This window comes from Gracilinanus agilis, chromosome 3 (assembly GCF_016433145.1).
Source record: "Gracilinanus agilis isolate LMUSP501 chromosome 3, AgileGrace, whole genome shotgun sequence".
Classification (NCBI taxonomy): Eukaryota; Metazoa; Chordata; class Mammalia; order Didelphimorphia; family Didelphidae; genus Gracilinanus; species Gracilinanus agilis.
This window is the reverse complement of record NC_058132.1, coordinates 416,397,787-416,469,875: the sequence shown is the minus strand read 5'-3', so window position 1 is coordinate 416,469,875 and position 72,089 is coordinate 416,397,787. Positions and strand designations below refer to the sequence as shown.

At 40.1% G+C, this 72,089-nt stretch overlaps 2 protein-coding genes and 1 pseudogene across 2 annotated transcripts; all 3 read right to left on the bottom strand.

Annotated features, from left to right (window-relative positions):
• Nucleotides 1–34,804: 34,804 nt before the first annotated feature.
• On the bottom strand, nt 34,805–43,157 carry LOC123239618 (keratin-associated protein 20-2-like). The gene is made up of 2 exons (XM_044666893.1): nt 43,106–43,157; nt 34,805–34,989 (listed from the first exon to the last, which is right to left on the bottom strand). Exons 1-2 carry the CDS (start codon nt 43,155–43,157, stop codon nt 34,805–34,807), a joined length of 237 nt encoding a protein of 78 aa, XP_044522828.1.
• Nucleotides 43,158–50,504: 7,347 nt separating this feature from the next.
• Nucleotides 50,505–50,798, bottom strand: LOC123241651 (keratin-associated protein 21-1-like). The gene has a single exon (XM_044669238.1). It carries the CDS (start codon nt 50,796–50,798, stop codon nt 50,505–50,507), a length of 294 nt encoding a protein of 97 aa, XP_044525173.1.
• A 16,864-nt stretch (nt 50,799–67,662) lies between these two features.
• LOC123239617 lies at nt 67,663–68,326 on the bottom strand (annotated as a pseudogene).
• Nucleotides 68,327–72,089: the final 3,763 nt, after the last annotated feature.

Below are 72,089 nucleotides of genomic sequence, written 5' to 3'. Positions count from 1 at the left end.
TAACCAGAGCCATAGCCATAGCCCAGGCCCCCATAGTAGCTGCCGTAGTAGCTCATTGTGTCAGGATTCACGGAGTTGGAGGCTTGTCAAGGATAGATTGTGTGAGTATGTATGGCACCATCGGTATGGGGACTTTTATATCCTTCCAGCAGAAGGCGTGGCACAACCATTTCAGAATTGCAAAATTCCATTAATGAAATTGCCAGGGTAAAATCACATTCTTGTCATTGCTTGTTTCCTAAGAAGTATTGCTCCAGCTCATTAATCTCTTGAATTCTTTTAGAAGACTCTGCCAGGATCTCATTTTTGTAATGAGAAATTATTATCATGCTGCCAAAGCCCATGAGATTAATGAGGTTGTTGTCCTACCCAGGCTTTCATGGTAGTTCCCTCACAGGTATTATTGCTTTCTTTCTGTTATGTTTGCCTCCATGACCTTCTGATTCTTTAGGCAGGCTGTGGAATTCATGCTCATTAAGAGCTTTTTGAGGCTCATGTGACAGGCTCACCTAAGTTTCATATTGGACTTGAGATGTTAGTTGGGATACAACTGTGTGGAATAGATCAACTAATCAATTATTCCAAAAGAACTATAGAATAAACCAAATTCCTCATGTTTACATGGTGCCAGCCACTTTATTTAGGCCTGGAGATACCAAGAAATGTCAACCCAGTCTTTGTCCTTGCTCAGCTCTAAAGTTTCAAGGCCAGTGAGAATATTAAAACAGTAGATAACTGCAACAACCAGGAAGAGTTGATAAGAGCTCTCAGAAGCAAAGAAACAACTCACTTCATCAAAGAAATAAGGAATGTGTCCCAAATGGGATTTCAGGGCCCCAGTGACTGTAATATAGCCAAGGACTACTTAAATGAAGAAGTACTAAGAAGTGATGATACTGTAAGATTGGATAGGATCCAAATTAAGGGCATACATAGAAAGCCAGGAGGACAGGTGAATTCAGGCAAAATTTTGGGCTGGAACTAAAGATTAGTTATGTGGGTTTTTAATTTTTTGATTCATGTAACTTGGATTTAAGTGAGGCAGAGTTCTATGGAGTCAGCCTCACTCTCTTTTCCAAAATCATCAAAGAGCACTAACAAAAACAAACTCAACATGACTCATGGTGGTTTTAGATACTTGGGCATCTAAGGATGTCTGACCATTCTAAGTGCTGCACTTCTGTCTTCTATATGGACAATTAGAACAAATTGTTTGCATCTGTCTATTCCACCAGGGAAGTTAATGGGTTTGAAGACTGTTGGTTTCCCTCAAAATGATGTGGGAGAAATGCACCCAAGTTTGTAGCAGGGTCTTGTCCCAAGAATGGGAGACTCAAACTCTGTTCAATCCAGAATTACGATAAGAATTTTATTTGAAGAAGTGGTTTTTGGTGGTATAAAATAGCCCAATAGTTGGTAGATTAGTCTGGGGCCTAATCAGGTAGCCTTAGGGCTGCTGGACAAGCCTAGGGGCTAATACAGTAGCCTCTTTGAAGTTGATAGTAGCAGCAACTCTGTTGAGTGGCAGCTTCCATTATAGAGTGACAACTTTCACCATGGAGTGGCAGCTTCCATACCCTGTAGATCAGGGTTGGCACATTTATTGGGGTCTGGGAACTTAGCATCTCTCTTTCCAAACTTCAATGGAGGCATGTTTTGGGGTTTGTTGCCATAGGGAATAAGGAGCATGTGTAAGATGGGGGGGTGTCTCAGTGAGCAGTTTCATCTTCCTCCATTGCCCCCCTTGTCATCATTTGTCAGGGAGAGGTCTTGATGCCCTTCTAGAGTGGGAACGTGGGAACATGGTATATTGGAGGACCACTATAGGCAATTAATTATTTCTAAGAACAATATCAGCAATGGAGAAGGTACAAAGCTGATGCCTACCATAGAATGTTATAGATCCTAGTACACAGAGTGGATAATTGAACAGTTTGCAATTCATGCTTGACTAATGCTGAAAATATCTGTGTTGCAATTGATATTTAACTAATGGAAAATGCAAGATTTCAGAGTATGAGGGTCCTGTTCCTATTACTACCCTTTACTGCCCACTGCCAGCCCACATCAAAAAGATTTAGTCCGCCTGCTGAGATAGTTTTACTGGAGTGTGGCTTCCATATATCCTACATCTTCCTGCAGCCAAATGTGAAAATTGCGTGGCTCAGTATGCAAAGAAAGCGAAAGGAGGTAGCAGTCTGGGCAGTCTAGTGATTGAAGTAGCTGCTGCAGGCTGTTGCTCAGTGAAGTATTTATTAGGAAAATCAGGGCACATAGCTACATGACTCAGAATGGAAAGGTGGGGAGAGGGTTGAACAATGGGAACAAACAGGAGGACCAAATAGGTAACATAGTGAGGTGCCTTTGGGTCTGGGGACATAAGCATAAGTATACATCATTTATGACATCCTTATCAGAAAGGTGGGTAAGTTACCTATCTTGAGAAACCTAATGATGTTTGAGATTATAAGTGATGTTTGAGATGTAAACTGAAGGTATCCTTCTGTGCTAAGACCCTTATCATAAAACGAGTATAAATACATTTAAAGCTAGAGGCAGAAGGTCCTTTGTTTATCCAACTGCCGACACTGCAAGGGTGGAATTCTTCATGCAGTCTTTGACCTGTGGTTGTTCTAGGATGTGGGGTATGCACACAGTGCCCATCACATCTTTCTTACAGGTAAAAGGCTGGGAATTTATTCATGGAATATTTAACTCATGAAGTCTCCTGGAGTTGTCATGAATAAGAGAGTATTTTTGCAAAAGTATCTTGTTTGATCCTGGACCAATATTTTTGCAATGAACCTAGGGCGACATCTTCAGGTTATTCATGTGTACATCTTTCCATGGTGTCACCGGCAGTGTTAGATAAGCAGCACTGAAAAGGTCTCAAGAGCTCTCACACCAGAGGTTCTAGTCATTCAGCAATACCCCACACACCCAGAGATGAGATAGTGAGCATCAGAGAGAAAGGCCAGGGCAGATGAAGAGGTCACCAACTGAGACAGTGTAGTGGAGAAAAGAGAAGGCAGCCTGTTAACTGATTGGAGAGCATCTCACAAGAACTTCAGATGCCCAGAGAAGAATGAGCTCAAAGTGGTCAGGATAGCAACAGGTGTCTCATCTCTTCTCCCAGATCCCCAGACTCTCAAAACTGCACAACAGGATATCACATGAGAGCCAGAAATTCTACTGTGATCTTGATTGCATGAAGAGGGGCAGAAAAAAAGGCTCAAGAAATGGAGGTAATAGTCTGTCTATTAGCAATTCATGTCTAGTCTTTGGCTGAGCTGGAGAGCATCCAGAGTATTCTAGACTAGGTAATAAAAGGGTCTCCAGTTTAGATCCTAGGACATTCACTTGAAGAAACTGAGATGCCCGAGTGAAGAGGACATGCAGTTGAGTTAAATTAAATTGTAGTACACAATACGGATATTAGATCAATTCTGCTTGTTCCAGGGTTGGGAAATGTGGATCCAGAGATGCCATTTCCCTCCCATTAACTAATTTTTGATTTTGCTTTTATTGTTGTTGTATAGTTGTTCTATTGTGTCTGTCTATTTGTTATCCCTCATACCCTAGAAAGCCAGGATATTCTATTTTCTACTACCTCTCCAAGTCTGTCCAACTTCATATTTGTGGTTTCCATGATACTATCGATACATCTCATTCTCCACTATCTCCTTTTCCTTCTACCTTCAATCTTTCCATCATTAGGGCTTTTCATAATGAGTTCCATTCAACAGTGCTTCCCTTATAGTACAATTCTCACAGTCATACATTGCTCCTGGAAAAACCATAGCTTTGGTTATATAGACCTCGTCTATCTGGTGATGCCTCTGCTTTTTAAGTATACTTTCTGGATTTCCCATAGCTGTGCTTACCCAAAGCTAGCATCTTTTAATTTCTTGACTACAGTCACCATATGCAGTGATCTTTGAGCCTAAGACTATTGAATCTGACACTGTTTCTATTTCTTCTCCCTATGCCAGGAAGTGACAAGATCAGTTGCCAAGATCTTAGGTTTTTTTTATGTTAAGCTTTAAGGGATCTTTTATATTCTCTTCTTTCACCATTATCAAGAGGTTTTAAAATTATTTTTTACTTTCTGCAATCAGGGTGGTACTCTCTTTATATTTGAGATTGTTGATATTTCTTGGCAATCTTAATTCTAGCTATTAGTTTATGCAACCTGATCTATATATTTATAGCTGAATGTAAATGAAGTAAATAAGGTGACAACATACTGCCTTGCTATTCTCCTTTTCCAATCATAAATCAATCAGTTATCTCATGTTAGGTTCCAACTGTTACTTCTTGTCCTTAGTAAGCTCTATGGGGGAGCTGTTCAGGGCAAAAACTTTTTTTCCCTGAAGGATTAATTTCCATTGAAGTTACCTCCCTAAATGTCTCCCAGGAAAGGATTGGTACTCATTTGGCACTGTGTTTTGGGAAGATTCTAATGAAATGATACCACTGACGGCATTTGTGTCAATTAGCTAATATGTCCATAAAATTGGACAGGCTTTTTGTGAATGTAGAGTATATATATATATGTAGGAATAGAAAAAAAATTTCACATTTAATTTAAAAATCATTATAAACTGTTTTTCACAGTATGACAAATAAGACCAGTTGGTAGTTAACACTTGTACTATTTTTTCTACTGTCTGAAACACAAATTCAATCAATAAATATTTATTTCTCACCTACTATATGCCAGATTGAGTGCTTAGCTCTGGCTTTCTTCCCAAGAACTTACTTGAGGTACATGATTATAAGGGTCATCTTGACTTTCAGTGTTGAAAAATACAAAGGCTGATTGTAAAGCAAGGGAGCAGATGCTCTCTTTCACTTGGAGTTTGAGCTGATTAGAGTTCATGTTAAAGGATTTGCAGGTTATCCATATAATAATGAGTTTCCAGTGTGGAAGGCTGGGCTGAGGACTGTGTGTTGTAACAGAATATACAGGTGGCTAAAGGAGAAGACACCACCTGAAAGAAAAGATTCCATGACAATTTTCAGACATTGAATATGACTTTTTGTAGTTGTTGTGGTGTGCCATTCATTTGTGCTGTGCTCCAAAACTTCAAACTGCTTGGTGACAACAAAGTGGTGAAGGATGTTTGTTGAGAGAGATAGGCTAACTAAAATCTTACAGTCATTAGGGACAAACTGGATCTGGAGGTGATGAACCATGAACATGAGACCATGAACATGTCAGTCTTTTTGAAACCTTTCCATGTGCCCAGAGAACACGGGGGGAGGAAAACAGCTTATAAGGACAAATGCATTACCTTTGGTAAAGTGGGGACTTTCAGATTGAAATCCAAGTACTGGGAAGTTAAGGAGGAGAGATGAAAACAGTTTTACTATGCCAGAGAAATGAGTTTATTAGAACTGATATTTCATCCATGGTGTATGTGATTTGAACAAACATTCTGGAAGTTAACTAATGTTGAAAGAGTCTTTCTCATGAAAAGCGAGACTCAGTATCATGTCCTAGAATGATAGATCCTTTTCCTTCTCAGTGCTTGGCATTTCACAGCTCTGAGGGCTCCACAGGATTCCAAGGCTGGCTTATGGTAGTTCTCTCATACCTCCAAGTCACAGAGGCAGACAGAATGTGATGTCCTTAAAATGCTACAGAATTAGCCTACATAACCACCATAGCCCAGGTCTCCATAGCTACCAAAGCCATAGCCTAGGCCACGGAAGCTGCCACATCCACAGCCAGAGCCAGAGCCAGAGCACAGGTCCCCACAGAAGCTGCCAAAGTAGCTCATTGTGTCAGGATGCACAGAGTTGGAGGCTTGTCAAGGGTAGGTTGTGTGAGTATGTATGTCACAATCTGTATGGGGACTTTCCAGCAGGAGGCATGGTTTCAGAATTGTATAATTCCATTAGTGAAATTGCCAGGAAAAAAATATCACATTCTTGTCATTGTCTCCTAGGAATAATTCCTCCAGCTCATTAAATTCTTGATTTCTCTTAGAAGACTCTGCCAGGATCTCATTCTTATAATGAGAAATTATTATCATGCTGCCAAAGCCCATGAGATTAATGAGTTTGGCTTTTATGATAGTCCTCTCACAGGTATTATTGCTTTCCTTCTGTTATGTTTGCCTCCATGACCTTCTGATTCTTTAGGCAGGCTGTGGAATTCTTGCTCATTAAGAACTTTTTGAGGCTCATGTGACAGGCTCACATAAGTTTCATATTGGACTTGAGATGTTAGTTGGAGTACAACTGTATGGAATAGATCAACTAATCAATTATTCCAAAAGAACTATAGAACAAACCAAATTCCTGATGTGCCAAACACTGTACTCAGGCCTGGAGATACCAAGAAATGTTAACCAAGTCTTTGTCCTTGCTCAGCTCTAAAGTTCCAAGGCTAGTGAGAATATTAAAACAGTAGATAACTGTTAACAACTATGAAGAGGTGATAAGAGATCTCAGAGGCAAGGAAAAAATCACTTGAGGAAAGGAAAGGGCCACACATGAGAGATAAATCAATATTCTTTTGGACCAGGGATATTTAGAGGGGAAGGACAGAAAGAGGAGAGGATTCTGGGCAGGCTGGACAGCTGGCCAGTAGAAAGGAACGCAGAAGGAGAATGTGGTATGTCATTTAAGTGAGAGTAGGTAGGCCATCTTGGTCAGGACCATGAAGTTTGGAGAGGATGGTAAAATGTACCAAACCTAGAAATGTAGGAGATGGCCCACTCATGAAGGGTGTGATGTGATATAAAGAAATTAGTTTACCAGATAACATGTGCAGGTCTGTGGGTTTTTATTTTAGGAAAATCTCTTGGGCAACTAAGTGGAAGATTGAGGGAGAGAGTCAGTCAAAGTCTCTTGTGGAGAGCTATTATGAGGACCTAATCTGAGAAAGGGGCTGTGTAATTGGAGAGAAATGCTTGGATGCCAGAGATGTTATGAAGGTAAAAAGTAATAATTTTGCCAATTTATCAGATTTATATGCTGATATTCAAGGTTCAGAGAGGTCCCTGAGATTGGGAATCTAAGTTCTTTGATTGATATTGGTGCACTTGAATGGGACAGAAAAGTTGGGGAGAGATTGGTACTTTTCATGAGGCCAGATGAGAAGATATGTTCTAGACTTGAGGATTTGGAGATAGCTAGCAATTTTGAGTTGAAATTTTCCAATTAGACAGTTCATGATGTGTGTCTGGATCTCAGAAGAAATGTGGATATGTGGCAGTGAGGGGCAGAGAGAAAGATGCTGAAACCTGAGGATGGCCTACTTTTTTTACCTGTAAAGAGCATATAGTGAGAGAAGAGAAAGGAAATAGAATCTTGGGGTCCAACTAAAGAAAGTAGACCTGAGAAAATATGAGAGAGGACTATCTACAATAACCAGGAAGAAACAATTAGATATGAAGTGCAGTGCTAAGCAGAATGAGGAGCACTAGTTGGCCATTAGAGAGAATAAGAAGGAAGTCTCTTAAGAGAGGTCATTAGTTTTGGCCACGAAGACATCCCTGAGCACTTTAGAGAGAGTCTTTTCTCTTGAAATTAGTTGAGGATTCAGAAGCTTTCAAAGGCAGTAGTGAAAAGAAAGAGTAGCCAGGGTAATACTGGCCTCAATGATTGCTGTATAATCTGAACTTTTAAAATGTAGAAGTTCTGAGAAGTGATGATAAAATAAGATTGGGCTGGATCACAAATTGAGGGCATATATAGAAAACCAATTGCACAAGTGAATTTGGGGGAAATTCTGGGCTGGAACTAGAGATGAGGTATTACGCTTTTTTCCCTTTTTGATTCATGTTTAAATTGGAATTAAGTGAGGCAGAGTTGCAATATGTTAGCCTTACTCTCTTCCAGTCATCAAAGAGCATTAAGAAGACAAAAGTCAAGATAGCTTGAGATTCAGTGAATGGCTGGCATCTTTGTATGTTTGACCATTCTAAGTGCTGCACAGTGCCTGCTTCTGCCTTCAACATGTACAATTGGAACAACTTGTTTGCATTTGTCTATTCTACCAGGGAAGTTGATGGGATCAAGGGCTGTTGGTTTCCCTCAATGGGTTTAATCTACCTACCAATATAATTTTACTGGGACATGGCTGCAGTGCATGCTATGCCTTCTTGTAGCCACAGATGATAGTTGGGTGGCAGACAGACCTCAAAGGTGGATAAGCACGCTTGAAAAAGGCTCAACAACCCTCTCACTAGAAGTACATCACCCCTGAATAACCCATAAACCCTGGAGATGGGGTAGTGAATATCAGAGAGAAAAGCCATGGAAGATGAAGAGGTCACCAACTGAGACAGTGTAGTGGAGAGAAAAGTAGGCCGCCTATAGCTCTCTGATTGGAGAGCATCTCACAAGAACTTCAACTGGCCAGGAGAAGAATGAGTTCAAAGTGGTTAGGACACCAATAGGTACCTCATCTCTTCTCACATATTTGAAAATTCTCAAAACTTTGCACTAAAGGTTAAAGAAGCACTATAGGATGACTGACACATGACAGGCAGAAATTCTACTGTCATCTTGAGATTGTATGAAGAGGGGCAGGCATAAGGGACTAGAACTCAAGAAATGGAGGCAACAGTCCATCTGTTATCAGCACTGCTCAGTACATGGCTGGTCTTTGGCTGAGATGGAGAGCATCCAGAGTATTCCAGACCAGGTGATAAAAGGGTCTCCAGTTCATATCCTAGGACATTCATTTGAAGAAACTGGGATGCCTATGTGTAGAGGACATGCAGTTGAGAGTGGTTCTAATCTCTTAAGGCGTTTTCAATTTTACTACACAGTAGAGGTTACTAGATCTATTTCTGTTTAACCTCAGGTTAAAGGAACATAGATCCAGAGGTGCCATTTTCTTCCCATAAAATGATTCTTTACTTTGTTTTTATTCTTATTGTTCAGTCATTCAGTCATGTCTGACTCTTTGTGACCCCATGGATCCTAGCCTGCCTGACTCTTCTATCTTCCACTACTTTTCAAAATCTGTTAAAGTTCATATTTGTTGTTTCCATGACACTATCTATCCATCTCCTTCTCTTCCATCCCCCTTTCCTTTTGCCTTCAATCTTTCCCAACATCAGGGTCTTTCCCAATGAATCTTATCTTTCATTTGACAGTGCTTAGCTTCTCCTATAATACAACTCTAACAGTCACAAATTGCCACTGGAAAAAGCATAGCTTTAACTATACGGACCTTTGTCCATAAGGTTAGATGCCTACTTTTTAAGTATACTGTCCAGATCTGCCATAGATTTTCTTCTATGGAGCAAGTATCTTTTAATTTCACGAATGCAGTCACTATCTGCACTTATCTTTGAGCCCAAGGCTATAAAATCTGACACTGTTTCCATGTCTTCTCCCTTTATTTGTCAGGAAGTGATGGGGTCAGATCTTTTTTTTTTTATGTTAAGCTTTGAGGCATCTTTTATACTTGTTTCAACCTCATTAAGGAATTTTAAAATTCTGATTCACTTTCCAACACAGGATGGCAATCTCTGCATGTGTGAGATTGTTGATATTTCTCCTGGTAAGTTTAATTCTGGTTATTGATTTGTTTAACCTAAGGTACTTTACATATAAGTTAAATAAATTAGGTGACACTATATAGCCTTGCTGTTCTCCTTTACAATCTTAAATCAATCAGCTATTCCATATTCCATTCCAACTGTTACTTCTTGGCCTGTGTACAGGTTCCTAAGGACCCAAGTGAGATGATCTGTTTTCAACTTTGCTAAAGCCCAATGGGGGAGCTGTCCAAGACAGAAATTATCTTCTTCAGAAGGATTAATTTCCATTGAAGTTACCTCCCTAGAATGTCTGTCAGCAAATGATCAGTAACTCACTGTGTTTTGAAATGAAACTACTGAAGGCATTTCTGTTAATTAGCTACTTTATGTGTAGAAAACGACTGGCTTTTGTGAATGGAGAATAATGACTTGTTACAATATGTAGTAATAGAAAATTATTTTTTGTATTTAAATTATAAATACATTATAAACTATTTTTCATAGTATAAAGGATATGACTAGTTCATAGTGATACTTGTATTGTTTTCTCTACTGTCTAAAACACAAATTCACAAAGGAAAGTAATAAATGTTGGAGGGATGTGGCAAAATTGGGACATTAATGCATTGCTGGTGGAGTGTGAATTGATCCAACCATTCTGGATGGCAATTTGGAACTATGCCCAAAGGGCTTTAAAAGACTATCTGCCCTTTGATCCAGCCATACCACTGCTGAGTTTATACCCTAAAGAGATCATAAGGAAAAAGACATGTACAAAAATATTTATAGCTGCACTCTTTGTAGTGGCAAAAAACTGGAAAACAAGTGTGTGCCCTTCAATTGGGGAATGGCCGAACAAATTGTGGTATCTGCTCGAATACTATTGTGCTCAAAGGAATAATGAACTGGAGGAATTCCATGTGAACTGGAATGACATCCAGGAACTGATGCACAGTGAAAGGAGCAGAACCAGGAGAACATTGTACACAGAGACGGATACACTGTGGTAAAATCGAATGTAATGGATTCCTGTACTAGCAGCAATGCAATAATCCGGGACAGTTCTGAGGGACTTATGAAAAAGAATGCTATCCACATACAGAGGAAGAAGTATGGCATTAGAAACACAGAAGAAAAACAATTGCTTGAGCAAATGGATTGTTGCGGATATGATTTGGGATGTAGCTCATCAATCAAGACCTATTTCCATATTGTTGATAGTTGCACTGGGGTGGTCATTTAGAGTCTACATCCCAAATAAACTAACCAAATACTGGCAGTCATTAGGGACAAGTTGGATCTGAAGGTGATGAACCATGAACATGAGGCCATGAACATGTCAATCTTTTTGAAATCTTGAAGATGAAAACTTTCCAGGTGTACCAAGAACATGGGGGAAGGGAAACAGCTTATAAGGACAAATGCCTTACTTTTGGTGAATTGGGAGCTGAATTAAGTATTAAAATCTAAGTACTTCAGAAATCAAATTACAGAAAAACATTTAACAAGGAAAAATATCTGTTTCTGATGGAAATCTGGAGAGCTATGACTTCATTAAAAAAGAGAAATTGAAGGATAAATCTTTTGCAATGATGCAAGAGTAGGTTAAAATTGAAAATTTCTTTACAATGTCAGATTGAAACCCAAGTACTAAGAGGTCAAAGAGGAAAAGCAAAAACAATTTTGTTATGCCAGAAAAATAAGTTTATTAAAACTTCAGAATAGATATCTCAGCCATGGTGTACAAAATTTGAGCAAATATACTAGAAGTGGACTATGTTGAAAAAGTCTCATGAAAAATGAGTCTCTGCATAATTTCCTTGAATAACATGCCCTATTGCTTCTCAGTGCCTGCCACTTCACAGCCCTGAGGGCTCCACAGGATTCCAAGGCTGTCTTAGTTCTACCATGCCTCCAAGCCACAGAGGCAGATAGAACATGATGTCCTTAAAATACTGTGGAATTAGCCCATAGCAGAGAGGAACAAGGATTCCATGAAAGGCCAGGAACAAGTAATTTTTCAGTAGATGCCATAGGAAGAATATCTTCCACAGCAAGATGGGCGGCAGCAGCCATAGCCATAGCCACCATAGCCATAGCCACCATAGCCCAGGCCTCCATAGCTACCAAAGCCATAGCCTAGGCCGCGGAAGCTGCCACATCCACATCCACAGCCATAACCAGAGCCATAGCCATAGCCCAGGCCCCCATAGTAGCTGCCGTAGTAGCTCATTGTGTCAGGATTCACGGAGTTGGAGGCTTGTCAAGGGTAAGTTGTGTGAATATGTATGGCACCATCTGTATGAGGACTTTTATACACTTCTAGCAGGAGGTGTGGCACATTCATTTCAGAATTGCATAATTCTCATTAATGAAATTGCTAGGGTAAAATCACATTCTTGTCATTTTTCATTTCTTGAGAACAATATCTCCAGGTCATTAAAAGTGTTTTCTCTTAATTTGCTGTTTCATGAGAAGACTCTACCATGATCTTGTATTTATAGTGATAAATGATCATAATGCTGCTAAAGTGTATATAATTCATGTGACTAGTTCTCTGTTCAGACTTTAGGGTAGCCCTCTCTCACATCACATTGTCCTTCTCCTATTACTCTTTCTGCCCAGGCTTCCTGATTCTTTAGGCAAGCACTTGAATACTGCTTCTTATCCAGTGCTGTTTGAGACAAAAGTGACAGAATAACTCATGCAAATTTCAGATTGGAGTGAGATGGTGGTGGGACAGAAATGTATGGAATAGGTGGGTCACGAGCCATACCAAAAGCACCCAAAGAACAAAGCAGCTCCACACTGTTTGCACCGCATCATCCATTGTGCTCAGGTTTGGGTATTCAAGGAAATGTCAACATAGTTCTTGTCTTGAAACAGCTCTAAAGTTCGAGGGTCAGTGAGACTATGAAAACAGCAAGGCATTTACAACGAACATGGAGAGTTGATGGGAGAAGATCTCAGAAGAAGATATAAGGCACTTGGGGAATAAGATAAAGTCACATGCCACAGGAGGGATCATAGCTTCTAATGGGTCAGGGAAATTCAGAGGTGAGAGGAGGAGAGAGTTTTGTAGGCAAGATGGACAAAGGTAAACAGAAGAAGCATGCTATGTATTGTTTGATCAAAAGTAGGCAGACCAGCTTAGGCTGGGCCATAAAATGTGGAGTACAATAAAGTCTACTGAGACTGGAAAGGTAACTTGGGGTTTACACCAATAATTGGTTTGGGTACCAGAGTTTTGGGGTGTTAGAAAGGAAGAGGAGTCAGAAGGAGGCTTTAGAAATATCCTTTGGGCAGCTAGTTGAAGGATGGATCTTGTTGGGAAGAAGATTGAGACAAGAAAGAGAATTAAAGATACTTGAAAAGAGGCACTGTGAGGGCATCATATAAGGTAAGGACTGTGTGAGTGGAAAGAAATATAGGAAAGTCAGAGATGTTCTGAAGGTTAAAAGGACAAGTTTTGCCAACTGATCAGTTAGGTGTAATGATAACATGTTAAAACCAGTGGAAATGTGCATTGACTGTTGGGGGGCAGTTTGAGGGGGTGAAGGGGAAAGTAAAAATATGAATCATGTAACCATGGAAAATTTTTCTAAAAATAAAAAATTCTGTTAAAAAAAGGTGTAATGATAGTGAGGGGTCAGGGATATTCCTGATACTGTGAACCTAAATTCTTTGGTTCCTGGGGGGTGCTCTTGAAAGGAGAAGTTAAGAAGAGATAGGGTTCTTTTATGAAAGTCAGGATGAGGAGATCCGTTTTAGACTTGGGGTCTTGATATCTAAGGGACATGAAGCTTGAAATTGTCCATTCAGCTAGATCATCACATGAGACTGGAACTCAGGAGAGAAAAAGGTCTGAATTTGGAGATGTAGCAGTGAGTGACAGAAAGTCCCTTAAGTCATAGGATGTAAGGAGGGTCTACTATTTCACCCTTTTTTTTTTTTTTAACATTTATTAATAATCATTTTTAACATGGTTATATGTTTCATGCTCCTATTTTCCCCTTCACCCCCCGCACTCCCCCCACCCATGGCCGATGCACTTTTCCACTGGTTTTGTCATGTGTCCTTGATCAAGACCAATTTCCCAATTGTTGGTGGTTGCATTGGTGTGGTAGTTTCGAGTCCACACCCTCAATCATGTCTGCCCCGACCCATGCGTTCAAGCAGTTGCTTTTCTTATATGTTTCCTCTCCTGCAGTCCTTCCTCTGAATGTGGGTAGCATTCTTTACCATAAATCCCTCAGAATTGTCCTGGGTCATTGCATTGCTGCTGGTACAGAAGCCCATTACATTCAATTTTACCACAGTATATCAGTCTCTGTGTACAATGTTCTTCTGGCTCTGCTCCTTTCGCTCTGCATCAGATCCCGGAGGTCTCTCCAGTTCGCCTGGAACTCCTCCAGTTTATTATTCCTTTTAGCACAATAGTATTCCATCACCCGCATATACCACAGTTTGTTCAGCCATTCCCCAATTGAAGGACATACCCTCCTTTTCCAGTTTTTTGCCACCACAAAAATACTATTTCACCCTTGAAGAGTGTAGTGGAGAGAAAAGAAAAGAAACAGAATTTTAGGATTCAACCAAAGAAAATGCGCCTGAGATGATATGAGGGTGGGTCAGCTAAGGTCACCAAGAAGAAACAATCAGGCTTTAAGGGCAGTGTCAAGCACTCTCTGGGTCACTAGTTAGCCGTAAAGGTCAAAAACCTGAGGGAAGCCAAAAAGAAAGAAATCTTAGAAGAGGCCATTAGTTTAGGCCATGACAACATCATTGGGCACTTTGGAGAGAAAGGTTTCTCCTAAAGACAGGGTCTGGAACTCAAAGTACAAGGTTTTTAAAGACAATAAAAGGAAAGCACCCTGAGTAGGTTTCAGCGATTGCAAAACAGCCATGAAATTTTTTAATGTTGAATTACTGGGAAGTGCTGACAGTCTGAGTTTGAGGAGGATCATGCATTCGGGGCATACTTAGACAACCAGCTGAACAAGTGAGTTCAGGGGAAATACTGGGCTAGACCTAGAGATGAGTGAGTTTCAGAGAGAAGGTAACTGAGCCCATGAAAGATGAAGCGATCATCAACTAAGACATATAGCGGATAGAAGAGGTGGTAGGCTCTCTGCTTGTGGAGCCTCTATGAAAGACTTCAGCTGACTAGGAGAAAAATGAGCTTAAAGCAGTTGGGGCAGCCAAAGGTATCTCATCTCTTCTCCTAGTTTTCAAATCACTCAAAACTTTACTCTAAACCAAGAGGATGTCACATGATGACCAGTAATCATCCTTTGACCTTGAGATTGCATGAAGAAGGACATGAGGGGCTGGAGCTCATGAAAATGGAAGTGGCGGTACATCCATACCCTACACTGTTCAGTGCGTGACTGGCCTGTGCCTGAACTTGAGAAAATCCAGAGGATTCTAGACCAGGTGTGAGAAGGGTGCTCAATTCAGGCCTTAGATATTCACTTGAAAGAACTGGGACTCTTGAACTTAGAGGATATTTAGGGGGTGTGCTAACTATTTTACTGCCACCATGTAGTAAAGGTACAATATCTATTCAGTTTTTCCACAGAAAGGACCCAGTCAGGTCCCCCCATAAATTAATTTTTGACTTTGCTAAAGAGAATGAAATATTCTTTACCCAATGAGAGCTAAGGGAGAAATGATATTTTTCTTGAAGCAGTAGCACTGAAGTGAACTTAATTAGAACTGGTGAGTCATTTAGAAATATGTTTTGGGAAGAATCAAATGAGATGAGGCTGCTGGGAACATATCTTTTGAAAACTTAGTGGGTATGTAGAAAAGAATAAGCTTTGGTGAATGGAGAACAATATTTAGGAATGAAATGCAGCAACAGAAATTCGTTTTAAGCTAAAAATAGTAGGAAGGATGAGATCTGTTTGTCTTGGCATTTGTACTGTTTTCTCCACTGTCTGAAACATAAGTTCTATCAACAAATATTTATTGAGCACTCACTATGTATCAGAGTCCTAAGCTCTGACTTTCTTTCCAAAAATCCATCTGAGGAATGCATATGAAACCACATTGGTTTATGGAGCTGAGGAAGCCAAAGCCCCAGAAGTTGGCAGTGGAATAGGAAAGCAGATTCTCTCTTTCTCTAGAATTTTCAGTTAACTAGAGAGTTCAAGTGTTAGAGTGATCTGCAGGACACTATTTTAGCAATAAGTCCACTTCCCCAGTGAATGGGAGGACCTCAGCTCAAGGTTAGGGTTGTGAGTTGGACAAGCAATATAGGAGGCTAGAGGAGAGGGCACCTACCAAAAGAAAACGTTTCTTTTACAGCTTTTGGACTTGGTATATGACTCGTATTGTTTTCCTGGTGTGCATTTACTTGTGCTATGCTCTATAACTTGAAATTGCTTGGTGATAAAGTGGTGGAAGGCAACTTGACAAGAATTTAGGCTAAGTCAAATTCTTATACTTATCAGGGACACCTTGGATCTGGAGTTCAAGAACCATGAACAGGAAGCCATGAACATGTAAATCTTTTTGAAACGTCGAAAATGAAAACCCTGTCCATGTGTACAGAGAACTACCATGTGGGAGAAGGGATATGGCTTACAGGAACAAAAGTAAGCATTTGACATTATGAATTACTGAAATTTAAGTACTACAGAAATTTAATTTTAGAAAAGACTATTTAACAAAGGAAATAATATGGATTTTTTCCAACAGAAATCTGAAGAATTATCTATTGCAAAAGTTGAATTAGAGAATAAATCTTCTGCAATGGCATATAAACATAGATCAAGACTGAAAATCTCTTCATGATATGAACTGAAATGAAAGCATAGTTACATCAATGAGAAGTAAAAACAGTTTTGCTAGACCAGTGAAACAAATTTATTATAACATCATAACAGACTTTGGCTGTGGAATTTCAGAGCTGAGAAAACTTGCTGAAATGAATTATTGTCGGAGGAGTCTCACTCATGAAAGGTAAAATTCAGCATAATTTCCCAGGACACATACTGTTAATTCTCAATATCTGCTTCTTCACTGCCCTAAGTGCGCCATATTCATTCCAAGGCCTTCTCCCATGGTAGGTCTCTCCATGCCACCCAGTCAGCAGATGGAATGTGATGTCCTTACAATGCTATGAAATTAGCTCAAAGGAGCTGTGGTGAGAAGGATTCCAGTACAGGTCAGGAACAAGTGGTTGTTCAATAGAAGCCATAGGAAGAATAACTTCCACAGCAAGATGGGCGGCAGCAGCCATAGCCATAGCCACCATAGCCATAGCCGCCATAGCCCAGGCCTCCATAGCTACCAAAACCATAGCCTAAGCCACGGAAGCCGCCACAGCCACATCCATAACCAGAGCCATAGCCATAGCCCAGGCCCCCATAATAGCCGCCGTAGTAGCTCATCGTGTCAGGATTCACAGAGTTGGATGGATGTCCAAGTGTAGTTTGTGTGAGTGTGTCCAGCACCATCCACACAAGGACTTTTATACATTTCCAACATGAGGTGTGGCAGACCCATGCCAGTATTATGTAATTCTAGTTAATGAAATTGCTAAGAGCAAAATCAAATTCTTGTCATTGCTTATTCCTTGAAAACATTTTTTCCAGCTCATTAAGCATTTTTTCCCAATTTCTTTTTTCTCTTAGAAGATTCTTCTACAGTGGCATTCCTGTAATGAGAAATGATTATAGTGTTGCCAAAGCATAGGTGGTTAATTTGACTGATGCCCTACCTGAGCTCCATGGCACTCCTTTTCCAGGTGGTATTGTCCTCCTCTTACACTTGGTGTTCTAGCTTCTGATTTTTTACCTGGGAATCTTGTCTCTCTTAACTAATGCTTTTTGAAATGCAAGTGACAGAAAAACACAAATTTCAGGTTGTAGTTGAGGTTGTGGTGGGGCACAACTGTATGGAATACATGAATCAAACAACCATTTCAAGATCAACCCTTGTGAAAACCACCTAACCAGTGTGCTCATGGTTGGAGAGACAAAGAAACATCAGCAAAGTCCCTGTCCTCATGAAGCTCTTGAGTCCTAAGTCCAGTGAGAACATGAAAGCAAGGTGCCTGCTCCAAATGTGGAGATATGATAGTAGAAGATCTCAAAGGCAGAGGCATAAGCCACGAACGGAAAGGGGAAAGACCATGTGATCCAGGTGTGTTTAGAACTGAGAATATAATGGACTAGAAAAAGTCAGAGGGAAAAGAGAGGAGAAAAGAGAGGATTTGGGACAGGATGGACCACCAGCTAATGCAAAGGTAAGCAGAAGTGATATGCAGTACATTGTTTGAACAAAAGAAAGTAGACTAGCATGGGCAGGACCACAAAATGTTAGGGAAATAAAGTGTATGGAGCCTGGAAGGGTGGAAAGCAGCCAGCTAAAGAAGAGGGTAAAATGCCAGATAGAGGTCACCTATTTAAATCAGCACAAAACATGAAGCAACTGGAATGAAGTAACAAGATAATTGGTTTGGGCAAGGGGGCGGGTTGGGGGATTATATGGGGACCAAGAGTCAGAAGAATTCTAGAAGAGTTGAGAAGGGATCTGAATGGGAAGAAGATTAAAGCAGGGAAGCCTATCAAAGATAACTCAAGAGAGGTGCTGAGGGGGACGGATCTAAGATGGGGACTGTGTGAGTAGAGAGAAGTGTTTTGAATGCCAGAGATATTGTAAAGGTAGAAAGGACAAGTTTTGTCAACTGATCAGATAGGTGTGAGGAAGAGTTAAGGATATCCCAGAAGGTGTGAACCTTGATGGTAGTTCTTGAAAGGAGTTCAGAAGTTGTTTATAGGTAGGGTGCTTTTAAAGAAGGATGAAAAGATTTGTTCTAGACTCAGTGTCTCTGAGATGTTTAGATGATATCAAGCTGAAATGATCCAATCATACAGTTCATGATGTATAATGAACTCAGACAAGATACAAGTCTGGATCTCCAGATTTGACAGTGAGTAACAGAGTCCTGGGACCTATAGAATTTTTCCCAACAAAGAATCACTGAATCATTTGGATATATATTTTGGAAGAAATCATATGTACTGAATCTGCTGCCAGGGTATGGGGTGGTGGTGGCATTTCTGTTTTAAAAAAGTTAATGGATCCATCGAAAAAGATAGGCTTTTCATGAAGGGAGAATAATCCCTAGAAGTGATACATAGAAATTGAAATCCATTTTAAGTAAATATTTTACTCTTTCCTCCACTGTCTGAAACACAAGTTGAATCAATAAACATTTATCACACCAGGCAGAGGGCTAAGTTCTGCTTTTCTTCCCAAAAACTTATGTGAGAGAGATGATTTTGAGAATAAAAAGTCCCAAGACAGGCTCTGGAGCAGGAAAGCAGATGATCTATTTCCCTATGAGTTTGAGTTAATTAAAAAGTTCAAATGTTTGAGTGGTTTAGGGGAGACTCTTGCAACGATGAGTCTACTTTGAATGCCCCATGACACTCATAGTCTTTGAGATTTGCCCAAGGACACTGAGGTTAATCTACCTACTTAGAGTTAACAAGCTAGTATATGTCAGTGGCCAGCCTTGCCTTGATCCTGAGGCTAGCTTGGTTTCTCCAATACCATGACAATTTTCAAAATGCCATAAGTGCAGTGGAGCTAAGGTGGTAGAGAAGGTACACAGGCTTTCCTGATATCTACCAATATGACTCCCCCCCCAAATATATGATAAAATACCTCAAGATGAATTTTGGAACAATGTAATCCATGAAAAGATGGGGTGAAATAATTTTCCAGCCCAAAATAACTTCAAAAGCTAGCATGAAAGATCTATTGCATTGGATTGAAAGTGAAATACAAAGCGGCACACCAAGGCAAGTCCTACCTAGCCAAAAGATCTTGGGGCAGCTGTATCAGCTACAGACAGTAAGGGGGGAGGTTAGACAATTGCTTAGAAGGAGATTACAGGGCCCTTTTACTGACTCTGGGTAAAAGAGTCTTGTTGCATTGCCCAGACACAGATCCATGTTACAGTGGCATTTCAGGGTGAGGAGTACTAGCATACAGCAGGTCTTGAAGCCATAGGGGAGCAGGAGATCTTAGTTACAGTTCTAAGACATAAATGAGTGCTTGTGGCTACTCACATACCAGATCACAGGCCAGGAGATTATTAAACATACTTTTTCTTACATATTACTACCTTGAAAAATCTGAAAATATATAGATCCCCAGAGCCAGCTCTGAAAGCAGCTACACAAAGAACATGATGCTTGGAACAGTACTCCTTTCACCATGGGAACAGAAAACCCAACAGTAACAGTTTTTTAAGTTCATAGAAAAGAAAAAGGCTATAAAATGATCAAACAAAAAAGGAATTCAATCTAAAAAGTTATTTTGATGATAGGGAAGACAAAACACAAACTCAGAAGAAGACAATGAAGTCAATACTAATTCATCCAAAGCTTCTAAGAAAAATAGTTGTTCTCAAGCCCCAAAAGAATTAATGAAGAAGGTCAAAATGGATTTAAAAATCAAATAAAAGAGGTAGAAGAAAATTTGGGAAAATAACTGGGAGTGATACAAGAAAATCATCAAAACGGCTTGGTAAAGGAGGCACAAAAATACTGAAGAAGTTAATACCTTAAAAACAGAATAGGACAATTGGTAAAAGAGATTCTTTAAATCCACTGAAGAATAAAAGTACTTAAAATGTAGACTGAACCAAATGGAAAACAATATACAAAAATGCACTGAAGAGAACTTCTTAAAAGGCAGAATTAGTCACATGGGAAAAGAAGTACAAAAATTCACTGAAGAGAAGAAGTTTTTTAAAAAGGAGAATTGTACAAATGGAAAAGAAGGTACAAAAGCTCACTTAATAAAATCATGCCTTAAAAATTAGAATTGGAGAAGTGGAAGCTAATGATTCCATGAGACATCAAGAAACAATCAAACAAAGTCAAAAGAATAAAAAAATAGAAGATGACATAAAATAATCTAAGAATTATTAGACTATCTAAAAGCCATGATCAAAAGAAGAGCTTAGACATAATCACTTAAAAATTATCAAAGAAAACTGCCCTGATATTCTACAACCTGAGAGTAAAATAGAAATAAAAAGAATCCACCAATCATCTCCAGAAAGAGATTTCAAAGGATAACTCCCAAGAATATTATAGGCAAATTCCAAAACTCCTAGGTCAAGTAAAAAATACTGCAAGAAACCAAAAGTAAACAACTCAAATATTGAGGGGCCATAGTCAGAATAACACAATATTTAGCACTTCTACATTAAAGGATCAGAGGTACTGGAATATGATATTCTAAAGGGCAAAGGAGTTAGGACTTCTACCAAGAATCATTCATTCAGAAAAACTGAGTGTAATATTTTGGGGCGGGGCAATGGGTATTCAATGAAATAGAGAACTTTCAAATATTCCTGATGAAAAGATCAGAGCAGAATGAAAAATCTAGCTCTCAAATGCAAGACTTCAGAGAAACATAAAAAGGTAAACCAGAAAGAGAAATCAAAAGACATTTGAAAAAGTTAAACTGTGTACATCCCTGCATGAGGAAATGATCCTTTTACTACCTAGGAACTTTATCATTATTAGGGGTTGGGAATATACATAGACAGAGGGCAAGAGTGTGAGTTGAATATGATGGGGTGATATAAAAAAATTTAAGGCATGAGAAAGAGAAATGAATTGGAAGGAGGTGAAAGGGAAAAATAGAAGGCAGTAATTATGACACATAAAAGAGGTTATGAAAGGGCCTTTTACAGGGTGGGGGGGAAATGGGGGAAGTGGATAGTGGAGTACATGAACCTCACTCACTGGAAATGGGTCAATGGGGGAAGAACATACACAATCAGTTGGGTATAGAAATCTATTTTACTGTACAGGGAAATAGGTGGGGAAGAGGTTGAGAGAAGTGAGATGGGACTGATAGAAAAGAGGGAAAATTGAGGGAGGAGGTGGTTAGAAACTAAGCAGGGGGAAATAGGATGGAGAATAATACATAGTAAACTTTTCAGCATTTTTTTTACAAGTTGACCTCATTTTGCAAGTACAGAGAGAAATAAGTCAAATATATAATGGAATTGTAATTGTTTCAATCATTCTGGAGAGTAATTTGGACCTATGCCGAAAGGGCTATAAAACAGTATCTGTCCTTTGATCCAGCAATAGCATTATTTGGTTTCTATCCCACAGAGATAAAAAATAAAAAGAACAACCTATATGAACAAAAATATTTAAAGCAACTTTTTCTGTGGAGGCACAAAATTGGAAAGTGAGAAGATACTCACCAATTGGGGAAGGAATGAGTAAGTTACAGGATATGATTGGAATAGAATACTATCATGCTGTAGAAAATGACAAGGAAAAAGATATCAGAAAAACCCCGATTTAAATGAACTAAAGTACAGTGAAGTAAGTAGAATCAGGAGAACACTGTACACAGTAATAGAAATACCTTCTAGTAAACAACTGTGAATAACCTAACTATTATCAGCTATACAGTGTTCCAAAACAGTCTCAAAAGATTCATGACAAAAAATGCCTGCTTTTTCTGCTTCCAGAAAAAGAATCTGAATCCAGACAAAAGCAAACCTTTTTCACTTTCACTCTTTTTTAAAAACCCTTACCTTCCGTCTTGGAGTCAATACTGTGTATTGGCTCCAAGGCAGAAGAGTGGTAAGGGTAGGCAATGGGGGTCAAGTGACTTGCCCAGGGTCACACAGCTGGGAAGTGTCTGAAGTCGGATTTGAACCTAGGACCTCCCGTCTCTAAGCCTGGCTCTCAATCCACTGAGCTACCCAACTGCCCCCTTCACTTTCACTCTTAATATTTTTTCTGTTTGAGTTTCCTTTCACAAAAGTATTAATATAGAAAATTATTTTATATGATTGCACATGTAAAATCTACATGAGATTGCTTACCATCTCAGCAGGCGTAGGGTGTGGGGAGAGATAGGGAAGGCCAGGAGTGAATTTGAGAATCAAAATTCTTTTTTAAAATGTTGGAAACTCATTTTACTTGTAATTGGGAAAAATAAAATAAAATTTTAAAACAAACAAAAAATCCCCAATGATTCCACTTTAACTGTGGATGAACTATCCTCAGTCAATGTTGTAAGTTGGGCCGGCTGTAAAGTTGGTAGGAGGACATGACACTTAACTGAAGAGCAGAGCTCCATGACAACTTTCCAACTTGGCATATAACTCTCCTTTCTATTCTTTGTGATGTGCCACTTAATTCTGTTATACTACAAAAATTCAATTTCTAGGTGATAAGTAATGAGTAGAAGACATATAGACAAAGTATTATTGTTGTTCAATTATTTCAGTTTTGTCCAATTCTTTATGAGCTCCTCTGAGCAATTTTTGGCATAGATCCTAGAGTGGTTTGCCATTTTCCTCTCCAAAGAAGGAATACATTAAGTCAAATTCTGACAATCATCAGGTATACCTTGGACCTGGAGGTCATGAAACATGAACATAAGGACATGAAGATATGAATCTTTGAGAAATCTAGAAGCTAAAACCCATCTCCAAGTGTGCTCAGAAACAGAGGTGGGCTGCAGCTAATAGGGACAAATGCCTTCGCATAGATAAAGTTGGGGCTGGTTATTATGAATACTAACATTTAATTAATACAAAGTTAAATCATAGAATGATGTTTAACAAGGAAATAAAATGTTTTTTCCACAGAAATCTGGAGAAGTAACTCTTCATTGCAAAAGTTGAATTGGAGAATAAATCTATAATGACATGAAAGAGTAAGTAAAGACTGAAAATCTTTCCAGTGTGAGATTCGAACCAAAGTACTTTGAGATAAAGGAGGAGAGGTCAAAACAGTTTTGCTATGCCAATGAAACAAGTTTATTAGAACATTGTAACAGATATTTCAGCCATGTTCTACCAGGGCTGAAAAACTTGCTGGAAATGAGTTGTTGTTGGGAGAATCCCCCTCATGAAAGGTGAGATTCTGCACCATTTCCCAGAAAGTTGGGTCCTGGTGCTTCTCAGTACCTGCCGCTTTACTGCTCTGAGTGCATCACATTTATTCCAAGACTCTCTTGTGGTAGCTCTTCCACGCCAACCAGCAGAACAGACAGATGGAATGTGATGTCCTTTTTTGGGATTGATTATCAGAGAGAGGCCAATAGTTTTTCAGTAGAAGCCATAGGAAGAATACCTTCCACAGCAAGATGGGCGGCAGCAGCCATAGCCATAGCCACCATAGCCATAGCCACCATAGCCCAGGCCTCCATAGCCACAGCCGCCAGAGCCATAGCCGAGGCCACGGAAGCTGCCACATCCACATCCACATCCATAACCAGAGCCATAGCCATAGCCCAGGCCTCCATAGTAGCCGCCGTAGTAGCTCATTGTGTCAGGATTCAGAGAGTTGGATGGATGTCAAAGGTAGGTTGTATGAGTATGCATGGCACCATCTGTGTGGGGACTTTTATACAACTCCAGGAGGAGGTGTGGCAGATATATTCCTGAATTGCGTAATTCACATTAATGAATTTTCCAGGGCAAAATTACATTCTTTTCATTTTTCCCCCATGAGACCAATTCCCCCAGCTCATTAAAGCAGTTTTCTCTTTTTTCCTGTTTTTCAGAGAAGGCTTTGCCAAGTTTTCATTTTTGCAATTAGAAAAGATTATTGTATTGCCAAACCCTTTGTGGTTAATGTGGCTGGTGCTTGACCCATACTTCATGATAGACCTCTGCCATGTACCATTGTCCTCCTTCCATAATGCTTGTCAGCCTGGGCTTCTCATTCTTTGGGTGGGCGATTGAATTCCATCTGTTTTAATAAGTGCTTCTTGGGACTCAAATGGCAGAATCACACAAGAATCACACAAGTTTCAGATTAGATTAAAGTGATACAAATGTATGGAATAATTCAATCAACCAACCATTCAAAATCAACCCAAGCATCATTCAGCTCCCCAGTGTTTGCACTGTGCTAGCCAGTGTGCTCAGGGCTGGGAATACAAAGAAATGTAAACAGAGTCCTTGTCCTTGGGTAGCTATGAAGGTCTAGAGCTAATGAGAATATTAAAACACAAGGCACCTGCAACAAGCCTCATCATGCCATGCCATGCACGCTAATTCTGGCTGAGGCCCAAGTTCTCTTTCCTTTCTTCTCTATGCTTTCTCCAGGGGTGAGAGAGGAGGTGTTCTTTAGCTTCCAGGGATTCATAGACTTTCTCTCTGCTCACTATCGTATCTCCACATCCAGACCTGCATTTTTCCTGAGATCTAGTCCCACATTATGAACTATCAGTGCTCCATAATCAAAGAGCTACACCCTGCCTTCTTTTCTCTCCACTATTTTCTCTCAGTCTATAACATCCTCAGCTCTAATAGATTCAGTTCCCTTCTCTCTGGAATTCACTAACCCATCTCCATTTCCAGCCCTGAATCTACCCTGAACTCACTTGTTCAGCTGGCTGTCTACCTCTGCCCTCAGTACAGGATCCTAGTCAACCTCATATTAAGACTTTCCAGTACTTCCACATTTTAAAAGTTCATGAATGCTGACTCAGAATATCAGCTTCTCTTCTTTCAATATTTTTGAATGCCCTGGGTATCTGATTCCTGGCCACCTTCAAGAGCAACTGCCCTCTCCAAGTTCCCAGTGAAGTCCTCATTGCTTAAACTAATGGTCTCCTCTTAATCTTCCTTCCTCTTGAACTCCCTTGTACTGACAAAGTGATTTTCCTGGGTGTGCTTGACACTTTGATCTTCCATCCTGAATGTTCCTTCTTAAGTAGGGAAAGAAGACAAAAGTCAGTTCAAGGGACAGATATGGGTCAGCGAGTTTCAGGGAGAAGAGAACTGAGCCTATTGAGGCTGACAGGTCAACTGATTGAGATAATATAGTGGAGAGAAAAAAAGGCATGCTATACCTCTTTGATTGTGGACCATCTCAGAAAGATTTTAATTGACCAGTAGAAAAAGTTTGGGACAGCCACAGGTGTCATCTCTCTCTCTCTCTTCTTAGTTTCCAAACTGCTCACAGTTCCACCTTAAAGGATAAGGAATCTCAACAGGACCTCATATGACCATCATAAATCCCACTGTGACTTTGAGGTTGTTAGAAGAGGCCATAAGGGACTAGAGCTCAGGAAATTGAAGTGATGGTCCATCTGCTCAATGCATGGTGTGTCTTTGGCAAAGCTGGAAAAACATCCAGATGGGTCTAGAATCTGGTAGAACCCTAAGAGACTCACTTGAAAGAACTGGGGCTCTTGGACTTAGAGAATACTCAGGGGTTGTGCTTGTTCCCTTAAGGTGTTCTAATGGGGCCCATATAGTATAGGTATTAGTTCTATTCTGCTTTTTTTCCCAGGTGAGAGAATATGGAATCGGAGAAGGCATTCACCCCCCTATAAATTGATTTTCCACTTTGTTAAAGAGAATCAATATTCTTTGCTCAATGAGAGGTGTCCAAGAGAGAAATGATCTTATGATGAGATTAGTTTCCATTGAAGTGACCTCCAAAGTATGTCTCTGGACCAAGAACAAGTGAATCTTTAGAGATATTTTGGAAAGAATCTAATGTAGTGAATTTCTGTAAAAAATAAGCCAAATGCATTCATAGGAATGTACATTCTTTTTGTCAATGGAGAATAATGCATAGGAGCAATATGTAGTAAAAGAAGTTCATGTTAAACTAATAAATAGCAGGAAGAATAAGATCCCATAGTAGTAGCATTTGTACTGTTTACTTCCTGAAACACAAATTCAATCAATAAACATTTACTTACCACCTATTATGTGCCAGGCAGAAGACTAAACTCTGGCTTTCTTCCCCAAAACCTGTCTGAAAGACATGATTTTGAGGTCTGCAATGGCCTATTGAGTTAAGGAATACAAAAGTCCCAGGCAGGTTGTGGAGCAGCCAAGTACATGCCTTTTCCCTGGGAGTATGAGTTGTTTAGAGAGATCAGGTGTTTGAGTGATCTGTAGGAGACCTTTACAATAATGAGTCAGTCCACTTCCCATGGGGAGAGGACAGCCTTAACTTGAGGGCAGTTTTGTGAGTTGGACAGGTTGTGCAATTGAGTGGAGGAGATGACACCTGCCCAAAGGTTCCATGACATCCCTCAGACTCTTCTGTATTCTTTAGGGTGGGTCACTCATTTGTGCTGTGTTTCAACACTTTAAATTTCTTGGTGATAGCAAAGTGGTAGAGAAAAGCTGACAAGGGATAAGCTAAGACAAATTCTGACAGTCATTAGGGACACTTTGGTTCTGCATTAACCACAAATGTGTGAATCCTCTAGAAACCTTGAAGATAACACTTATGTCTGTGTTCCCAGAAATTGGGAAAAGAGCTACAGCTTAAAGAGACAATATTCCTTGCTTTTTAGGAGCTGGTTATTATGAAATACTAAAAGTTTAGCACTGCAAAAGTAAAAATTTTGAAAGATATTTAACAAGCAAATAATGTGTTTTTTGCATAATTGGATGAATTGGAGAATAAATCTTTTGCATGGACATGTAGGCATATTCTAAGATAAAAAACTCTTTATAATGTGATTTTAAAACCAAAGTAGAATGAAGTCAAGAAGAAGAGGTGAAAATCATTTTGCTCTGCCAGTGAAACAAGTTTATTAGAATATCATAACAGACACCTCAGCCACGATGTATTGGAGATGAGGAACTTGCTGGGAATGAGTTGTTGGGAGAATCTCCCTGATGAAAGGTGAGATTCTGTACCATTTATCAGGAGGATGGGTCTTGGTGATTCTTAGTACTTGCTTCTTCACTGCTCTGATCCCTGCTACCCAGTTAGAGAGATGGAATGTGATATTCTTACAATGCTATGGGATTAGTGCAAAGCAAGGAGGGGCAAAGATTCCAAGACAAGCTAGCAACAAGTGGTTTTTCAGTAGAAGCCATAGGAAGAATATCTTCCACAACAAGATGGGTGGCAGCAGCCATAGCCATAGCCATAGTCACCATAGCCCAGTTCTCCATAGCCATAGCTGCCAAAGCCATAACCTAGGCCACAGAAGCTGCCACATCCACATCCACAGCCATAACCAGAGCCATAGCCATAGCCCAGGCCCCCATAGTAGCTGCCATAGTAGCTCATTATTTCAAGATTCATGGAGTTGGATAGATGTCAAGGAAAGATTGTATGAGACACCATCTGCATGGGGATTTTTATACTCTTCCAGAAGGAGGTATGGCAGATCCATCCCAGAATTACATAATTCCCATTAAATAAATTTCCAAGGCAAAATCACATTCTTATCTTTGTTCTCTGAGGATAGTTTTCCCAGCGCGTTAAGGGTATTTTCTCTATATTTGTTGTGTCTCAGATAAGGCTCTGTGAGGATTTAATTTTTTACTAGAAATTATTATAGTGTTGTCAAGTCTACATCATTATTGTGATTGGTGCCCAACTCAAGTTTCATGGGAGCACTCTTTCAGGTGACATTGCCTTACTCTCTTTTTATTCGCCACCTTTGCCTTCTGTTTCTTTTATGGAATCCTCTCTTAATTTTGAGACTCACATGACAGAATCACATAGGTTTCTGAAATCTGATTGGAGCTGAGATGTTGGTAGGCCAAACCTTTGTGGAATATATCAATCAAACAACCATTCCAAAATCAACCCAAGGATAAACTACCTCTGAAGAATTTGCACTGTGCCAGCCACTGTGCTCAGGGCCATGGATAGAACTAAATGTTAACAGAATCCTTGCCCTCTGGAAGCTCTAAATTCTAAGACCAGTGAGGACATGAAAACAAAACCTACCACAAACATGTAATGTTGATGGTAGAACACTTCAGAGTAGGAGCCTAAATCACGCTGGGAATGGGGTAAAGGCACAGATGGGATTAGAATTGAGAACATAATGAACCAGAGATAGTCAGAGGGGAAGGGATGAGCTAGGAAATGACTCCAAGCAAAGTCAAATAGCCAGTTAGTCAGTGCAAAAGCAAGCAATATAGACATGCAGTGAAATAAGGTGAGCTAGCATGGGCAGAACCATAGAATATGGGCAAGGAAATTAAGTATACTGAGACTAGAAAAGTAGGAGGGGGCCAGCTGATGAAGAGGGCAAAATGCCATGCAGAAGGTATCTATTTAAATCACCACAGAACAGGAAGAAACTTGAATTTACAAAATAATTACAAGAGGCCTGGGATTTTATGGATTAAAGGTGAAAAGTAGTCAGGAGAATGTTTTAGGAAAATTCCTTCTGCAGCAAAATAGAGAATAGATCTGAGTCTAAGAAGACTGAAGCAGGAAGGCTAATCTAAAGCCCTTGTAGACAGGTGCTGTGATGTCCTGATCTAAGATGAAGACCAAGTGAAGGGAGGTGTCTGGATTCCAGAGATGTTGTGAAGGAGGAAAAAGACAAGTTTTGCTGACTAATCATAGAGGTGTGATGCTAGTAAGGAATCAAATGTGTCCCCTGTGAAAACAATTTTTTTGGCTTGATGTTGACTCTTTTGAAAAGAGTTCTAACGTCAGGAAGTGGTAGGGTGCTTTTTATAAGACAGGATAAGGAGATTGTACTAGACTTGGGCCCTTGGGATGTCATGGGGATGCCAAGTTTAATTTTTCCAATCAGACAGTTCATGATATGAGACTGGAACTTGGGAGAGATTCTGGTCTATATCTGGAAATGTAGCACTGAATGGACGAGAGTAGGACCCTGAAGCAATGGGCCCTAAGTAGGATCTACACTCTCACCCCTAGAAAGAGAATAGTGGAAAATAAAGTAAATTGCCAGAAAATTCAGCCAGAGCTAGTGGACTTGAGATGATAATGGGGCAGGCCAGCTAAGGTAACTGGAAAGGAACAATTAGGTTGGAAGAGGAGTATCAAGCACACCTATGAGTATGAACAACTGGTCAGTAGTGTCAGAAGCTGAAGGGAAGTCAAGAAGAAGGAAGTCTCAGAAAAGGCCATTAGTTTATGCCTCGGGGATGTTATTGGGTACTTTGGAGAGAGTAATTTCTCCTGAAGGTGGGGATCAGGAACATAATGTTCAGGACTTTCAAAGACACTGAAAAAATGTGGGATGGCAGAGTAGCTAGATTGCTCAGTGTATTGAGAACCAGGACATTCAGGGGTTTGTGATAGCTTTCTTAAGGTGTTTTAAATGTCAGCAGATAGTATAGGTACTAAATCTATTCTGTCTGTCTGCAACTGGAGAAACATAGATTCAGGTGTATCATTTCCCTGCCCCTTCCCCTCCATAAACTGATTTTCAACTTTTTTAAAGAGAATAGCCCAATGAGAGAGATGTCCAAGACAGAAATGAACTTCTTCCTGAAAATTAATTTCCACTGAAGTGATCTTGATGGAATATTTCTCTGAAGGGATTGGTGAATCATTGGAGATGTGTTTTGGGAAAATTAGAATGAAATGAAACTGCCAGAGATATTTTTGTGGAAAAGCAATTGGATCCATAGAAATGTACAAGCTTTTTATAAATAGAGAATAATGCCTAGCAGAAATATGTGGTACCAGAAATTAATTTAATCTAATAATAGCAGGAGAATGAGATGTACCGGTGGTAGTACTTGAACTGCTTCCTCAACTTTCTGAAATACAAATTCAAACAACAATCATTTATTAAATACCCACTCCAGGTAAAGGCTAATCAAAGGTTCTTTCAGAGAACTGATCTAAAGTGGGGACTATATTAGTAAAAGGAAGTGTTTGGATGCCAGAGATTTGTGAAGGTATAAAAGACAAGTTTTGCCAACTGATCAAATATTTTAAAATATTGGAAGAAATCAAGGACATTCCTAAGACGGTGAACCTATGTCCTCAGCTTTATATTGGTGCTCTTGAAAGGAGTAGAGAGGGGAAGAAGTAGTATGCTTTTGATGAGGCAGGATGAAAAGATATGTTCTAGTCTTAGGGACTTTGAGATAGATATTTAAGAGAATTTGTATTGTACTGAATTGTAATTGTATTGAATTATGTACATGGACAGTTCATGAGGTAGGACTAGAACTCAGGAAAGAAGTAGGTCTGGATCTGGAGATGTGGCAGTGAGGGGCAGAGAAAAGGGCTTTAAAGCCATGTGACTTATGGCTTTACTTTCTTTACCTTGGAGAGGAAAGAAAAGAGACAAAACCTAGAACTTAAGCCAGAATTACTTTGTATTACATGATAAGATGGTGAACTAATTAAGATGAGCAAGAAGGAACAATCAAACGAGAAGACCAGTGTTAAGAACACCCAAGAACAGCAGTTGGCCAGCAAGTTCAAAAGCAGAAGGGAAATCAAGAAGAGGGAATATTAAGGAAAGGGCATTCAGGAAGGTATTACTTGATAATTTGGAGAGAGCAGTGACTCTTGAATATGAACACAGGAACCAGATATTCAAGGCTTTCAAAGACAGTGAAGGAAGAGTAGCTAACAAGGACTATAGTACAGCCACAATAAAGTTGAAAATTAATGGAAAGTACATAAGTAAGCATGAAAGCAAGTAATATGAGGTTGCTTGCATTTAGAACATACATAGAAAGTCAGATGGACAAGTGAGTTCAAAGGAATGCTGGTCTGGAACTGGAGATGTTGAAGTGAGTGTCAGAGAGAAAGTAAATAAAAACCCAGGACAAATGAGGTTGCCTCTGAAAGAGTTTAGTGGAGAGAAGAGAAGGGAGGCTGTTGCTCTCTGGTTGTAGATTATCTCAGAAAGACTTCAATTGGCCAGGAGAAAAATAAGCTCAAAAGGATTGGAATAACAATACATGTCTCCTTTCTCCTCAGCTACATCTCACAACTGTACACTAAAGAATAAGCAAATCCAACAGCATATCACATGACAACAGGAAATGCCACTATCACCTTGTTTTCATGAACAGTGGTAAGAGATACTGTTATTGTTGTTCAGTCATTCAGTCATGTTTGACTCTGTGACCCCACAGATCATAATACGCCAGGTCCTCCTATCCTCCACTATCTCGCCAAGTCTGTTTAAATTCATGCTTGTTGTTTGCATGAGAGTATATATTCATCTCAATCTCTGCTGTCCCTTTTTCCTTTCACCTTCAACCTTTCCCAACATTAGGGTCTCCAGTGAGTTCTGTCTTCTCATTATGGGGCAAAGTATTTAAGTATTTATCACGTTCAGTATTTGACCTTGTAGTGAAGAGTCTGGATTAATTTCTTTAAGTATTAACTGATGATCTCCTTGCCATTCAAGAGCCTTTCAAAAGTTTTCTCCAGCACCACAATTCAAAAGAATCAATTCTGTGTTGCTCAGCTTTCCTTATAGTCCTACTCTTAGAGTCATATACTGCCACTGGAAAAAAACATAGCTTTGTCCATATGGACCATTGTCAGCAAGGCAATGTCTTTGTTTTTTAGTGTGCTGTACAGATTTTCCATAGCTTTTCTTTCAAAGAGCAAGCATCTTTTAATTTCATTACTATAGTCACTTTCTGCAGTGATCTTTTAGTCCAAGAATATAAAATCTGACATGCTTCCATTTCTTCTCTTCTAAAGGAGTGGAGCTCATGAAAATGGTGGTGCTGGTCTAACTATAATGTGCATCAGCTGGCCTTTGGCTGAACTGGAGAGCATCCAGAGGAGTCCAGACCAGGTGATAGAAAGGGGTGCATATTAACCCTGCAAAGCCTTACTACAGAATTTCTGACAGTTGAAAAGGGTTTAGAACCCTGAGGAGAGGCAGTTGATCCTGGATACTTGATGAGAGTAGGAGGGTCAACTGAGCTCTATTTTTTGGACTGTAAACCTGGCATTTATTCTGCAGCTGTTCTCTTAAGATTTGTAGCTTAGCTATTTCCTTTGGATTTCCCTGACCTCCCCAATCCCAATCATCATGTTCCCTTCCTGAATTTCTGTGGATTTTTGGAAGGAGGGTGGATCTGGGTGGTAACTTTCAAACTTTGTAGATTTAGTTTCCCCATAGCCATGTAGGGCTTACTCTTGATACAAATTATCTCCTGAATCATTATATGCAACTTTCCTAACCCTTTAGGCAACAAAAACCTCCCTAGAAGGCTGTTAGAGATACCTTATATCCCGCTGTCCTTTACAATCAACCCTGAAACTCAATAAACCCTGTTGTTCACTTAATCAAACCTTTGGCTAAATCATTAGTTGATTGTTAGAAGAGGGAGAAGGGGAGAAAGGAATAGTATTCTCTCTGGGTCCTGAGGGGAGCTAGAGGTGTCCATTTTGGAGGAAGTGGTAATCCCTTTACTTCCTCTGGACTCTTCCTTTGTGAACCAGAGAAACTGACTAGAAAGCCCTCCAGTCAGTTTCAAGCCATTCCTGGCTGGCCCTAACCTTTGTCTGTAGAAGTGCCCTTCCTATCTCAAGGGCTCGGTCTGTTTCCCTTCAGTGTCTCTGTCTCAAACCTGTGTACCCAGTCTGTGTCTCCCTGCTGCAGCTGCCTGCCCAATACCTCATCCTCTCCCTTGCAACTCTTTATACCTCAGTGTTTATATTCCCTAAACTCAGTCATTCCCTTACCTCTCCTACCACCTCAATTTACCACCTTAACCATTGTACCTTCCTTTCCTGCCTACTTAGAGATCTACAAAACCCCTATCCACAGTGCCTTATCCCCTATTACAATTACCTTATCACCCTACCTGCCTTTAGTCCCTTATTACCTCCAGCCTTAATTCCCTTATTACAACTAGTTTATTACCTCTGCCTTTATCCCCTATTACAACTGGTCTTTGGTTGAACTTGAGAACATCCGGAGGAGCCCAGACCAGGTGATAGAAAGGTCTCAAACTCAAGTCCTAAGAAACTCACTTAAAGGGATTGGGACTCTTGGACTTAGAGAACACTCAGGGAATTGTGCTAGCTTTCTTAAGTATTTTTTTAAATGGCCACAATGTATTATAAGTACTAATTATATTCTGTTTATCTTCTGGTAGGAGAATGTAGATTTAGAGATGGCATTCCTCCCCTACATAAATAGATTTTTGTCTTAATTAAAAAGAATGGAATATTCTTTGCCTGATAAAAACTATCTAAGAGAGAAAAGATCAGTTTCCCTAAGGAATTTGTTTCCATTGAATTAATCTCCATAGAATGTCTCTGGACAATTGATAAATTTTTTAGAGATATGTTTTGGGAGAAATCAAATATAGCAAAGCTACTGAGAACGTTTCTGTTAAATCCAGTGGTACATGCTTTTTATCAATGCAGAATAAAGTCTAGGAGCCATATAGTAGTAATAGAAATACATTTTAAGCTAACAATTAACAGGAGAGATACAATTGGTTTGGCACTAGCACTTGTATTGTTTCCTCCACTGTATGGAACACAAGTTCAATCAATAAACTTTTGAACCAATAAACATTTTTTGAGATCCTACAATGTACCCAGAACAGTGCTAAACTCTAAAAGTTTTTTAGAGAGTCCAAGTGTTTGAGCTCAAGGTCAGTCCTGTGAATTGGATAGGTTTGCAGTAGGCTAGAGAAGATGGGGTCCATCTAAGTGGAGAAGTTCCATGACAACCTTCTGAGTTAGTATATGACTATTTTCTGTCATGTTTGTGGTGTGCCATTTACTTGTGCTGTGCTTAAAATCTTTAGATTGTTTGGTGATAACGAAGTGGCGGAAGACAGCTAGACTACCTGGTCAATGGATGAGTTAAGCCAAAATCTTACAGTCATCAGGAACATCTTGGATGTGGAGGTCACAGACTATGACCATGGCTCCATGAACATGTAAATCTTTTTGAAACCTTGAAGATAAAACCCCTATTCATGTATGCCCAAACTGTGGGTTATGGGCTGCAGCTTATATGCCTTGCCTTTGATAAAAGCAAAAGTCAAATGTTAGAAAGACATTTCACAAAGAAAAAATGTTTGAACAGAAATCTGGAGACATATCACTTCATTGCAGAAGATGAATTGGAGAAAAATTCTTCTGCAATAAAAAGAAGACTTAGACAAGATTGAAAATCTCACAATGTGGATCCAAAACCCAAGTACCAGGAGGTCAAGGAAAAGAGGCGAAAACAGTTTTGCTTAGCCAGTAAAACAAATTTATTTGAAAATTGTAATAGGCACCTTGACTGTGATATTTTAGAGATGAGTAAACTTGCTGAAAATGAGCTGTTGGAGGAGTCTTCCTCCTGAAAGGCAAGATTCTGCATCATTTCCCAGAAGAAAGGATCCTGCTGTTTATCTGTCTCTACCACTTGGTTGTTCTATGTATGCCATGGAGATTTCAAGGATCTTTTGGGGTAGCTCTCCCATGCCACCTAGGTATAGAGGCAGATGGAATGTAATGTCCTTACATTGCCTTATAATTAGCCCAAAGAAGGGAAGGACAAGTCAGAACAAGTAGTTTTCAGTAGCAGCCATAGGAGTAATATCTTCCATAGCAAAATGGGCGGCAACAACCATAGCCATAGCCACCATAGCCATAGCCACCATAGCCCAGGCCTCCATAGCCACAGCCACCACAGCCATATCCTAGGCCACGGAAACTGCCACATCCACAGCCATAACCAGAGCCATAGCCATAGCCCAGGCCTCCATAATAGCCTCCGTAGTAGCTCATTGTATCAGGATTCACAGAATTGAATGGTTGTCAAGAGTAGGTTGTATGAATGTCTAAGGAACCATCTGCACAGTGACTTTTATACCCTTCCAAAAGAGGGTGAAGCCAACCCATTCCCGAATCATGCAAGTCCCATGAATGAAAATTGCCAGGGCAAAATAACATTCTTGTCATTGTTTGTTCCCTGACAACAAATCGTCCAGCTCATTAAGGGTTCTTTTCCCTTGATTTGCTGTTTCTCTGAGAAGGCACTGTTGCATTCCTAAAATAAGAAATGATTATAATGTTGCAAAAACCCATGTGGTTAAAGTGGCTTGTGTCCTGCCCTGGCATCATGGAAGCCCTTTCCCAGATGGCATTGTCTTCCTTCCATTACATCCCCTGCTCTGACCTTCTGAGTCTTTATCTGGGATATGGAATCCTGTGTCTCTTATTAAGTGCTTCTTGAGACTCAAGTGACAGAATAGTTGATGCAAATTTCAGGTTTCATTTGAGATAGTGTAGGGGCACAATTGCATGGACTATATCAATCAACCATTCCTAAAGTGTCCAAAGCACAAACTATATCCCCAGTGTTTCCACTGTGCCTGCTGCTGTGCTCATGGTTGGGAATGCAAATAAATGTCAATAGAGTTCCTATCTTTGGACATTTCTAAATATCTAAGACCAGTGAGAACGTGAAAAGAAAAAGGTACCTGTTACAAACATGGGGATGTGATAGGAGATCTCAGAGGTAGAGGAACAAGCTACAAAGGGGAAAAGGAAAAGTCAGTTTCCATAGGGGGGATAAGATTTGAGAATATAATTGACCTTAAAAAGACAGAGGAAGGAGAGGATTCCGTGCAAGGTGTACAACCAATTAGTGCAAAGGCAAACAGAAGGGACATGTAACACACTGTCTGAGTGAAGGAAGGTAGGTCAGCACTGAAGTATCATAAAATGTGAGGAGGGAAATAAAGTGTACAGAGATTGCAACAGTGGGAAGTTGATGAAGGTGTTAAAATGCCAGACAGAGGATATCTATTTAAAGCAGCACAGACCAAGAAGTGTCTGGACTTTACAAAATCTTGGTGTGATGCCAGAGATTTGGGGAGTTACATGGGGATAGAAGTCAGAAGAATGCTTTAGAAAAATCCCTTTTGCCTCTGAGTGGAGGCAAATATCCCAGATGAGTGGGAAGAAGTCTGAGGCAGGGAAGCTTATAAAAGCCACTTAAGGTGAGGTGTTATGATGGTCTGATATAAGGTGGGGACTTCGTGAGTGGAAAGCAGTGTTGGGTTGTCATAGATGCTGTGAAAGTAGAAAGGACAAATTTTGTTGGTTGATCAGAAAGGTGAAATGATGTGAGGGGTCATGAAAATCCCTGAGATTATGAACCTAAAATCTTGTTTTAGGTTGGTGTTCCTGAAAGTTGAGAAACTGTGAAGAAGCAGGGTGCTTTTGATGAGGGTAGATGAGGAGATTTTTTGAGACTTTGGAGCTTTAAGATGTCAAGGGTATATCAGGTTGAAATTGTGAACATCACCAGTTCATGATGTGGGTGGAATTTAGGTTTGGATAAAGGTATGGAGATGGAGATGTGGCAGTGAGTGGCAGAGAGGTCTCTGAAGCCCTGGGGTCTAAAGAATATCTACTCTTTCACCCCTGAAGAGAACAAAATGGATAGGAAATAAAAGAGGCAGAATCTTGGGCTTCAACCAGAGTTAGTCTGTGTGACATGACATGATGTTGGGGTATTTAAGGTGAGCAACAAGAACAATCATTTAAGAAGGTTGATGTCAAGCATACCCAATGACAGCAGGAGGCCAGTGGTGTCAAAGGCTGAAGGGAGATCAAGAAGGAAGATTCAGAAGAGACCAATAATTTTGGCCAAGAGGACATTATTGATGAATTTGGAGAGATCAACTTGCTCTTGAAGGTGAGGGTCAGGGACAAGATGTCCAGGGTTTTCAAAGACAATGAAAGGAGAACAGCCAGGGACCTGAGGAGGTCCCTATGACCATGGCACAGCCATAGACTTTTAAAATATGGAATTGCCAGGATGTGCTGATAATTGGAGGTTGGATATGTTCATGTAGTCTGGGAATAGGTAAACAGCCAGGTGAACAAGTGAGTTCAGGGAAGATTCTGGACTGGAACTAGAGATGAGTTAGTGAGTTTCAGAGAGAAGGGAACTGAACTTACTAGAGCTGAAGAGGTCACTGACTTAGAAAATATTGTGGGGAGAAGAAAGGCTGTAGCTCCCTAGTTGTGGAGCATCTCAGAAAGACTTCAACTGACCAGAAGAAAAATAAACTCAAGGTGGATGGAGAAAGAACAGATGTCTCCTCTCTCTTGCCAGGTTCAAATCCTCTCACAACTTCACTCTGAAGAATAAGGAATCCCAATGGAAAGTCATATGACCACCAGAAACCCCACTGTGATCTTGAGATTGCAAGAAGAGGTACACGAGAGAACTAGAACTAGCCATTCCCTTTGTATGGCTGGTCATTAGCTAAGCTGGAGAGTTTCCAGAGGAGTCCATGCCTGCTCATGAAAGGGTCTCCAGATCAAGCCATAAGAAACTCCCTTGAATGAACTGGGACTCTTGGGCTTAGATGCAGTGATGGTGAACCTTTTTGAGACTGAGTGCCCAAACTCTCATGCTGCATATGAGCCCCACCTCTAATATTCTACCCCAGCCAGGGAAGAGAGGAAGAGTTCCCATTGGCTGCTGGGTTGAGGGGCAGGTGATGCGAGAAATGTCCTTAGGTGTGCGTGGAGAGGGGAAGGGGGCAGCTCCTCCTGGAACTCGTGCCATATGTTCACCAACACAGGCTTAGAAGATTTTCATGAACTTGTGCTACCTCTCTTAAGGTGTTTTAGTGGTTGCCATGTAGTATAGGTATTAGTTCTATCCTGTTTTTCTCCATGGGGAGAATTTGGATTCAGAGAAGGCATTTCCCCTCAGTAAACTGATTTTCAACTTTGTTAAAGAGAATGAAATATTTTTTGCCCAATGAGAGCTGTCTGACAGAAGCTATCTATTTAAATCATCACATAACAAGATACAACAAAAGTTTACCAAATAATATATCCAAGACTGGGACTTCCAGGGGTTAGAGAGGAATACTTTAGCAAAATCCCTTGGGCGGATGAAGAGAGAAGGGATTTGGGTGGGAAGAAGTTTGAGATAGGGAGGCCAGTCAAAGATTCTTTTAGAGAAAAGCTACAAATGAGTGTAGGTGAGAGAACAGAAGGCAGATTATAGCTCCTTGGTTGTAGAGCATGTCAGAAAGACTTCAATTCATCAGGTGAAAAATAAGCTCATGGTGTGTGAGACAGTAACAGGTCTCTCATCTCCCAGTATTCAAACTTCTCACGACCACACACCAAAGGATAAGGAAACCACAGTCACATGGCACCAGAAATCCTACTGTGACCTTGAGATTTCAAGAAGAGGCACATAAGGGAATAGAACTCAGGAAGTTGAAGTAATGGTCTGTCTGTAACCTGAAGTGCTCTGGTATATTGCTGGTCTTTAGTTGAGCTGGAGTGTACGGAGGAGTTCAGGTAGAAGGGCCTCTACTTCAGGCCCTAAGATACTCACTTGAAGGAACTGGGACTCTTGGACTTTAGAAAATATTCAGAGCATTGTCGTAGCTCTTTTAATTATTTTAATGGTCACCCCATAGTTACAGGTATGAGATCTTTTCTTTCTGTGGGGAGAACATGATTCAAAATTATCATTTCCCCTTCACAAATTGATTTTTGCCTTTTATAAAGAGAATGGAATATTCTTTACCCATTGGGAGCTATCCAAGAGAGAAATTATCTATGTCTTGAAAGATTCATTTCCATGGAATTGACCTTTCTAGAATGTCTTCTGACAAATGATTGGTGAATTTACGAGTTATATTTTGAGGTCAATCCAATGTAATGAGGCTGCTGAGGGCATTTCCCTTGAAAATGCAGTGGATACACTGAAATATGCATACTTCTTATGAATGGAGAGTAATGCCTAGGAATAACAAAAAATTCATTTTATACTAATAAATAGCAGGAGGAATAAGAAGTACTTGTGCTGTTTCTGAACTGTCTGAAGCACAAGTTCAATCAATAAACATTTAAGTGCCTATAATGTGCCAGCTAGAGTGCTAAACTGTAGCATTCTTCACAAGAACCTATTTGAGGGGGAAATGATTCAGGAGCTCTGTTGGCTCCTAGAAGTGAGGAATCCAAAAGCTCAAGGCAGTTTGTGGAGTAACAAAGCAAATGCTCTTTGCCTGAGAGTCTGAATTGTTCAGTCATTTGAATGGTTTATAGAGACCTGTGCAATAATTATTGCTCTATGCATGGGATAACTTCCCTTAAGGTCAGTGTAGTTGATGGTCAGGATGTACAGTGGTTTGGAGGAGATGGGGCCCACCGAAGAGGAGAGATTCCATGACATCCTTCCCATTTAATTTATGTCTCTTCTGTAGTCTTTATTGGGTACCATTCACTCATGCTGTACTCCAAAAATTCAGATTGTTTGGTGATAACGAAGTGGTGGAAGACTGCTAAACAAGGAATAGGCTAAGCCCAATTTTAACAGTCACCTAGGACACCTTGGTTGTGAAGGTCACATACTATGAAAATAACACCATGAACATGGGAATCTTCTTGAAACCTTGAAGATAAGACTCCTATCCATGTGTGCTCAGAACATGGGAGAAGGACTGTAGCTTATAGGGACATAAGCTTTGCCTTTAGTAAAGTGGGGTCTGAATATTATGAAATACTAAAATTTAAGTACTAGAGAAGTTCAATTTTAGAAAGATATTTAACAAAGAGATAGCATTTTTTAAGAAACAGAAATCTTGAGAGTTATCATGTCATTACAAAAGATGAATTGGAGAGAAAATATTCTGCAATGATGCAGAATATCAAGTTTAAAAATTTCTTCATGATGTGAAGCTGGAATTGAAATAAAATAAGGTCAAGGAGGAGAGGTGAAAACAATTTTGCTAAGCCAGAGAAATATATTTATTAGAACATTGTTACAAACATTTCAGTTTTGTTGTATCTTGAGCAAACTTTTTGGAAATGAACTATTGTTAGAGAATTCTCCCTCATGAAAGATGAGATTCTGCATCATTTCCCAGAAGGACAGGACCTGTTGCCTCTCCATCCTTGCTACTTGGTTGTCCTGCATGGACTGGAGGGATTCCAAGGACCTCTTGTGGCAGCTCTCCAATGCCACCTGGTTGTAGAGACAGATGGAATGTGATGTCTTATAAGGCCTTGGAATTAGGCCAAAGCAGGGAGGGACAAGGATTCCATGAAAGGCCAGGAACAAGTAACTTTTCAGTAGAAGCCATAGGAAGAATATCTTCCACAGCAAGATGGACGGCAGCAGCCATAGCCATAGCCACCATAGCCATAGCCACCATAGCCCAGGCCTCCATAGCCACAACCACCATAGCCATAGCCTAGGCCACGGAAGCAGCCACATCCACAGCCATAACCAGAGCCATAGCCATAGCCCAGGCCTCCATAGTAGCCTCCGTAGTTGCACATTGTGTCAGGATTTGCAGAGTCAGATAGATGTCAGGGGATAAATTGTGTGAATGTGTATGTCACCATCTGCAAGGTGGCTTTTATATATTTCCAGCAGAAGCCATGACAGATTCATTCTAAAATTGCATAATTCCCATTAACAAAATTGCCAGGGCAAAATCACATTCTTGCCATTTTTTGTTCCCTGACAATAATTCCTTCTGCTCGTTAAGGTTGTTTTCTCTTGATTTGTTGTTTCTTTGAGAAGGTTCTACAACAATCTTTTTGCTGAAATAAGAAGTGATTATAGTGTTGTCAAACTATATGTGGTTAATGTGGCTGGTGCCCTACTCAGGTTTCATAACATCCTTCTCCTAGGTCGCATTGCCCTCCTTCCATTTTGCTTGCCACTCTGGTCTTCTAATCCTTTAGGTTGCCTTTGTAATCCTTTCTCTTTAAATAAGTTCTTCTTGAGACTCAAATGAAAGAATCACATAGATTTCAGAATGGAGTTGACATAGTGGTAGGGCACAACTATATGGAATGAGTTGATCAATCAAACATTCCAAAACTAGACCAAGCAATACCTTCCTAGTGTTTGCACTTTGACACAATGAAATGTCAAGAGAATTCCTGTCCTTGAACAATTCTAAGGTTCCAAAGTCAGTTAGGAAGTGACAATAAGGCACCTGCCACAAACATGGAGAGTTGATAGGAGATCTCAGAGGCAAAGGTATAAGCCACTGGGAGGAAAGGGTTATAGATGGGGTTAGAGTGGAGGTTCTGTTGGACCAGGGAAAGGCAGAAGGGAAGGGCAGAAGACCAGAGGTTACTGGGCTTGGTGGGCAGCCAGCCCATGCAAAGGACATGCAGTGTATTGTTTGAGTGAATGTAGGTAGGCCAGCATGGGTAGGATCATGAAGAATGGGAAGGGCATTAAGGTGTACCAAGCCTAGAAGGGTAGGAAGCAGCTAGATGCTGAAGACGGCAAAATGCTTGACAGACATCCATTTAAAACATCACAGAATGAGAAGCAATGAAAATTTATCATGTAACAATGTGAAGTTTAAGGCTTTTTCAATTAGAGGGGGAGAGAAGTCAGAAGAATGCTTTAGAAAAATCCCTTGGGCAGCTGAGTGGAGAAAGAATCTGAGCGGGAAGAAGATTGAGGCAAGGAGGTTGATTATGGGTTCTTTCATAGAGGTGCTGTGAAGCCTGACCTAAGGTGGGGACTGTGTGAGCAGAGTGATCTACTTGAATGCCAGAGATGTGAAGGTAGAAAGGACAAGTTTCATCAACTAATTAGAAATGCTTAATGGTAGTGAAGGGTCAAGGACATCCCTGAGGCTGTGAGCCTGTTTTTGGATTGGTGTTGGAACAGAAAAATTGGAAGAAGGGAAGGTGTTTTGGATGACGCAGGATTAAAACATGTTCTAAATTGAGGAGCTTTGAGCTGTCTATGGGACATCAAGTTGAAAAGGTACACATCAACAGTTCATATTGTGGGGCTGTATCTCAGGACTGATGGAGATCTAGATATGAAGATGTGGTAGTGAGTAGCAAAAAGAATGTCTCTGAAGCCCTGGGATCTAAGGGAGGGTCTATTCGCTCAACCTTGGTGAATGCTTGGGGAGAGGAAAGGAAAAAAATGTTGAGCTTCAGTCTTCTGCATTTTGTTTGATGTAATACCATGGTGAGGAAGAAGGAATGATCAAGTAGGAAAAGCAGTGCCAAGCTCGCCAGGGAACATAAACTGGACAGCAGTAACAAAAGCCAAAGGGTTTGAAAGAAGGAAGGCTCAGAAGAGGCCATAAGTTTGGACTTTGAAGGTATCACTAGGCAAAATTAGAGAGAGCAGTTGCTCTTGAAGGTGCCCCAGATAAAGAAGGCTTTAAAAGACAACAGGTAATTAAGATGTTTTTTTTTCTACAAAAAAACTGAAGAGGAAAAAGATTGGAGAGAAAATATTCTGCAATGATGCTCAAGCATAAGTTAAGATTGAAAATTTCTTTATGATGTGAGAATTTTAACCCAGGTACTAGGAGGTCAAGGAGAAGAGGCGAAACGTTTTGCTAAGCCAGAAAAACAAGTTTATTTGAAAATTATAAGAGACACCTTAGCCATAGAGATAAACAAACTTGCTGGAAATGAACTATTGTTGGAGGAGTCTCCCTCCTGAAAGGTGAAATTCTGCATCATTTCCCAGAAGGACAAATCTTTCTGTTTCTTCATCTCTGCCACTTGGCTGTCCTGTAAGGCCAAAGAGATTCCATTGGGTCTTGTGGTAAGTCTCTGATGCAACCTAGCAGTAGAAGCAGAGGGAATATGATGTCCTTACAGTGCCTTGGAATTAGCCCAAAGAAGGGAGGGAGAAGAATTCCACAAAAGGCCAGGAACAAGTGGTTTTTCAATAGAAGCCATAAGAAGAATATCTTCCACAGCAAGATGGGCGACAGCAGCCATAGCCATAGCCACCATAGCCATAGCCACCATAGCCCAGGCCTCCACAGCCACAGCTACCAAAGCCATAGCCTAAGCCACGGAAGCAGCCACATCCACAGCCATAACCAGAGCCATAGCCGTAGCCCAGGCCTCCATAGTAGCCTCCGTAGTAGCACATTGTGTCAGGATTTGCAGAGTGGTGGATGTCAGGGATAAGTTGTGTGAATTTGTATGGCACCATCTGCAAGGGGGCTTTTATACACTTCTAGCAGAAGGCATGACGGATTCATTCCAAAATTGCGTAATTCCCATTAACAAAATTGTCAGGGCAAAATCACATTCTTGTCATTGTTTGTTCCCCCCTCTTGATTTGCTGTTTCTCTGAGAAGGCCCTGCCACAATCTCATTCCTATAATAATAAATGATTACAGTGTTGCATGTCTATGTGGTTAATGTGGCTGGTGCCCTGCCCAGGCGTCATAGAAGCCCTTTCCTAGGTCGCGTTGTCCTCCTTCCATTACATTTACTGCTCTATCTTCTGAGTCTTTATCTGGGCTATGGAATCCTGTGTCTCTTATTAAGTGCTTCTTGAGACTCAAATGATAGAATAATTGATGCAAATTTCAGATTGGAGTTGAAATTGTGGTGGAGTACATCAATCAAACAATGATTCCAAAAACATCCGAAGCATATGGTAGCCACCATACTCATAATTGGGGGATACAAAGAAATGTCAACAGAGTCTTTGTCTCTGGGCAGCCTAAAGTTCTAGGGCCAGTGAGAATATGAAAACAGAAAGGTATCTGGAAAAATATGAGAGATGAAGGGGAAAAAAATCTCAGATGTAGAAGCATAAATTACTAGTCAAAAGGGGCAATGATATGTGCCACAGTTAAGTTTAGGACTGAGAATATAATGGACCAGATAGAAAGTCAAAGTGAAAGGGAAGAAATAGGAGAGGACTCTGGGCAGAGTTTATACCTAGCCAGTACAAAAACAAGTTGAAAAGGACACGCAGTGCATTGTCTGAGTGAAGGAAGATAGATCAGCAAATATAGGAAGGCAAATAAAGTATGCTAAGACTGGAAATATGAGAAGAGACCATCTGATGAAGGTGTTGAAATGCCAGAGGATATCTACTTAAATTAGTACAGAATAGGAAGCAACTGTTGTTTACAAGATAATTGGTGCATGCTGGAAGTACTGTGAAGTGTTGATAATATGAACTTGAGTAGGATCCTACAATCTGGATTAAGGATGTAGAAGCCAACTGAACAATGGAATTCAGAGAAGATACTGGGCTGGAATTGGAGACGATTTAGTAAGTTTCAGAGAAAAGTTCTTAGCATTCTTGAGCCTACTGGAAATGAGAAGGTTACTGACTAAGACAATGTAGTGGAGAGAAGAGATTGCATGCTGTAGCTCTCTGGTTTTGGAGCATCTAAGAAAGATTTCAATGACTAGGAGAAAAATGAGCTCAAGGTGTTTGAGATAACAATATGTATCACCTCTCTCCATCTGCTTCCAATCCTTTGATGACATCACTATAAAAGATAAGAAATATCAATAGGATGCCTCATGACCACCAGAAATCCCTCTGAGACCTTAATATTGCATTAAGAGTCGCATAAAGTACTAGAATTCAGGAAAATGGAGTAATGGTCCATCTATGAAATGTAGTTCCCAGTGCAGTATTTAGCTAAGCTGGCAAATATCTAGAGAAGTCCATATCTGATGGTAAGATACTTCCTGATCAAGCTCTAAGAAGCTCATTTAAAGAAACTGGGGCTCATGAATTTCGAACAACCACAGAGTTGTTCTAGCTCTCTTAAGGTGTTTTTAATGAAAACTATATAGCATGAGAACTAGATCTGATTGTCCTCAGGGGTGAGAAGGTAGAATCAGAGAAGTCATTTTCACCATTAACTGATTTTTTACTTTACTAAAGAGATTGAAATATTGTTTGCCCAATGAGAGTTTTTCAAGAGAGAAATAATCTTCCTGAAAGAGTACTTTCCATTGAAGTGACCTTTATAGAATGCTTTTCAACAAAGACATGGTGAATCATTTCAAGATAAATTTCAGGAGGAATTGATTGTACTCTGGTTTCTGAGGGCATTTCTGTCAAAAAGGAAGTGGATACACAGAAACATACATGCATTTTGTGAATATAGAATAATACCTAGGAGTGACATAGCAACAGAAATACATTTAAGCTCAAAAACAGCAAGAAGGGCAAGATCCCGTGGTAGTGGCATTTGTACTATTCCCTCTACCATATGAAACAAGATCAAACAATAAACATTTTAAGCAATAAATATTAAGTACACACTTACTATGTGACAAGCACCCTGCTGAGCTCTGGCTTTCTTCCAAAAACTTCTCTGAGTAACATTATTTCTAGGGCCGCATTGGTCCAGGGTGCTGAGGAATCTAAAGGACTGGAGCCTCTTCCCCTGGAAGCTTTCTAATTGATCAGAGTTCACGTGCTGAGTAGTTTGTAAGAGTACTTTGAAACAATGATTCCACTTCCCCTGAAGATGGAACAGTCTCAGCTAGAGGGCAGTGTTAGCTAAACAGGTTGTGTTGGTGATAGGAGAGATGGCACTGGAAGGGCAATGTTCCATGACACCCTTCAGACTTGGTATATGACTTTTTTCTATATTCCTTGTGGTGCACCATTCACTTCTATTGTGTCCCAAAACTTCAAATTACTTGTGATGAGAAATTGGTGGAATACAGCTAGACAAAGGATAAGGTAGGTAAATTCTTTTTTTTAAAACCATTACTTCCATCTTGGAATCCATGCTATGTATTGGTTTCAAGGCAGAAGAGTGGTAAGGGCTAGGCAATGGGAGTTAAGTGAATTGCCCAGGGTCACTCAGTTAGGAAGTGTCTGAAGCCAGATTTGAAAGGTAAGTCAAATTCTGATAGTTATCAGGGACACCTTGGATGTAGAGTTCATGAACCATAAACATAAGTCCATGAACATATGAATCTTTTTGAAAAATTGGAAGATAAAATTCCTGATCATATATGCCTAGAATTTGGGTAAAGGGCCACAATTAATAACATAAATGTCTTACCTTCTTTTTGGACTGGATGTTATGATTTACTGCAGTGTCAGTAGTGTAGAAGTCAAATTTCAAAAAGACATTTAACAAGGAATTAATACAATTTTTCAATAGAATTCTGTAGAGGCATTGCTTCATTGCAAAAGATGAATTAGAGAGAAAATATTCTTCAGTGACATTCAAACCATATGTGAAGATTGAAAATCTCTTCATGATGTGAAAACTGAAAGTCAGGTACAATGACATCAAGGAGGAGAAGTAAAACAGTTTTGTTATGCCAGTGAAACAAGTTTATTAGAACATTGTAAGAGACACATCAACCATGGTATAAAAGAGCTAAGCAAACTTGCTTTAAATGAGCTGTTGTGGGGAGAGTCTCCCTCATGAAAGGTGAGATTCTGCATCATTTCCCAGAAGGATGTTGCTTCTCAGTCTCTGCTTCTTTATTGTCTTCAATGTTTCATAAAGATTCCAGCATCCTCTTGTGGTAGCTCTTCTGTGCCATGCAATCTTAGAGGCAAATGGAATGTGATGTCCTTACAATGCTGTGGAATTAACTATGTCCTTACAATGCCTTGGAATTAGCCCAAAAAAGCGAGGACAAGAATTCCACAAAAGGCCGGGAATAAGTGGGTTTTCAGTAGAAGCCATAGGAAGAATATCTTCCGCAGCAAGATGGGCGGCAGCAGCCATAGCCGTAGCCACCATAGCTACCATAGCCACCATAGCCCAGACCTTTGTAGCCACAGCCACCGAAGCCATAGCCTAGGCCACGGAAGCCGCCACATCCACAGCCATAACCAGAGCCATAGCCATAGCCCAGGCCTCCATAGTAGCCTCCGTAGTAGCTCATTGTGTCAGGATTCAAAGAGTTGGATGGATGTCCAAGTGTAGGTTTTGTGAATGTGTATGGCAGCATCTACACAGTGACTTTTATATCCTTCCAAGAAGAGGTGTGGCAGACTATTTCTAGAATTGCATAATTCCCAATAATAAAATTGCTGGTTAAAATAAAATTCTTGTCATTGTTTGTTTTATGAGAATAATTCATACAGCTCATTAAGGTTATTTTCTTCCAATTTGCTATTTCTCTGAGAAGGCTCTGCTACAATCTTGTTCCCGTAATGAGAAATGATTATAATGTTGCCAAAGCTTTTGTGATTAATGTGACTGGTGTCCTACCTAGGCTTCATGGCACACCTCTCTGTAAATGTTTGCTGCCCTGTCCTTCTGATTCTTTAGATGGGGAGTTAGATCTTATCTCTTAAAAAGTGCTTCTTGGGACTCAAGTGACAGAATAATTTATGTTTTACTCAGATTGGAATTGAGATTTTGGTGAGGCACAACTATTGAATATGTCAATCAAACAACCATTCTCAAAGCACAAATCACTTCTTCAGTGTTTCCATTGTGCTAATTTTTATACTCAGTACTCAGAAAACAAAGAAACATCCACATAAACCCTGTCTGTCAGCAGTTCTAAATTTCTAAGGCCATGAAAGCATGAGAACAAGAAGGTATCTGCCACACATATGGAGAGTAGATGTAAGAAGATATTTGAGGCAGAGGCACAAGCCACTGCAGGAAAGGGGCAAGGCAACATGCCACAGGTGGGGTTAGGACAGACAATATAATGGATCAGAGAAAGAATAAGGAGAGAGAAGAGAGGAGAGTATTTTGGGCAGAGTGGACAGTCAGCCAGGGAAAAGGCAAGCAGAAGAGAATGCAGTATAGTGTTTGCATAAAAGATAGTAGGTTAGACTTCCCCCATAAAATGTGGGAAGAGAAATAAAATTTTTGAGAGTTAAAAGGTAGGAAAGGATCATTTAATGAAGAGGGCCCAATGCCTGACAGAAGCTATCTATTTAAATCAGCACAGAATAGGAAGCAACTGGATTTTAAAAGATAATTGGAGGGGGCCAGGGATGTTGGTGGTAAGAGGTGGAGAGAAGTCAGAAGAATGCTTTTTTAGAAAAATCCCAGGGCATTGGCTTTGGGAGGTGGAAGGGAGAGTGGAGGAGCGGGGATTATGAATCATGTAACCATGGAAAAATATTCTAAATAAAAATTTTTAAAGTAAAAGAAAAATCCCAGGGCAACTGAGTGGCAAAAAAAGCTGAGTAAGAAGACTGAGGCAGGGAGAACTATCAAGGCACTTGAAGAGAGGTGCTGGGAGGGCTTTATCTGAAAGAGAGACTATGTGAGTCGTCAGAAGTGTTTAAATATGAAAGATGTTGTGAAGATAGAAAGAAAAAATTCTGTGAACAGATCAGATAGGAACAATGATATTGATGGTTCAAGTATAGTTCCTGAAACTTTGAACCTAAGATCTTGACTTCATGTTGATCATCTTGAAAGGAATAGAGAAGTTGAGAAGACATAGGGAGTTTTTGAAGAGGCGTGATGAAGAAATTGGTTCTAAACTTGGAAGCTTTAAAATATCTAGGGAGCATCAAGATGGAATTTTGTATCTCAGGAGAGATGCCACTCTGGATCTGGAGATATATCACTGAGTAGCAGAGAAAGTCCCTTTATTACTTATTAAACTCCTATTATGTCCCAGGTAAGGTGCTAAGCACCAACTTTTCCCCCAAAGACTCATTTGAGGGACATAATTTCTGGGGCCATGTTGTTCTATGGAACTGAGCAATCTAAGGGCTAACAGCCAGACTACAGACCATGAAAGCAGATGCTCTCTCTCTGAACCTTTGAGTTGATTAGAGAGTTTGTGTTTGAGTGCTTGTAGCAAAGGATCTATTTTTCCCAAGTACTGGAGGACCTCGGCTTGAGGTTAGTGTTGTGAGTTGAGCTGGTTGTATAGTTGACTGGAGGACATGGAGCCAAGAAAGTGGCAAGGTTGCATGACAACTTTCGTATTTGGTATGACTTTCTTCTGTAGTCTTTGTGATGGGCCATTCAATTGTATTGTCCTCTAATTCTTCAGATTATTTGCTGGTATCGAATTGGAAGAAGTCAGCTGGACAAGAGATAGGCTAGGATGAATCCCGATTGTCATCAAGAATATGTTGGATTTGAAGGTCACAAATAAACCCCTATCCATGTGTACCTAAATTGTGGCATAAGGGCTGCAGCTTATATGGACAAAGTTACACTTTGGTAAATTGGGGACTGAATATTATAACGTATGAAAATTGAAGTACAACAGAAATCCAATTTTATTTTATTATTCATTAATTTTAATTTTAATTTTATTTTCTAAAATATTTTTCCATGTTTACATGACTCATTTTCTTTCCTTCCCCTCTTCCTTCCCTCCTCCCAGAGCTGATAAACAATTCTACTGGGTTGTAGAAATGTTATCACTTGATAGCTATTTCCATATTATTCATTTTTACCATGGAAATGAAACCCCAAATCATATGTCCATGTAAACAAGTGATAAGTCATAAGTTTTTCTTTTGTGTTTCTACTACCTTAGCTTTTTCTCTCAATGTCGATAGCATTCTTTCTCATACCATAACATCTTCAGGAATGTCCTGGATTATTGTACTGCTACTAGTAGTAAAGTCCATTACATTGGATAGTTCCACAATGTTTCACTTTCAGTGTACAATATACTCTTGTTCTGCTTATTTCACTCTGAATCAGTTCCTGGAGGTCTTTCCAGTTCATATAGAAATCCTCTAGTTCATCGCTCCTTACAGGAAAATAGTATTCCAACACCATCAGATACTACAGTTTTTCAGCCATTCCCCAATTGAAGGACACCCACTCATTTTTCATTTTTTTGCCACCACAAAGAGCATGGCTATGAATATTTTTGTATAAACACTTTTCCTTATTATCTCTTTGGGATACAAACCCAATAGTGGTATGACTGGATCAAAGGGTATACATTCTTTTAAAGCCCTTTGGACATAATTCCAAGTTGCCTTCCAGAATAGCTGGAGAAATCCAATTTTGGAAAAACATTTAACAGGGAAATGATTTTTAACAGAAATCTGGAAAGGCATGACCTCACTGCAAAAGATGAATTGGAAAAAAAAATATTCTGCAATAACAGAGATGAGTAGATAAAAGCTGAAAATATCTTCATGATGTGAGATTGAAACCCAAGTACAGTGACATCAAAGAAGAGAAGTGAAAGTTTTGTTAAACCAGTAAAACAAGTTTATTCAAAAATTATACAGACACTTCAGCTGTGGTGTGTCAAAGATGAGCAAACTTGCTCAAAATGAAATGGGAGAATCCCTCTTCATGAAAGGTTAGACTCTATGGCTTTTCCAAAGGGACAGGTCCCATCACTTCTCAGTCCCATCCACTTCACTGCCCCGACTATGACATATTTATTCCAAGGTCCTGTTGTGGTAGCTCTCCCATGCCACCCAGCTATAGAGGCAGATAGAATGTGATGCCCTTACAGTGATGTGGAATTAGCTCAAAGAAGAGAGGAACAAGGATTCCATGAGAAGCCAGGAACAAGTGGTTTTTCAGTAGAAGCTACAGGAAGAATATCTTCCACAGCAAGAAGGGCGGCAGCAGCCATAGCCATAGCCACCATAGCCATAACCTAGACCACGGAAGCTGCCACATCCACAGCCATAACCAGAACCATAGCCACCATAGCCATAGCCTAGGCCACGGAAGCTGCCACATCCACAGCCATAACCAGAGCCATAGCCACCATAACCATAGCCTAAGCCACGGAAGCAGCCACATCCACAGCCATAACCAGAGCCATAGCCATAGCCCAGGCCTCCATAGCAGCTGCCATAGTAGCTCATTGTGTCAGGATTCTCAGAGTTGGATGGATGTCAGGGGTAGGCTGTGTGAGTGTGTATGGAACCATCCACCCAACAACTTTTATACACCTCCACAAGGAGGTGTGGCCAGCCCACACCAGAACTGCATGATTCCCATTAATGAAATTGTCAGGGCAATATCACGTTCTTGTTATTGTTTGTTTCCTGACACCAATTCTTTTAGCCCATTAAAGGTTTTCATTTCTCTCAAGCTGCTGTTTCTCTGAGAAGGCTCTGCCATGATCTTGTTCCTATAATGAAAAATGATTATAGTGTTGCCAAAGCCTATGTGGTTAATGTGACTCTTGTCCTACCCGGGTGTCATGGCAGTCATCTCCCAGGTGGCATTGTCCTCCTTCTATTGTAATTAACCCTCTGGCCTTCTGATTCTTTAGCTGGGGTATGGAATCCTGTGTCTCTTAATCAGAACTTCTTGGGACAGAATAGTTTATGCAAATTTCAGATTGGAATTGAGATTGTGGTGGTACAGAAATGTATGAAAAACGTCAATCAAAAAATCTTTCCCCAAACATCCAAAGAATAGACTACCTCCTCAGAGTTTCCACTATGCCAGCCACAGTGCACGTGGTTTGGGATGCAAGGAAATGTCAACAGAGTCCCTCTCCTTGGAACATTCTAAAATTCCAAGGCTGGTGACGACATGAAAACAATAAGGCACCTGTCACAAACATAGATAGGTGATGGGAAAATATTTCAGAAGCAGAGACACCACTAGAGGAAAGGGGGCAAGGCCACAAGCCACAGGTGAGCTTAGAATTGAGAATATAACAGACTGGAGAAGAAGGGAAAGAGAGAAGAGGATTCTGAAGAAAGTGGACAATCAACAAGTGCAAAGACAAAACCGAACCAAAGAAGATAGGCTAGTATGGGTAGGACCATGAAATGTGAGGAGGAAAATAAGGTCTACTGAAACTGAAAGGTGGGAAAGAGCCAGCTAAAGAAGATGGTCAAATGCTTGACAGAAGCTTTCTTTATAAATTAGGACAAAATCTGAAGCAACTGGAGTTTATGTCATTGATGCGGCAGCTAGTAATTCAGGGGGTTATAGTAGGAGAGGAATCAGAAGTATGCGTAATTAAAATACTTTGGGCATTTGAGTGGAGAAAGAATCTGAGTATGAAAAAGACTGAGGCAGGGAAGCCTATCAAAGGCATTGCACGGAGGTGCTATAAGGGTCTGATTTAAAAAGGAGAGGGGGTAAGTGGAGAGAAATATTTGGACGCCATAGATGTGAAGATGGAAAGGACAAATTTTGTCAACTAATCAGGCAATAGCAGTGATAGTGAGGTTTCAAGGATGTCCCTGAGATTATGAACCCTAGATCTTGTTTTGATTTTTGGTGCTCTTGTTTTTTTAAACCCTTACCTTCTGTCTTAGAATTAATTCTAAGACAGAAGAAGGGCAAGGGCTAGGTAATTAGGGGTAAGTGACTTGCCTAAGGTCACACAGCTAGGAAGTGTCAGAAGCCAGATTTGATCCCAGGTTCCCTCAACTCCAGTCCTGGAAGTCGAGTGTGCCAACTAGCTGCCTGATGTTGGTGTTCTTGAAAAGAGCAGAGAAGTTGAGGAAAAGTAGTGTGCTTTTGATGAGACAGGATAAGGAGATTACTTTAGACTTCAGGTCTTGGAGATGTCTAGGGAAAATGAAGTTGCAATTGTCTACCAAGTCAGTAAATGCATGAGGCGGCCTGGGGCTCAGTAGTCATATTGATCTGGTTGTGGAGACATGGCAATGAGTGGCAGAGAGAATGTCCCTGAAGTCCTGAGACCTAAAGACCTATCTACCTCTGTAGAAAAGACAGTGGAGAGAAAGAAAAGAGATACAACTTTAGGATTCAGTTAGAAATAATGGGATTGAGATGTGGTGATGGTGGGACATCTAAGGTCACCAGAAAGAAATAGTTAGGCTAGAAGAGCAGTGTCAAGCACATCAAGGAGCACCAGTTAGCCTATGCTGTCAAAAAACAAAGGAAGGGGGGGCAGCTGGGTAGCTCAATGGAGTGAGAGTCAGGCCTAGAGACAGGAGGTCCTAGGTTCAAACCCGGCCTCAGCCACTTCCCAGCTGTGTGACCCTGGGCAAGTCACTTGACCCCCATTGCCCACCCTTACCACTCTTCCACCTATGAGACAATACACCGAAGTACAAGGGTTTAAAAAAAAAAAGGAAGGTCAAGAAGAAGGAAGACTCAGAAGAGATGATTAGTTTTGGTCATGAGGATGACCATTGAATACTTTTGAGAGGGCAGTTTCTCTTGAAGGTGGGGGTCAGGAATTAGATATTTAAGACTTGAAAAGGCAATTAAAGTAGAGCAACCAGAGATCCCAAGAGATTCCAATGACCCTAGTATAACAATTTAAATGTGAAAGTATTGGGAAATGTTGGTAATGTGAATTTGGAGAGGCTTGTGCAATGAGGAAATACTTTGACAGCCAGCTGGGCAAGTGAGTTCAGGAGAAATGCAGGTTTCCAGTTCAGGAGATAGGTGAATGGCAGAGAGAAAGAAACTGAGTCCATAGCAGATAAGGAGATAATCAGTAGGTGAGTGTAGTAGAGAAACGAGATGGCAGTCTAGTAGCTCTGATTGTGGAGTATCTCAAAAAGACTTCAACTAACTAGGAGAAAAATGAGCTCAAGGCATTTGGAACAATCAAAAGCATCTCATCTCTCCAGCTTCTAATCTTCTCACCATACCACTCTAAAGGATAAGGAAGTCTAATAGTATGTCACAGAACAATGAAAAATCCCACTGTGACCTCGAAATTGCATGAAGAAAGGCATAAAGGACTAATGCTCAAGAAAATGGATGTGATGGTCCACCTGTAACATGCAACAAGTACTGCTCAATACAGTCTTTGGCTCAGCTGGTGAGTATCCAGAGAAGTCCAGACCAAGTGGAGGAAGGGCTTAAGCCCTAAGATACTCGCTACAAGAAAGTGGTACTCTTGGTCAGAAAAGACATCCAGGGACTTGCCCTAGGCTTCTTAGGGTATTTTCATACCCACTCTGAAGTACAAGTAATAAATCTATCCTTTTTGATCCCTGTAGTAAGAACATGGATTCAGAAGTGGCATTCTCCCTCCATAAATTGATTTTTGACTTTGTTAAAGAAAATGAAATATTCTTTGCCAAATGAGAGCTGTCAAAGAGAGAAATTATCTTTTTCCTGAAGGATTATTTTTCATTGAAGAGACTTCAATACAATGTCTCTAGACAAATGATTGGTGAAACATTTGGAGGTATCTATTGAGAGGAATCAAAAAGAAAGTTCATGCTAAAGAAATCTTCATTTCAAAAAATCCAGTGGAAATACAGAATTAACATGCTTTTTGTGAATGGTGAATAATAATGCCTGGGAATGAAATATAGCATTTGAAATTTATTTTAAGGTAACAGACAGCAAGTGGGATAATATCCATTGTTAGTAGCACTTGTTCTGTTTCTTCCACCATCTGTAACAAGTTTAATCAATAAATATTTACTAAATACCTATTATTTGCCAGGTAGTGCCCTAAGCGCTTACTTTTTCCTTGAAGACTCATATGAGGGATATGTTTTCAGGGCTATGTTGGCCTGTGAGCTCTACTGAATCCAAAGATCAGGAGCTAGGCAATAGAGCAACAAAACAGATGTTCTCTTTCCCTGGGCTTTTGAGTTGATTAGAGAGTTTAGGTGTTTGAGTGATTTGTAGAACATCCTTGAAGCAATGGGTCTACTTCCTCCATGGTCAGGAGGGCCTCAGCTTGAGGTCAGTGTTGTGAGTTGGACTGGCTATGCATTGACTGAAGGAGATGGATCAATCTAAGGAGCAAGTTTCCTCAACAATCTTTAGACTTGGTGTGTGACTTTCTTCTATAGTCTTTGTGGTATGCCATTCATTTGTGCTGTCCACTAAATCTTTGGATTGCTTTGTGATAACAAAAGTGATGGGAGACAGCTAGACAAAGGATGGGTGAAGCCAAATTCTAATAGTCAATAGGAATCCTTGGAAATGGAGGTCATGAAGCAGGAACCTGCCATAATAAAGATGTGAATCTTTCTGAAACCTCAAAGAAGAAACCACTGTCCATATGTCCCCAGACTGTGAGATAAGGCCTGTAGCTTATAGGGATAGAAGCCTTGCTTTGGTAAAGTGGAGCCTAGGTTTCACAAATTACTAAAGTTTAAGTACTGAAGAAGTCCAATTTTAGAAAGACATTTAACAGTGAAATGATTTTTTAACAGAATCCTGGAGAGGCAAAAGATGAATTGGAGAGAAATATTCTGCGTAACACAGATGAGTTAATCAAAGTTGAAAATCTCTTCATGACGTGAGGCTGAAACTCAAGTACAATGATTTCAAAGAAGAGACACGGAAATAATTTTTTATGCAAGTGAAACAAGTTTATTCAAAAATTTTAATAGACATCTCAACTGTTGTATCTGATGAGCAAACTTGCTGAAAATTAATCCCCTCATGAAAGATGAAACTGCATCATTTCCAGAAGGAGAGGTCCTGCTACTTCTCAGTCCTGTCCTCTTCACTACTCTGTGACATATTTATTCCAAAGTCTTGTTGTGGTAGCTCTCCCATGCAACATGGCCATAGAGGGAGATGGAATATCCTTACAATACTATGGAATTAGTCCAAAGAAGAAAGTGATAAGGATTCCAGGACAGGCCAGGAACAAGTGATTTTTTTAGTAGCAGCCATAGGAATAATATCTTCCACAGCAAGATGGACGGCAGCAGCCATAGCCATAGCCACCATAGCCATAGCTGCCATAGCCCAGGCCTCCATAGCCACAGCCTCCATAGCCATAGCCTAGGCCACGGAAGCAGCCACATCCACAGCCATAACCAGAGCCATAGCCGTAGCCCAGGCCTCCATAATAGCCGCCGTAGTAGCTCATTGTGTCAGGATTCACAGAGTTGGATGGATGTCAAGGTATAGGTTGTATGAGTGCGTATGGCACCATCTGTATGGTGACTTTTATACCCCTCTAGCAGAGACATGACAGCAAGTTTATGCCAGAATTGCATAATTCCCATTAATGAAATTGCCAGGGCAAAATTACATTCCTGTTATTGTTTGTTCCCCAACAGCTATTCCTCCAGCTCATTAAGTGTATTTTTCTCTTGATTTGTTGTTTCTCTGAGAGGACTCTGACATGATCTTCCTCCTGTAATGAGAAATGATTACAGCTTTGCCAAAGGCTAGGTGGTTAATGTTACTCGTGCCCTACCCAAGCTTCATAGTAGTCATTTCTCAGGTGGCATTGTCATTCCATTATTCTTGCCATTCTGGCCTTTTAAATTTTTATTTTTTCCAGATTATGTGTTGATATAATTTAAAATTTTTCTTTGACATTTTGCAACCCATGTTCTTTTTCTCCCATCTCTCCTCCCTCTCCAGGAAGGCATATTACATGATATAGGTTGAATACATATTACCATATAATGCATATTTGCCTGTTCATCATATTGTGAAAAGACACATTTATTGCTTACACTAGAGAAAAATTCATGGAGGAAATAAATTGAAGAATGGTGTATTTCCATCTGCATTTGGATGCTGTCTCTTCTGTCTATGGTGGTGGATATATCCTTTTTCATCATGAGTCCCTTGGAGTTGCCTGGATCCTTGCTTGTTGATAATAATGAAATCATTCAGTTAATACATTATTACTCTTATTGTGTTCAACATTATCCTGGTTCTGTTCACCTCACTTTATAGAAGTCTTCATTTTTTATCATCTTGTTTATCATTTCTTATGGCACAATAGTATTTCATTACAATCACATATAAAACGTGTTCAGCCATTCTACATCCCTTCAGTTTCCAGTTCTTTGCCACCAAAAAAAGAGTTGCATAAATACAGGTGGGTATTTCCCCCCTATCTTTAATGTCTGTGGTATACTCTGGACTTCTGGTACTTTAGTTGGGCTATGAAATCTTGCCTCTCTTAATAAGAGCTTCTTGAGACTCAAGTGTCAGAATAATTCACACAAAATTGAGATTGAAGTTGAGATTGTGGTGGGGTGAAATTGCTTGTGATATATCAGTCAAACAATCATTTCAAAGGCACCCAAAGCATAAACCATATCCCCAAGGTTTGTACTGTGCTAGCCACTATGCTCTTGATTGGGTACAAAGAAACATCAAAAGAGTCCCTGTACTCAGGTTGCTCTTATGTTCAAAAATGACTGAGAATATGAAATAGCAAGGTAGCTGACACATGACAAACATGAAGAGTTGATGGGAGATCTCAGAGGAGAGACAAAAACCACTACAGAAAAGGAGTGAGAACATGTGCCACAGACTAGTTTATAACTGAAAATATTTTGGACCAGAGGAAATGAGAAGGGAAGGAAGGAGAGAGGAGAGAATTTGGGTGGAAAGGCAGTTAGTATAAAAACAAAAGGGACATGAAGTGCAATGTCTGAGTGAAAGAAGGTAATCTAATGTGGACAGAACCACAAAATATTAGGGAAATAAAATCTACTGAGACTGTAAAGATGGGCATGGACTAGCTAAAGAACAGGGTAAAATGCCAGACAGAAACTATCTATTTAAATCAGCACATGATAGGAAGCAACTGGAGTTTACAAGATCATTGGAGTGGGGGGTGGGCTTTTTGGAGGTCATACGAGGACCAGGAATCAGAAGGGTGTTTTCAGAAAATCCCTGGGGCATCTGAGTGGAAAAGGAATCTAAATAGAAAGAAAATTGAGAGTCTATCAAAGACTATTGTTGAGAAGTGGTATTGGTGTGAAATCCTGATCTAAGATGGAGACTATGAATGATGAGAACTGTTTTGATGCCAAGATAGATGCAATGATAGTGAGATGTCAAGGACATTCCTGAGACTATGAACCTAAGATCTTGGCTTGATGTTAGTGCTCTTGAAAGGAGTAGAGAAGTTGAGAAGAGGTAAAGTGTTTTGATGAGGCAGGATTTGGAGATTGGTCTAGTCTTGGAGGCTTTGAGATGTTATGGGGACATGAAGTTGAAAATGTCTAATCAGACTTTATGATATAGGACTGGAACTCAGGAGAGATGTAGGTCTGGATCTGGAGATGTGGCAATTAGTGGCAGAGTTCTTTAAAATCCAGAGGTCCCTGAAGCTATGAGACCTAAGTGGGTCTTCTCTCTTACCTTTGTAGAGAAGATAGTGGAAAAAAGGAAAAGAGACGCAACTTTAGGGTTCAGTCAGATAGTGGGTCTAAGATTATATGATAATGGGATACCTAATGTAACCAGAAAGGGACAGTTAGACTACAAGAACATCATCATACACCCTAAGGAGCACCAGATGGCCATTGCTATCAAAAATGAAGTAAGGTCACAAAGAAGGAAGGTTCAAAAGTACTATTAGTTTTGGTCAGGGGGATGTAATTGGGTACTATGGAAAGAGCAGTTTTCTTTTTTTAAAACCATTATCTTCTATCTTATAATGAATACTATGTATTGGTTCTGTGGCAGAAGAGCTGTGAAGGCTGGGGAATTGGGGTTAGGTGACTTGCTCAGAGTCACACAGCTAGGAAATGTCTGAGGCCAGATTTGAACCCAGAACCTCCTATCTCCAAGCTTGGCTCTCTATCCACTGAGGCATCTAACTGCCCCTTGAAGATGGGGAATCAGGAACCCAGTATTCAGAGATTTCAGACAGTAAAAGGACAGCAGCCAGAGACCCTGGCTAAGCAGCATGTTACTCCAGAATAACCATGGCCTTTTTAAATGTAGAAATATTGAATTGTGCTGATGATATTACATTGGGTAGGATCATGAAATCAAGGCATTGGTGGAAGTCACCTGAATATGGGAGTTCAGGAAAGATGCTTATCTGGTACTAGATATGGGGTGGTGTGTGCCAGAGAGAAAGTAATTGAATCCATAACAGATGAGAAGGTCACCAGCTGAGAGAATGTAGTGGATAGAAGAGATGACAGACTATAGCTCTCTGTGAAGCATCTCTGAAAGATTTCAATTAACCAGTAGAAAAAAATAAGTTAAAGTTTTTCTTGGGCAGCCAAAGGTGCCTTTTTCTCTCCTCCCAGGTCCCAGTCCTCTCACAATTCCACTCTAAAGGACAGGGATGCCTAATAGGATGGCACAAGACATTGAAAAATCTCACTGTGTCCTTGAGATAGCATGAACTAGGGTATACAGAACTAGAACTGAGGAAAATGGAGTTGGTGGTCCATCTGTAACATATACTCCTCAGTGCAGTCTTTGGTTAAGCTGAAGAACATATAAAGAAATCCAGGTAAAAGAGAGAGCCTACTGAGAATGTTTCTGTCAAGAATCCAGCGGATACTCAGAGAGGTACATGTTTTTGGTGAATGGAGAATAATATGTAGGAGCAATATATAGCATCTGAAATTCATTTTAAGGTAAAAAAAAAAGGAGGATGTCCATTGATAGTGACATTTGTATAATTTCCTCCATGATTTCAAACACAAGTTCAATTTATAAACATTTATTAAGCACCTACTATATCTCAGGTAGTGTGCTAAGTTCTGGCTTTCTTCCTAAAAACCTGCCTGAGGGATCTGATTTTGGGAGCCATGTTGGTCTATGGAGCTGGGGAATCCAAAGGTTAGTAGCACAGATATGGAGGAGCAAAGCAGATCCTCTTTTCCTGAGCTTTTGAGTAGACTAGAGAATTTAGATGTTTGAGTGATTTTCAGGATACCCTTGCAACAATAGGTCCACTCCCTCTGTGGACTAGAAGACCTCAGCTTGAGGTCAATGTTGTGAGTTAGAGTTAGAGTTAGAGTGCAATTAACTGGAGGAGATAGGGCCAACCTATCTTGCCATATGACGATGGTCTTTGTGGTGGGCCATTCACTGTGCTATTCACTAAATCTTCAGATTGGTGGGTGATAACAAAGTGGTGAAAGAAAACTAGCCAAGGGATATGCTAAGCCAAATTCTAACAATGATCAGAGACACCTTGGATCTGGAGGTCTTGTACCATGAACATGACACCATGAACAGGTGAATTTTTTTTGAAAGATTGAAGATAAAACCCCTGTCCATGTGTGCCCGATATGTGGGAAAAGGGATGCAACTTATAGGGACAAATGCCTTGTCTTTGGTAAAGAAGGGCCTGGATATTATGAAGTGCTAAAATTGAACTACCACTAAAATCCAATTTTAGAAGGACATTTAACAGTGAAATAATGTTGGAGTTTTCAAAAAGAAATCTGGAGAGATATCGCCTCATTGTAAAAGATGAATTACAGAGAAGATATTCTGCAATGACAGATGAGTGGGTCAAGGTTGAAAAATCTCTTCACGATGTGAAGTTGAAACCCAAGCACAGGGAAGTCAAGGAAGAAAGATGAAAAAACTTTTTTTAATGTCAGTAAAACAAGTTTATTTTAAAATTGTAACATATATCAGTCATGGTATATCAGAGCTGAGCAATCTTGCTGTAAATGAGCTCGTTACAGGAGTCTCCTTCATGAAAGGTGAAATTTTGCATAAATTCCCAGAAGGGTAGATCCTACGACTTCTTTGCCCCTTAGTCCTTGATACTTTTCCACCCTGACTGTGACATTCCATGTACTACCTGCCAACCAGCTATTGAGTTAGATGGAATGTGATGCCCTTACAATGCTTTGGAATTAACCCAAAGCAGGAAATGCCAAGGATTCTATGACAGACCAGGAACAACAACAGGTTTTTCAGTAGCAGCCATAGGAATAATATCTTCCACAGCAAGATGGACGGCAGCAGCCATAGACATAGCCACCATAGCCCAGGCCTCCATAGCCACAGCCACCATAGCCATAGCCTAGGCCATGGAAGCAACCACATCCACAGCCATAACCAGAGTCATAGCCATAGCCCAGGCCCCCGTAGTAGCCTCCGTAGTAGCTCATTGTGTCAGGATTCACAGAGTTGGATGGGTGTCAAAGGTAGGATGTGTGAGTGTGTATGGCACCATCCACATGGAGTCTTTTATATACTTCCAGCAAGAGGCAAGGCAGAGCTATGCTTGAACTGCATGATTCTCATTAATGACATTGCCAGGGCAAAATCACATTCTTGTCATTGTTTATTTCCTGAAAACAATTCTAGCTTATTAAGGATTTTTTTCTTTCAATTTGTTGTTTCTCTGAGAAGTCTTTGTCACAATTTCATTCCTTTAATAAAAATGGTTATAGGGTTGACAAAGCTCATGTGACTGGTGCCCTACCTCGACTTCATGGCAGCCATCTCCCAGGTGGCATTGTCCTCTTTATATTACACTTGCTGGTCGATAGAACCCTGTTTCTTTTATTCAGAGATTTTTGAGACTCAAATGACCTAATAATTCATACAAATATAAGATTTAGGTTGAATTTAAAATCTTAATCTTACAACCATTCCAAAAGCATTGAAAGCACAAACTATGTTGGCAGTGTGTCAGATATTGTGTTCATAATTGGTTAACATAAGAAATGTCAACCGAGTTCCTGTCCTTGGGCAGCTCTAATGTTCTAAGGCCAGAGAGAACATACAAACAACAAGACACCTGCTACAAAAATAGAGTTGTTGTGAGGTCTCAGAAGCTGAGGCTCAAAACACTAGGGAAAGGGATACGACTGCTCGCCACAGGCAAGTTTAGAACTGTGTCTAATAGTCCAGAGAAAGGCAGAAGAGAGGGGAGGACAGAAAAAGGATTTGAGGCAGGATGGAGAGCCAACCCATGCAAAGGTAAACTGAAAGGGGCCTGCATTGAATTGTCTCAAAGAAAGTAACCTAGACTGGGCAGGACCATAAAATGTGGGGAGAGAAATAAAGGGTACTGAGCCTCAAAAAGTGGGAAGGAGTCAGATGATGAAGAGGGCACAATTCCTGGTAAAAGCTATCTATTTGAATTATGCCCAAAGGGCTTTAAAAGAATGCATGCCCTTTGATACAGCAATACCACTACTAGGTTTGTATCCCAAAGAGATAATAAAAAATGATTATACAAAAATATTCATAGCCAATCTTTTGTGGTGGCAAAAATTGGAAAATGAGGGGGTGTCTCTTGACTGGAATGGCTGAACAAATTGTGGTATATGGTGGTGATGGAATACTATTGTGCTGAAAGGAATGATGAACTACTTGATTTCTATATGAACTGCAATGACCTCCAGGAACTTATGCAGAGTGAAATTAGCAGATCCAAGAGAACATTGTACTGAGAAAGGGAAACTTTGTGAAATGATCCAATGTAATGGACTTTCCTATTAGTAGCAATGCAATGATCTAGGACAATCCCTATGGGGATTTATGAGAAAAAATGCTATCCACATTGAAAGAAAGAACTGTGGGAGTAGAAACACAGAAAAAAAATATATGACTTATGTAAAGATGGGATTTGTGCGAGGGGGATGGGACCTAGGAGCCAGAGAAGGAGTGGCTGATAATTGGTGACAGTTCGTGATGGTTGAGACCAGGGAGGATTCTGGGTAAGGCTTCAGAGGAAGGAGGAAGAGAAAAAGGGTTCTGGTGGAGGACATCCTGGCTTGGACCCAGTCCTGAGGGCTTCCTGAGGATCTTTCTTTGGACACTGAAACCCTGATTCCCTGGTCAAAGATTCCATCGCATCTCACCCAACAAGATTTCAGCCATAGAGTGAGCTAAATTTTTGGACACCATTTTGGGAGCGATCTCTTACTCTCCTCACCCCGTTACCCAACCTTACTGAGAGACCCTTTCCAGTCTAACTTACAATTATAGTAAAGGAGAGAAATAGAACATAGAAATAGAATCTGAAGGAGAAGAGGTGGGGGGAGATGCTTGGGAGTGGGAACCCCAAAAGTGGGAACCCCAAAGGATCCCTCCTGAATGAGAGACTCCATAGGAATAGAGAAGAGGGCACCCCAAATCCCTCTGCCCTTCACCCCTTTCCCCAATCCCTGAATTGTAAGTAATAAAAGCCATTCATTAGTCAGATAGCATTCTGGAGAGCTGAGAGACAACAAGGGGGAGGGGAGCTTGGTCTGGCATGCCTCCATCTTGAAGCCAGACCACTTGCTGTGAAGTTGACTGATCTTGAGGGAGGCTTGTGTTAACACCGCCCTCATTCAGAATCAATTTGGGGTAACATATACCTCATCTTATAGGGAAGCCTTGCCCCCAACTTCTTTGGGGCAGCATGACCATCCAGGTCACCCAATTTCAGGGTGACACCCTTTCCAAGTCTCCTAGTGCATATTGGCATGAGGGGAGAGCTAGAAGAGAGTCTCACTCCAACATAAACTCTCTCTCTCTCCCTTCTAATATTCATTGGTTACTGGCTCTCATTTATTATTACACTTATCACTTCTTTATATGGGTATAGGATTTGGGGTTTTGGTTTTAAATGATAACTCTATTACAAAAATGAATAATAGGTGTCAAGTGATAACACTTGTGTAACCCAGTGGAATTACTTGCCAGCTCTGGGAGCATGGAAGGAAGAGGGAAGGGAAAGAAAATGAATCCTGTAAACATAGAAAAATATTTAAAAAGAAAAAAAAAGCAAAATGATAAACAAAAAAGAAGCTATCTATTTAAGTGATCACATGACAGGAAGCAATTGGAGTCATTGGTATGGGGCTGGGGATTTTGATTTTAAAAGAGGGAAAAGTCAGAAGAAAGTCAGAAAAATCTTTTGGATAGCTAAGTGGAGAAGAGCTCTGAGTGGGAAGAAAATTAAGGCAGAGATGTCTATCAAAGGCACTTAGAGAAATGTGTTATGAAAGCGTGATCTAAGATAAGGAGTATTACTGGTGAGAAATGATTGGATGTTAGAGAGGCTGTGAAATTTTGTCAACTGATCAGATATGTGCAATGATATGTCAAATCAAAGACATGAATCCTCTTGAAGGGCATAGAAAATTTGAGAAGAGATAAAGTGCTTTTGATTTGGTAGGGTGAGGAAATCTGTTCTAGACTGGGTAACTTCAAGATCTGTAGGGGAATGTCAAGATGAAATTGTCTAATCACATAGGACATGATGTAAGACTAGAGTCAGGAAAGGTACAGGTCTCAATCTGGAAATGTGTCAGTGAGTGACAAATAGAATGTCCATTTATTATTTATTAAGTATCTATGATTTACCAAACAGTGTGCTTTCTTCCCAAAGACCCATCTGAGGGACATCATTTGGAGAGCCATGAACTGGCCTATGAACTGGGCAATGTAAAGATAGTAGCCAGGCTACAGAGCATGAAAGCAGATACTGCCTTTCCCTGGGCTTTTGAGTTGACTGGAATTTAGGTGTTTTAATGGTTTATAGTAATGGATCCACTTCTCTCATGAACTGGAGAATTTCAGCAAGTTAGATACCAAGACACTGGGTAAGGTTCCATGGCAACTTTCAGATTTGGTATGTGACTCTCTTCTCTGTTCTTTGTGATGGGCATTGAAATAGTGCTGTCCTTTAAATCTTTAGATTACTTGCTAATGACAAATTGGTGGAAGGCAGTGAGACAAGAGATAGGCTAAGTGAAATTCTGACAGTCATCAAGGATATGTTAGATATGGAGATTATGAACCATGACAATGACACCATGAACATGTGAATTTTTTTGAAACCTCAAAGATGAAATAATTGTCTAAGTGGGTCCACAAGGTGGAAAAAGGGATGCAACTTACAGGAACTAATGCCTTGTCTTTGATAAAGAGGGGCTTGGATGTCCAATTTTAGAAAAACTTTTTTCACAAAAAATGCATACAGAATTTATTCATTGATTGGTGTGAGAAAAGTACTTTGTAAAGCACTATTAGAAATTTGAGTTACTACAATTTTCCAGTTATTTAGCGACCATTTATTAAACTAGGTGATAGATAAAATGTAATTAAGGCAATTATTCTCAAAGTGTACAATCATTTAGGATATGAAATATACACAAAACATAAACAGAACTATAGTGCAAATAGAATATATAGAAACATTAAATCAAGTACAAAGGGCTATTCAAGTTCATTTCTTATTGGAATTTTAAATTAGGTTTCCTGAAGGTAGCATTTTTTTTAAAAAGAGGTAAACCTTTTTTTAAAAAGCATTTTTTAAAGGGGTTAAACAGGATGAAGGGCAGAGAGGAATTGTTTCCTAGGACATTTAAAGCATAGGGAATAGCGAGACAGAAGGCATGGAATTTAACTATAAATCTCTCCCAAGCTTAATTTTTACTCTCCCTACTTTCACATGTTGGCTCCTGATATTGCTGGGACACCACAAAATAATTCAACTTCTAAATCAAAGTGAAATTGGGTAGTCATTTTAGTCCAGTGTTCAACATACTACCAAGCAGAGTACAAGTCCTAGCTGAGCTTTGTAAATAGGACATCTGTGAACCTCTATTTGACCAGTCTTCCCATCAAATACTGCAAATTATATTTGCTAATAATAATGCTATGTTTAATCCTGATAAGCCACCAGACACTCTTGGATCCTTAATTCTCAGGTTGTGTGGTTCCAACATTTTAGTGCTACCAATGAGCTAAACCATGGTACTAAAAGATACAGAACAAGCTAATAAGTTCCTGGACCAAATCCAGCTCTTGATTTAATTTTATCCACCTAATAGGGATCCTAAAGTTGAGCCTTTTCTCCAATTAATATAAAGTTACAGTTGTGTGCTTATCTTAAAAAGAGAAATGCAGAAGGTAGTCTCAGTTCAGAATTGCTCAGTTCTGTCAAAAGTAAAAGCAGATGCTGATGGCAGATTATATGAATTGTGACAACATGAAGAGTGACAACATGGCACAGGCTACCTACGTGCTGGGCATAGCTAAGTAAGAAAGTCAGACATCCTGATAGACGTGGTTTTGGAGTCCAACCCAGAATATTAACTCCTATATAGACCTACCATTTACTTTGTAAAATTTTCCTTTAGAAATAAAACCATTTCCTCCTATTAATAGCTACCTGAAAAAAGTATGTTTTTCTAGAGAAAGGGGTCAGAACCTAGGGCACTGGCTAGGAACCAGAGGCACCAGAGTAGAGGTTCTGACCTACCATAAGGTAGCATGAAGGGCTACTTGTCCTGGGGGAGAAGGCTATCTGGGAAGCACAATACTTCCTTTATTTCATCCTAGTAGTCACAATGCTATACATATAGGAAAACCCCAGTTCATTGGTTAAAATTAATTCAGAAGGCTAAGAACATTGTTTAGCTGCTTCTTGACCACTTGTTTACCCAAACCTCTGTAATCTGATGGCTACTACTCACACTCTTATGAAACTATTCTCTAAAGTTACCAGACTTCCTAATTGCCAAACCGAATGGGACTTTTCTAAGACCATTTCCCACCCCATTAATTATTAATTTGGTTCCATCCTTGCTTTACCTCCACCTCATGAACCTTTCATTCTTAGCCTTATCTATTCCCAGAACTGTTGACCTATACAAAGGTATCACAAATCTATCTCCAGTTCTGATCATTCCTGCTATATATCTCTTATCTGCTTGCTATGCAACCACAACTAGACATCATAGACAAGTTCACAACAATTCATTCCTTTTCCCCATAAAATTCACTATACTTCCTAATTTCTATTTAATAGCACCATTATTTTCCAACTTTCTGAAGGCCAGAATCTTTGGGATCATTTTTAACTTTCTCCCAACCTCCCAAATCAGTTGCCAAGTCTTATGGATTCTACCTTTGCCATCTCTTGACTATATTACTCTTTTCCATTAATAGTAACACCGCATAGTTTAGGCCACCAGTTGGACTATTGTCCCAAGTTTTTAAACTGATGCTCTGTTCTAATTTGGGGGTGCTGCTAGTCATCCTCCTAATGCACTATCCCCTATTACTCTGCTCATCCGTCTCCCTCACTGAAAATGTTTAACCCACATCCCTTAACCAGGCATTTAAGACCCATTAGCCTTATCCACACTGTCCTCCCCCTTAAGGAATCCTAAGAAAGAAGATAATTTCTGATTCCTCTTCTCAGTATGTGTTCTTGGTTTCTACACCTGGATTGGTAGTTGCCTGTGGGACTTTGAACTCCTTTTTTCTGTTGATCAATTGCCTGAGAAACCTTCCAACTTTTTTTCCTGGCTCTTAAGTGTTGCACTATATTCTACTGTATTGTATATGTATCTCATATCCCCCTACCATCCAAATGCCTTTGGACAGTAGAACTATCTTTTATTTATTTTATCTCTGAAAACGTCTAACAGTGGCACTTAATGTGTCTACTTGTTATAAAGCAGCCCTACATAAAAGAAAACAGCTTCTTGTCTTACCCATTAATGTCCTGAGCACAATTTACTAATATACAACTTCTGAAACACACTATTAACTGAGAAAGTAGCCTACCCCTCTGTCATCATCATACTTCAATACATATTTTATACAATATTATTGGAGCTTAAATTATATTTATTCCCACCCTGCAGAAAAGCAGAAACATTTCTGTCTGGCTATCTTTTTATTCCTGCATAGTACTATTTGTAAAACACACTGGTCTGGGACCAAAGCCTCAGAAGTCATAGGATGGCAGAGAATATGCCCCAGGGAATATGAGTAGTAGTCCTTTCAAAATATTAGCAGCAGCTTTAGTACAATGTGGGCTTAATCCTCACATCCACTAGAGGTGGAATGAAGAATGTTGGCTGTGGGTTAGGAGCTACAATGGAATGATCCAGCTTTAGAGGGAAGGGACCAAAGGTATAAAAAAGAGAATTAGATAACATTAGGAAGGGGGTCTAATAGATTAAGTAGATATAATACCTACATTTCTTCTACCAACACCTTAAGGAAGGGAGCTAAGTGGCTCAGCAAGGATTAAACCTGGCCACTATCTGGAATGAAATGGAGGCAGCAGGGAAGGAGAGGTCAAAAAGTCTTTTCCGATGGTGGCTACATGTTTTCCACAAGAATACAGACAAATTGTTCCAACTTCTTGGCAGTCTGCTGCCCAGCCGTCAGTACTTCTTCATGATTGGCAGTCTCGTGGGTTTCATAGTCCAATATTGATTTGTTTGTAATAAGGGAGAATCCAAAGACCCGAAGGCCACAATGCCTAGCCACTATCACTTCTGGTACCATGCTCATGCCCAAATCGTTTATCATTGGGTCCTCTGAGTGGATTTTGGCCACTGCAACCTGCCAAGTTGATATGGTCTCGGATCAGCATAACATCTCCAACTTCATACTCAGGGTTCAGTCCACCAGCAGCATTGGTGACAATTAATGTGTGCACATTCATAAGTTGGAAAACTCTCACAGGGAATGCCACCTTCAAAAGCAGATAGCCTTCGTACATGTGGAACCGGCCCTGCATCATTACACAGCATTTGTCATTTAAGTATCCAAATACCAATTGCCCTGCGTGACCTGGTACTGTGCTCTGAGGAAAGTTGGGTATCTCACTGTAGTCAAAGGCCTGCAATTGGGTCACTCTATTTGCCAACCCCCCCAATCCAGAACCGCAGATCACTGCTATTTGGGGCTGATGTTCAGTATGGGATAAAAGCCACTCAGCTGTTTTCTTATAATCCTCATATTTGAACTCATTCTCCATGGCTCCCTCGTGGTGTCCTGCTACACTCGTCCTCTGTCTACTCTCCTTGGCTCTGCTCCACTGAGCTCCAAATGCCCCAGTCAGCTAGGAGTTCTTTAGAAAAACTTTTGACAAGGACATAGTCTTTTTTTTTTTACAGAAATCTTGAGAGGTATCATCACCTCATTTCAAAAGATGAATTGGAGATAAAAATATTCTGTAATGATGGAGAAGAATAGCTCAAGTTTAAAAATCCCATCATGATGTGGGACTGAAACCCAAATGCATTGACAATAAAAAGAAGAGGGGAAAACAGTTTTGTTAAGCCAATGAAACAAGTTTATTTAAAAATTGTAATACCTATCTCAGCCATTTTGTATATAAGAGCTGAGTAAACTTGCTGGAAATGAGCTCTTGTTGGGGTAGTCTTCCTCAGGAAAGGTGAGACTCTGTTATTTCTGGAACAGGTCCTGCTACTTCTTAGTACCTGCCACTTGGCTGATCTACATGGGTCATATTTATTCCAAGACCCTCTTGTAGTAGCTTTTCCATGTCACCCAGCTATAGTAGCAGATGGAATGTGATGTCCTCATAAGGCCTTGGAATTAGCCCAAAGCAGAGAAGGACAAAGATAGGTTTTCAGTAGAAGCCATAGGAAGAATACCTTCCACAGCAAGATGGACGGCAGCAACCATAGCCATAGCCACCATAGCCATAGCCACCATAGCCCAGACCTCCATAACCACAGCCTCCATAGCCATAGCCAAGGCCACGGAAACAGCCACATCCACAGCCATAACCAGAGCCATAGCCATAGCCCAGGCCTCCATAATAGCCGCCGTAGTAGCTCATTGTGTCAGGATTCTCAGAGTTGGATCGATGTCAAAGGTAGGTTGTGTGAGTGTATATAGCCCCATCAGCACAGCAACTTTTATACCTTTCCCAGAGGGGGTGTGGCAGATTTATGACAAAACTGCATAGTTCTCTTTAATTAAATTGCCAGAGCAAAATCACATTCTTGTCATTGTTCTCTGAGAATAATTCCTCCAGCTCATTATGGGTCTTTCCTCTCTTGATTTGTTTTTGCTTTAAGAAATCTCTATTCTATTGTGGTATATGCTGGTGATGGAATAGGAGGAATTCCATGTGAACTGGAAAGACCTCCAGGATTTGATGCAGAGTGAAAGGAGCAGAGCCAGAAGAACATTGTACACAGAGACTGATATACTATGGTAAAATCGAATGTAATGGACTTCTGTACTAGCAGCAATGTAATGACCCAGGACAATTCTCAGGGACTTATGGAAAAGAATGCTCCCCACATTCAGAGGAAGAACTACAGGAGAGGAAACACAGAAGTAAAACAATTGCTTGAACACATGGGTTGAGGTGGACATGATTGGTGATGTAGACTCGAAACTACCACACCAATGCAACTATCAACAATTTGGAAATGCGTCTTGATCAATGACACATGTTAAAACCAGTGGAAATGTGCATCGGCTATGGGGGTGGGGGGAGGAGGTCAGGGGGGTGAAGGGGAAAGTAAGAACATGAATCATGTAACCATGATAACTTTTCTAAAAAATAAAAATTATTTTAAAAAAGAAATCTCTATTTTAGCTCCTTCTTCTAATGACAAGTGAGTATAATGTTTCCAAGTCCTATGTGTTAATGTGGCTGATGACCTACCCTGCCTTCATCTCCAAGATAGCATTGTCCTCCTTCCATTACACTTGCCACTTTTTTTGGCTTTCTGATTCTTTAGCTAGGCTGTGAAATCCTGTCTCTTTAATCAAATGCTTCTTGAGATTCAAATGACCAAATAATTCAGAAAATTTTTAGACTGGAGTGGAAATTGTGGTGGGGAACAATTGCATGGAATATTCTGATCACCTATTCCCAAAGCACTCAGAGCATAAACCAATTTTCCAGTGTTTGTACTGTGACATCCATTGTGCTCATGGTTGTGGTTACAAAGAAATGTCTACAGGGCCCCTGTCCTTAGGCAGCTCTAAAATTTTAAGACCAGTGAGAACATGAAAACAACAAGACACCTGCCACAAACAAGGAGAATTAATTGTAAAACATCTCAGAGGAAATGGCAAAGGACATGCATGCTCAATTTTTTTGGGGGGTAACTGATTCTTGGTTGAAGTCCTAGCTCCTTTGTTCTCTGGAATATGATATTCCAGTTCCTCTGATCCTTTAATATAGAAGTGCTAAATACTGTGTTATTCTGACTGTGGCCCCACAATATTCGAATTATTTGCTTAGTGGCTTCTTGCAATATTTTCCACTTGACCTAGAAGTTCTGAAATTTGACTATAATATTTCTGGGAGTTTTCCTTTGGAGATCTCTTTCACGAGATTTTAGTGGATTCTTTTAAATTCTATTTTTTCTTCTTATTTTAGAATATTGTAGAAGTTTTCCTTGTTAATTTCTTGAAATATGATGTCTAAGTTTTTTTTTTAATCGTGGCTTCCAGATAGTACAATAATTCTTAGATTATCTCTCCTGGATATTTTTTCCAGATCAGTTGTTTTTCCAATGAGATATAGCATTTTTCATTCTTTTGATTATGTTTATTTCTTAATGTTTAATGTAGTCATTAGCTTCTACTTGCACTATTCTGATTTTCAAGACATGATTTTCTTAAGTGAGTTTTTGTGCCTACTTTTCCATTTGGCCAATTCTGCTTTTTAAAAAGTTCTCTTCAGTGCCTCTTTTACCAATTGGCCTATTCTGTTTTTTAAGATATTAATTTCTTCAACATTTTTGTCCCTCCTTTACCAAGCCTTTTTCCCTCATGATTTTCCTGTATCACTCTCATTTATTTCCCCAATTTTACCGCTACCTCTCTTATTCAATTAAAAATACTTTTAAAGCCCCCTTCCATTAATAATTTTGGAGCTTGAGAATAATTCCTATTTTTCTTAGAGGCTTTAGATGCAGCAGTATTGACTTTGTTGTCATCCTCCCAGTTTTTTTAAACATTTATTAATATTCATTTTTAACATGGTTACATGATTCATGCTCCTACTTTCCCCTTCACCCCCCTGACCTCCTCCCCCCACCCCCATAGCCGATGCACATTTCCACTGGTTTTAACATGTGTTGTTGATCAAGACCTATTTCCAAATTGTTGATAGTTGCATTGGTGTGGTAGTTTCGAGGCTACATCCCCAATCATGTCCACCTCAACCCATGCGTTCAAGCAGTTGTTTTTCTTATATGTTTCCTCTCCTGCAGTCCTTCCTCTGAATGTGGGTAGCTTTCTTTACCATAAATCCCTCAGAGCTGTCCTGTGTCATTGCATTGCTGCCTGTACAGAAGTCCATTGTATGTGATTTTACCATAGTATATCAGTCTCTGTGTACAGTGTTCTTCTGGCTCTGCTCCTTTCGCTCTGCATCAGTTCCTGGAGGTCTTTCCAGTTCACATGGAATTCCTCTGATTTATTATTCCTTTTAGCACAATATTATTCCATCACCAGCATATACCACAATTTGTTCAGCCATTCCCCAATTGAAGGACATACCTCCTTTTCCAGTTCTTTGCCACCACAAAAAGCACAGCTATAAATATTTTCGTACAAGTCTGTTTATTTATGATCTCTTTGGGGTACAAACCCAACAATGGTTTAATAGCCCTTTGAGCATGGTTCCAAATTGCCAGCCAGAATGGTTGGATCAGTTCACAACTCCACCAGCAATACATTAATGTCCCAATTTTGCCACATCCCCTCCAGCATTTATTACTCTCCCCTTCTTTCATTTTAGC

Excerpts from the sequence above, each read along its gene's own strand:
- LOC123239618 (XM_044666893.1), bottom strand. The coding sequence starts at position 43,157 with ATGTGCTACTACGGAGGCTACTATGGAGGCCTGGGCTACGGCTATGGC. Across the intron at positions 34,990-43,105 it reads GGGCTACGGCTATGGCTCTG|GCCTGGGCTATGGCTATGGC; the intron begins GTTATGGCTGTG and ends GCTATTATGGAG.
- LOC123241651 (XM_044669238.1), bottom strand. The coding sequence starts at position 50,798 with ATGAGCTACTATGGCAGCTGCTATGGAGGCCTGGGCTATGGCTATGGC.